Source organism: Sceloporus occidentalis, unplaced genomic scaffold (genome assembly GCF_023333645.1).
Source record: "Sceloporus occidentalis isolate IW3139 unplaced genomic scaffold, rSceOcc1.0.p SCAF_30, whole genome shotgun sequence".
Taxonomy (NCBI): Eukaryota; Metazoa; Chordata; class Lepidosauria; order Squamata; family Phrynosomatidae; genus Sceloporus; species Sceloporus occidentalis.
In genome coordinates this window covers 997,135-1,069,223 of record NW_028317010.1, presented here as the reverse complement: position 1 = coordinate 1,069,223, position 72,089 = coordinate 997,135, and the positions used below count along the sequence as shown (strand labels likewise).

Here is a 72,089-nt window from a genome sequence, read left to right as displayed (position 1 = left end):
GTGTGGAGGGTATGAAGAAACGAGAGAATGGCATTTGAGCTGAAGTAGGGTGATGGCAGAATGGAAGAAGAGAGGTGGACTGTTTAGGGATTGTCAAGGGGAAAGGGGAAAATAAATAGTAAAACCATGTAAGGATTGAGTGATTGGGACAGGAGATTATTATTATTATTACAGGACTTGACAAATTTGTTGTGAATCTAGGCGCCAGCTAAAAAAGTTAGGAGCCAGGATTTTTTTTAAACCAACAGTTGGTCAGGAGTGATCTGATCATCATCAGCCCACTTACCAAACTCACAGCATTTGACCTGGAAGCACCCTGGACTTTCAGGTCAGTGCTGTTTTTTTTTTATTATTATTATTTTTAACTCTTTCAATGCTGATGTTCCATTGGAGCACAGCATTGGCTGATATTTAGTCCCCACAAGCTTAACCCCTGCAATGCCACGATTGTTTCATACATAATTGTGGCATTGAAGGGGTTAACGCTGCACTGTCGCTCTCATGGAGCGATCGGGCAGCAGGGGAGGGTTGGGGCTGGTCTCCACACTCATGTGGAGACCGAAGAACCCTCTCCCCTGTCCCTGAAGCTGCCTCTGGCAGCTGGGACGCAATTGCTGGTCTATAGACCAGCCATTGCAGGGGGGGAGTCTCTTTGATAACTGCTGTAGGCTTCCATGCCTACAGAAGTCATCAAAGGGCTTGTGGGGGCTCGTTTTTGCTGTTGCTGGTCTGCCTGGGCTTCCAGGCAGACCACCAGCAGCAGAGCCCCGTACAAAGAGGGAATTAACCCCTAAAATGCCGCAATTGCGGCATTGAAGGGGTTAGTGCTGCACTATCGCTGTCATGGAGCGATCAGGCAGCTGGGGGGTGTTGGGTCAACACACAACCCCCTTCCCTGAAGCTGCCCGTGGCAGCTGAAAACACAATTGCTGGTTTTCCTGCAACCGCGTTTTCAGCCTACAGGATCACTCCGTGGGAGTGATCACAGGCTTGGGGGCAGGCTCGGAGTGGCTGTGCTGGTCTGCCCAGACTCCTGGACAGACAGCAGCAGCAGCGCCCCCGTGTGGTGACACGGGGGCAATTTTTTGTGGATGTAAGGCTGACAAACACCTAGGTGCCAGGACAAAATTCTCTGGTGTCTGGGATTTGTCGAGCCCTGTATTATTATTACCTTTTCTATAGCGCCAACAATTTAAGCAGCACTTAATACAATACATATATTTAAGGGTTATGACAAGATGAGAATTGACAGAATAAGACAAACTGATACATTAGGTGGAGAGAGCCCTACTCGCAAGCTTACAATCTTGAGGGAATGGGGTGACAAACATAAGGCACAGAGAGTGAGAGGTAGTGTGGTGGTTACCTGCTGCCTGCAAGAGTAAATGGTATGCGGTTCCTGCTGTTTCCACCAGTTTAACTCCAGTATCTCCTAACTGCCCACTTGTGATGAGGCCACAATATCTACATTTCCAAGCAAGTTTGTTTTCAAGTAAGTGAATGCATAGGGCTACCTCACAAGTGGTCAGACAAGGTGGTTGCTTACAGGATGCGGATGTTTCATATCTTGTCTTTAACAACTGCAATTAAGCTAGACAAGAGGGCACCAAAGTTAACCCTTTGAAATCAGCGGGGTTTGGAGACAGGCAGGATAGAGACATATCAGGAAAAAAACAAGGGGTTATAGCAGGAGATGAAGGGTTCGGGGGTGGATCAGATATAATATATGATCATACCTGTAAGAAGGAAACCTGGTGTATGTTAATGATTGCCAGGTGAATAGTTGGATGAAAACATGAAGACCAGGGATGGATATCTGGATAGTCTAGTGTAACTCTTAAGTGCCCACTTGGGATGACATAACTGGAAGCCATGAGATGAAGCTTGTCAGTATTAATACATGTGAATCTGTTACGGACTCATTTTTCTTAGAGAAACTTTACCTTTATCTTTATGCCAAGCATTTAAACAACATTTCTACATTTACAAAGTCCATCTTTTTAGCCCTCACTTTTAACACTGTCTTTTTTTAACTATATTATCCATTTGTTTCAGTTTCGATCCCTGTTCTTTGGGTCTGTTCTTGCAAGATCCGATCAGACAAATCAAGTTGTTCTAGCTGAGGACAGTGACGGGGAGTCCTAATAGAGAAGTGGGTCCAAGTTTGAATGCACTGCCCATAAATTGAGTTTCCTGAATTGTTCCACTTGTTGCTCTGGCCTTGATATCATACATAACTGCTCCTTTTTGCTTTGGTGCTGCACATGAAGAGATGTTATGTTTTAAAGAGTGTATATATGTGAACGTGTATATATTATTTTTTGACTTTTTTTTTTCTTATGTAAAAATGTAAATCTCACATGTATTATCATTATGTATATGTCACAGCTGTACTGTGGTGGTGTTGTTAAATACTAGGCCCAGTTCTATGGAATGGAATTTCAAACTCTCTACTTATGTAAACTTAGAAATGTAAATTGTTCGACACTGCACAAAAAACGACCGCAGTATGGCATTGTGCAACAGTAGGGAGTACCCTCATCTACATAAGAGACATGGAGGAAACATTCATTTCACAAGCAATTATTTGTCCCTTACTGTGAAATAAAATGGGATTGTTTAACTCCTTAATGACCAGGCTGATTTATTATTTTTATACCCTTCATGGCTGTTTTGATCTTTTTGCACTGATTATGTTTAACTGTAATTTTCTTCTCTCTCGTTTAGTGTACTCACACAAGTTATATATTGTTTTTTTTTTAGGACAAGTAGCATTTTGCTATTTCAAATATTTTTCAAATCTCATAATCCTATCTCCATGTGCTATCTGGGAGAACTTTGAAGCTGACCAGTTCAATTTACCTCCCATGAAACCATATATTTCTGAAAACTAGACACTCCAGGGTATTTCAAATGGTGGTACTTTAACCCTCTTCACGCTCTAATTTTACCACCAGCTTTTGACGTTTGTGGTAGACTTTTTTTAACACACGTTAGGTATGAATTTTTCGCTCCTGGTATGTGGCAGACTAAAAGACCAAATGGTGGTGGATTTTTTAATTTAGAATTTACCATCTGGTCAACCTGCCTCCCATGTCCTATTTGAAACATTTTTCAACCTGGCCAATTTAATTTACCCCATCAACCCATATATTTTGAAAACTAGACACTCCAGGGTATTTAAATTAGTGGTATTTTTTCCACACAGTAATTCTACTACAATCCTTTGTCAAAGATTGTAGTCATTTGTTTTGTGTTTTTTTCCCCCACACACATTGTACTAATGGGTCCAACTACATATTGATGTCTATGCATTTAGAATACAATGTCATAAATGCAAATTTGTTATTGTCGTTCATTTAGAATGCATTAATAGTTTTTATTGTTTTGTTCAGATTCATATTACTGTCGTGCTGCTCGTCTGTGTTTATGCTTTCTTTTTTCAATAAAAGTTGCTTTCTTTATCTAGAGATGAATTGTTACTATTGTTTGCATTATACTGATATACCGTATTGGCCCGATTATAGGCTGCACCCTTAAAGTTTGGTGCTATATTAAAGAAAAATGTATTTTTAAAGAAAAGTGGAATGGTAAAACTGTATTTTATCTAATGAACAGGAATACATGTATTTTAACATTTTTTGGTAACTATTATGCAGTCAGCATAGGTTATATACAAACAGAAATTTGGAAAACCAATAGCCATTTTAAGGTCCCCCCTCAGTTCATAAAGCACCTTACTTATAGATGTGCCACTCTGCCCCCCAGATATGCCTTATGCCTCCCTAGATATGCCACTCTGCTCCCCTGATATGACAGTATGCCTCCTGATATGCTTTATGCCCCCCAGATCTGACTCCCCTGACATACCAATGCATCCCCAGACTCCCTGGTGTCTAACGGGGGCAGCCGGTGGACGTCTGCCCGATGCGCGTAGGGGATCTGGGTCCTAACCCTGCTGCCGGCTAAATGAAAGAAGAAAAGAAAAAAAAAAAAACACCTTCCCAGCGTCCGGAACTGCATGTCTTGGGCGATACAAATTGTGCATCCCTGCGCTGAACCCAGATTATAGGCCTCACCCCCACTTTAAAGACTTGAAGTGCCAATTAGGCCAATACTGTATAAAGGCTATACCTTTAAAACAATACATGTAATAGAACTAGGTTTGTAATTTAGAGTTTGACACATCACCTAACCCTTGACACAGAGACAAAGCACGCTATAGGAAGTAGACCTGGACTCCAGCGGAAAGTTCGTGTTCTTTTCCGGGTTGCCGTTGACACAAGAAATAAACGCGTAGAAGAAGTTTATTAAAGGAGAACTGTAGCGGAGGGGGGGGTTCTTTTAATCCTTTGAACTAATAACATCAGAGCTGCTGTAAAACTCATCTGCTCAATTATTCACATGTATCAAAGTAGCTTTGAACGTAATTACCATTATGCAGCAGCCAGGGAATATTTGTTTGTATAAGGTGTTTAACAGAAAAATATTCCTGCACATATTTATAATATTAAACTTCCACCCATATTGACAATTACTGCCCTCTGCACCAACTTTGCACCCAATACATTTACACTGCACTTATAATGAAATAAATGGCTTGCCATTCCACCCACATGAATGTCCACTGCACTTATAATGAAAAAAATACTTACCTTTGCTCCCACATACATTTTCACTGCACCCACAATGGGAAAAAAATATTTGCCATTGGACCCATATAAATTTCCACTGCACCCATAATGAGAAAAAAAACTTGCCTTTGCACTAGGGATGCACCGATATATCGGTGGCGAAGTATATTGGCTGAAAAGGACATTATCGGCAAAATGCTGAAAGAAAAAAAAATGGCAGAAAATAATCGTCCGCAGGGGCCAGGCTGCTTACCTGCGCGTTGCTCACACAGTGTGCTAGCAGCGTCTCTTGTACCTGCCAGGAAAAGCAGGAACTCAGCAGAGTAATGTGAATGGACGTCACATGACTCTGCTCCCTTCCTTATTCCCCTGGGGGCAGGACAAGAGAAGTTGCTCGTGAGTGAGAGATCTGCAGTTCAGGTTAGGAGGTGGGGGAGGGTGTATGAGCAAGTATGCATGATCAAGGGAATGAATGAGTGAATTCATGTGAGTGAGTGTGTGTGTGATAGCATGGATGTGTAAGTGTGGGGGGATAGCATGGCATAGGGAGCCTGTAATCACACTCCTATCATGCCCAGGTTCTAGCATGTACTGGCTGCCTGGGCATGATAGGAGTGTGATTGCTGTTAGCAATTATATGTATGATTTTTTGGTTGACTTTTGGTGTGTTAACCACACTTTTATTAAAAGTAAGTAACACCAAAATTGGACAGAAAAATTCAATAACAATATTAATATATATATGATTAACAGCAATCACACTTTCATGCCCAGGCAACCAGTACATGCTAGAACCTGGGCATGATAGGAGTGTGATTGCTGTTAACAATCATATATATATTAATATTAATTTTATTGACATTTTTTGGTGTGTTACTTACTTTTAATAAAAGTGTGGCTATTTTTTTCTTAAGGTGGGGGGGTCATTTTCGGTTTCAGCCAAGTGAATCCTGAATTTTCGGTTTCGGTCCATCCCTACTTTGCACCCACAGGATTTTCTATTGTACCCATATTGCAAAACGATGGACTTGTCATTGCACCCAGTTTGCACCTCCGTAAATTGCAACTGCAACCATGTTGCACCTAAATGACTTGTTATTATGAATTTAATGTTATAAATATGTGTAGGAATATTTTCTCTGTGAAACACGTTATACAAACAGAAATATTACCTGGCTGTTGCTGCTTTATGGTAATTTGTTCAAAGTTTATAGGATTTAAAGAAACTTTTTTTTCTCCACACTACAGTTGTCCTTTAAAATGGCAAGATTCCTCTGTTAGTGTAGTTAAAATCGCGGCTGATTTTTGTATTGCACATACCGTATTTACTCGATTATAAGACGACCCTGATTATAAGACGACCCCCCAAATCTGAATATTAATTTAGGAAAAAAAAGAAAAAGCCTGAATATAAGACGACCCTATAGGAAAAAAGTTTTACCAGTAAATGTTAATTCATCTAAACTATTTTTTTTTTAATAAAAGCTATGATTGAGAAAAATATTTTGGTTTTATTTCCTTCTATTTTCCAACCTGCCCCCCAGTTATGCACATCTTCCCCAGAAATGCCTTATACCCCCTATATGCCTTTTAACCCTCTAAATGCCACTGTGCCCCATGATATGCCTTTTAACCCTATATGCCACTGTGCCCCATGATATGCCTTTTGACCACCTATGTGCCACTCTGCCTCCAGAAATGCCTTATGCCCCTATATGCCACTGGCATTTAGAGGGTTAAAAGGCATATTATGGGGAAGAGTGGCATATAGGGAGGTTTAAGGCATTCAGGAGGCAGAGTGGCGTATAGAGGGTTAAAAAGGCATTTCTGGAGGCAGAGTGGCATTAAGGGGGTTAAAAGGCATTTCACAGAGCACTCTGCCTCCAGAAATGCCTTATGCCCCCCATTTAGCAATCCCCCAAACTTACTGGTGCTTCTGACTTCCCTGTCATGTAGCCGGGGCAGCGTGTAGATCCCACGCACTTACGCTGCAGCCGGAAGGAGGCGTGGCTAGCAGCGGGGCTTGTCTGCGTCCATCGCGCAGACCTTTCCCGACTGTCAGAGATCAGAGTTCCCTGCACCGGTGCCGGTGCTGCACTGGTGCAGGGAACTCTGATCTCTGACAGCCGGGGAGGGTCTGCGCGATGGACGCAGACAACCCCCACTGCTAGCCACACCTCCTTCCTGCTGCAGCAGAAGTTGTCTACGCGAATCGCGTAGACATCTACACGCTGCCCCAGCTACACACCGGGGACTCAGAAGTACTGGTAAGTGGGGTGGGGGGGGGACAGGAGGATCCAGGTCCCCTGCAGCTGCGGAGGATCTGGATTTTAGTCATCTCATAGTCAGACCTATTTGAGGTCTGATTATAAGACGACCCCGATTATAAGACGAGGGGTATTTTTCAAAGCATTTGCTCTGAAAAAAACCTTGTCTTATAATCGAGCAAATAAGGTATTAGTTTTTCATTTCTTTGGTCCAACATTCATTTGGACATATGGCCGAAGTGGTAAAATTCGGCATGAAAATGCATTTGTACAAAAACAAATGTGCAAGCAGTAGCATACCTAAAGGGGGTGTGGGGGGGTGGGCTCTTTTCCTGCCTAGGTTCCTGCTCCCCTTTCCTCTAACAGTGTACGGGGTCGCCGCAGCATTTAGCTGGGGGCCCATGTTAGGCACATAGACGTCTGTGTGGCCCCAGTGATACTCGGGCCAGCCCCCGGACCAATTAAATCTGCAAGAGAGGTAAGTGGGTGCAGGAGAGTGAATGGGTGAATGAATGAGTGAATGTTTAGAGGCAGAAATGGGACAGACAGGCTGTTTAGGGGGGCAGAGGTGGCACAGGTAGGTTGTTTAGTTTTTTTTCCAGTTGACAAACAGTTTACTAATTTGTGAAATAAATATTCTTGCCAACATTATTTTTTTTGTGTGGGGGGTGCCACATATAGGATCTGCCCGGGTGACAAATACTCTAGGTATGCCTAATTGGAAGTAAACATTGAAGTTGCATTTCTGAGACATTTTTTTTATTAACGTAACACAGATTTTTAAAGAAAATAAGTCTTGTAAGCAGAGAATTGGCTGTTCTCCATAACTAGACTAAAGTCCGTTCCCCAACCTTTCCACAACATTTACTGCTACCCTCTTGTTTCTACAAACAGTGTTTAAAAGTTAATGATTGCTTCTCTTCATATCAAACAGCAAACACACGGACCTTGTGGTACCACTTACAGAAATGTAACACCTAGCTTAACTGCATGTCTCATTATTACGCCATGCATTGTATTTTACCTTGTGCCCACAAAGCAATCACAGTATCTGACTACACCCTTCTCATGGATTTTTCTTGCTGTATCTTTTTGAGTGTTAGGATTCACTCTTTTCTGCATGGTGGAATCTCTTGAGAGTCTCCCTCATTTATTTAGCTTATAGTATAAAGGTCTGTCTCATGTTGATTGATCCCACTGACAAACATTTGTTGGATGCTTGAAGGAGAATTGAGTACCTGAGACAAAATGTCAGTAGTTCTAGTGTATTTTATATTATGAACTATACGTTACTTATCAACTTGTCACCAACTTAAAGACTATATCTCTATATACCAAAAGAATCTACCCTCATGGTTTTTTGCAAATATTCTAGTTACGTTTTGCATTATTGGAAACAATTCTGTAAAGGCTCTTTGTACGGTGTATAGCTCTGCTGAATGTTCACCAAACAAAACAATACAGTGTTGGGTATTTTATCATTTGGTGCTGAAACCTAGGAATAACACGTTGTGACGTGAGGCCCTGTACCCTGACTGGGTACCTCCGAGTGGGTACCTCCGTCAATAGCTGCTTCCTAGCTCTTACAGGGACTGTCCGGAGCTTGGAAGAAACTGACCCGGCTTAAAACAGCCTCCTGGAGGGCCCCCCTGTCATAGTGACCCTCGAATCTGTTGCCGCAGTTCCTGGTATTGTTCTGTAGGCAGAGCAGTGGTGTAGTAGGAGAGGATGCCCCTGGAATTCTCTATGTCACATTCATGTCCCCGTGTAGGCGACCGAAGTCTGCCGTCCTGTCAGTCAATCCCGGTAGAAAGGAAACATCCCACCGCTTGCCACCAAGGTGACTGGACGCCCTGTACCCTAACTGGGTACCTCCGTCAATAGCTGATTCCTAGCTTTTACAGGGACTGTATACGGGCCCACTCCAAAGTGCTGACTCTCCAGTCACCCAAATCACTAGCCAAAGCTTAATGCAGGGTGAAGTACGAGAACTGTTTATTCAGAGTCACACACAGGGTTTTTATTACAGATATAAATGAGATAAATGAATGGGATGGGGAAAGACTGATTTAAACAACATCAGTGCGCCATGGGGGGGGTAGACATTAAACAGATTAACTGAAACAATAACTTGTCTGCCAGACATATTCCCCTCAGCAAGTGATAAGACAATATACTTCTGGGGGTAGCTGAAAACATGGGGAGACACAGGGAAAAGTTATGACATACAATAAATAATTGCAAAACATCATCAGTGTTGGCAAAGTACAGGACCAATCCCAAATCAATATCAGTGCTCCACAGTCTTCAGAGTCTCTAATATTTAGGAAATGTGGTTAAACCTGTACTGGGGAAAAATCAGTAGAAACTGACCCCCCCTGTACCTACACACAGAATGATGCCCACGGGGGGGGCAGCATGGGCTATAGTGGGCTGTTGTGCGGAGGAGGGCTAGGCTTTTTGGCGGGAAATTCGGGGGTGGAGTTGGGGGAAGATTATATAAGTGGCTGCTTTCCCGGGCTTAGGAACCATTCTTGTGGTTAGCTTACCTGGTTGCTTGTCCCACCCTCCCTCCCTTTTTCTTTTGTTTGTTGGTTTGTGCCGTTTGTCACAGTCTGTGGGCGGCAGCTTGCCAGGTATCCAGGGGGTCAATGTGGTGGTAAGTGAATGGTTGGTAACATCTGGTGGGAGGTTCTTGGCTGTCAGTGCTGGGAACCTCAGGTCAGGGTGGGGGCATCTCGGTATGTCCCTTCCTTAAGTGGTATTTGGTTATGGTACCTGGATTACTTGGCAAGCTTGAGTGTTTATTGTATATATTTCCATGTTGGTGTTTGAGTCATTGTCCTTGTTAACGCACCTATGTTTATTGTTTCAGGTTTTGGCGTGACAATGACTCTCATAAATAAAATTGGCTGTGGCCTTTTCTTATCCATATTCTATGGTGTGGTGTCATTAGTGGGGTTTTTAATGGGGAGTTAAGCCTAGCCCGGAAGATCGAAGCTACAACAGTCAGTCTTTACAAGGCCAGGGCCCATAGTCAATAGGGAGGAGGCTGGCTCTCAGGCCTCTCCAGGGCCCCCGGTGATGGAGGGTTCCGTCACACACGTCATTGCATTGCCAATTGTTGTGAGAGGATCTGGAAACTGACCATAGATGGCCACGTAAGATAACAGTTTACCTTCCTACATTTCTGCTTGGGATGCATTACTCTCTGATCAGACCATGTGGTCTCTCCCTTTCAGATGACACTTTTGTGTCTTTGTTACAAGGTTTGCTCTCCTAAATGTGACATTTCTTTTCATATGGTGTTCTAAATGAGCATCCTGTCTGATGAGGCATAATTGAGTGGCAACGTACTGTTTGTCATTCCTATTGTAGTGTCGAGTGGACTGGACATTAATTGTGTGTTAGACTCATATAGTACTAATTCATATTGATAACTATCGATAATATATTGTATTTGAATTGATTCAATTTTGACATGTTTTAAGAACTTTGTGTTTTATATTATGCACTGTGTGACCCATATATAGATTTTATAAATTGTATTCACAATAAATAAATATTTTTGATTGACTATCGTGGCGATATCTATCTAATTTGAATTATAATTTTCGGCGATCTGAAAGAATTTAGGATCGGAGATAAAATATAGGGTATCTCCTTAAATTCATATTGTGGATGTGGTACTACAATATTTGATAGCGTCGTTATTTTGCGTATGTGATAAAATATTGGTTTTGCCTATTTTGTCTCATTAATATCCCTAACAGTAGCTTAGTGCATTATGGGGAATACAGGCTTAATCACCTGGACAAGTGCTATGCATCATGATCATGGACAAAGTGTTTTTTTTATGGTAAAAAAAGGGAATGATTAAACCAGTGAGGTATCCTGGCCACGGCAGGTTCAGGGGTGGCAGTCCCCTGCTATCGAAATTTGGGGCAGATTTCCCTAACCAGCCTTTTTACGCTATGGATGCTGTCCCAGCCTTTAAGACACAGCACATGTAAGGATCGTCTTACCAGAAGGAATCCGGGATGCAGGAAAGGAACACGCTTGCTCAGTACAGGACACGCACAAGGGGCCTGAGGTGGATAACAGGTCACTTGGCGGTGTTGCTGTAAGCACGGGTGATCAGGACAGCGCCGTTAAGCAGACCAGGGTCAGGATACCGGAGGTTCTCAGAGTCGTTAGGAAAGCCAGGGTCAGGATACCGGAAATACACAGGAGCCAAAATGGAAAGCCGAGGTCAGGATGCCAGAGATACACAATAACCGTTTAGCGGACCGGGGTCAGGATGCCAGAGATACCCAAAGTCGTAAGAATAGCCAGGGTCAGGATTCCAGAAGTTCACGATAGCCGTTGAGCAGACCAGGGTCAGGATACCAGCAATAGAACAAGATACAGGAAAAAATACGAGGGGCTCAATAGGTACGGAAGCACCAGTACAACTGAGCACCGGTGGATAGGTTTGGGAAGTTTAAATAGCCCGGGGAGGCGTTCCCCGGCGTCCCTGACGTAACCGCGTCCACCGTCGCCATAGCGACGCAGCGGAATCCAGGCGGCGGTCAGCCGCATAAATATTCATGAAGTGGCCGCGCGTGCGAGCGGCTGCTTCATGTAGCAGGGAATGATGCCGGCATTTCTGCCGGGAGGACGGAGAGGAACTTCCCCGCGTCTGCCAGGTAAGTGCCTTACAGGATCCCCCCGCAAGACGCGACCTCTGGGGGCGTGGAAAACCCGGCTTGAGAGGATGCAGCTTGTGGAATCTGCGAACACAGACGGGGGCACGCACCTGATCTGCCGGTTCCCAGGTTCTTTCTTCTGGGCTATACCCCTTCCAGTGTATCAGGTATTCCAAGTGTCCACGATGGATCCTGGAGTCAACAATTTTTTGTACCACATACTCCTCCACCCCATCGATAACAACAGGAGCAGGCGGAGGAGGTACACGACCAGGAAAAGGGTTAGCTACCCATGGCTTGACTAGAGATACGTGGAACACGGGATGGATCCGACATGTAGCGGGCAGTTTCAGCTGCACTGTTACTGGATTGATGATCCTGGTGATGACATAAGGACCGATAAACTTGGGTCCTAATTTTTTCGATGGCACCTGCAGGCGCAGGTTACTTGTGGACAACCAGACTTTGTCACCGCAACGGTAGGTTGGTGGGCTGGATCTATGACGATCTGCATATAATTTGTATGTTTTACGAGCCTTGATCAGGTTCTCTTTCAGGGTTCGAAATTGTCTGGCGAGAGCGGTGACTCGGTCCGTAATTCCAGGAACCGTAGGTCCGGTGGGTAGGCCCGGAATCATGGTAGGATGGTAGCCGTAGTTTGCGAAAAATGGTGACATTTGTATGGAACTTTGTTTTTGGTTGTTGTGGGTAAATTCCGCCGGGGGGAGGAACTGGAGCCAATCATTCTGGAGGTGAGTGGTGTAACATCTCAAATATTGTTCCAATATTTGGTTTAAACGTTCTGTTTGACCGTTGGTTTGAGGATGAAAGGCCGTGGACAGCGTGGGACGAATGTGCAGATTTCGACAGAAGATCTTCCAGAAGCGTGATGTGAATTGTACCCCCCGGTCAGAAGTGATGGTCTGTGGTAGTCCATGGAGCCGAAAAACTGTATTCAGGAACAAGGTGGCCGTGGTCGCTGCTGAGGGAATACCAATGGTGGGAATAAAATGTGCCATCTTAGTAAATCTGTCTACCACCAGCATTATTGTGTCGTGTTTCTTTGAGGGTGGTAGATCCACAATAAAGTCCATAGAAATTTTCGACCAGGGGACCGATGGGATAGGTAATGGGCAGAGGAGGCCTACCGGTTTCTTGCGTGTGGTCTTGGTTCGGGCACAGGTGGTACATGAGCGGACAAACGAGGTAACGTCTCGATCCAGTGAAGGCCACCAAAAATGACGTCGGACGAGATCTAGGGTCTTCTTAATGCCCCCATGTCCAGAAAGGAGGGAGTCATGACAGGTTTGTAATACCCTTAGACGGGCCGGTCGTGGTACAAATATCATGTTACGGTAATAGAGAAGGTTCCTGGTACGACGGATAGGAGGATGTGTTCTTGGTATTGGCACGCCACGGGATGAAGTACGGATGTAGTCTATAAGGGGTGGTTGGTGAGTGAGAAACAAATTGGATGGGAGAATGGTATCGGACTGACTCTTAGGGTGATGTGAAGTAACTGGTATTCGGGACAAGGCATCTGCTTTAATATTTCGGGATCCAGGGCGGTAGGTGATATGTAAATTAAATCTTGTAAAGAAGAGAGCCCACCTTGCCTGTCTCGGGCACAACCTACGTGCAGAACGAAGATACTCGAGGTTCCGATGGTCGGTATAAACCGTCACGGGGTGTATGGTACCTTCAAGAAGATGACGCCAAGCTTCTAGTGCCTGCTTGATGGCCAACAATTCTCTATCCCCCACACTGTAGTTCATTTCTGAAGGGGTGAGTTTGCGAGAGTAATAGGCTACTGGGTGTAGACTCTGTTTTTCTCCATGTCTCTGAGATAAGATTCCCCCTACGGCTACATCCGAAGCGTCTACCTCCACATAAAAGGGTTCAGCAACGTTGGGTTGGATGAGAATAGGAGCCGTGGTAAAATACCGTTTCAAGATGTCAAACGCCTTCTGAGCGTCAGGTGACCATGCGAAATGAGAGGACTGGCGAGTAAGTCTCGTGATGGGTGCGATGACATGAGAGAAATTTCGAATGAATTTGCGATAGTAATTCGCGAAGCCGATGAAGCGTTGGATCGCTTTTTTATCAGAGGGTATCGGCCATTCCAGTATTGCTGACACTTTCTTAGGATCCATTTGTAGACTCCCTGGCGTGATAATGAACCCCAGGAATTCCACTCGGGAGGATTCGAATTGGCATTTCTCTAGTTTAGCATAGAGATGATGTGAGCGTAGGCGTTTGAGGACCAGTTTAACCTGGTCCCGATGTTCAGACAAAGTTGATGAGAAAATGAGGATGTCATCCAAATAGACTACCAGGAAGATGTCAAGGTAGTCCCGGAACACGTCATTTAGGAAATGTTGAAACGTCGCGGGGGCGTTACATAAACCGAAAGGCATTACGAGGTACTCAAAGTGTCCATAGCGACTTCGAAAGGCGGTCTTCCACTCGTCTCCCTCCCGTATGCGAACTAGATTGTAAGCCCCCCGGAGATCAATTTTAGTGAAGATGTGTGCATCTTTCAGTCGGTCCAGAAGTTCAGGAATAAGTGGCAACGGATATCTGTTCTTTATAGTGATTTTGTTTAATTCACGATAGTCGATGCAAGGGCGTAAACTGCCATCTTTTTTTTTTCTACAAAGAAGATTCCTGCACCGGCGGGGGAGGTAGACGGACGAATAAAACCCTTGGCTAAATTTTCTTGGATATAGTCTTTGAGGTAACGTAGTTCAGGTTCCGACAACGGAAATATTCTGCCAAAGGGAATGGGAGCTCCTGGGAGAAGATCGATAGGACAATCATAAGTCCTTTGGGGAGGAAGAGAGTCGGCTCCCTTCTTATCGAACACATCACTGAATTCTGCATATTGCTTGGGGAGACGTAGGACCGGAGAAGAGGATGAATCGTCAGGGAGTAGCAGGAGTGATTGGCGATTGGAGAGACAACGAGTGCGACAAAAAAAAGATTGGAAGGAGAGGGTGCCTGTGGCCCAGTTTATCGTAGGATTATGAAGCCTCAGCCAGGATAGTCCGAGAATAATTGGGAACATAGGTGATGGGATCAAGTCAAAGTTCAGATGTTCCATATGATTATTTCCCAGTAGTACCTGGAGTCGTGGTGTTTCTTGGGTGATGGGTCCAGAAGATAGCGGAGTGCCATCTACTACTTGGATATGTATTGGAGCTGCTTTGGTCAATGTTGGTATGTGCAATTGCTTGGCAAAATCTTGATCCATAAAGCAGCTACTGGCACCGGAGTCAATGATGGCAGACACTGTAGTAGAATTACTGGTCCACTGCAAAAACAAAGGAATGGATAGGTGAGGAGACCCGTCTCTAGGAAAGGAACTCAAGCAAACTGTAGTATGTGTGGGCTTACCCTTAGGAGGGCGTCGAGGACAGGAGTGGATCAGATGCCCGGGTTCGCCACAGTATAGGCACAGATTGTTCCTCCGACGACGGGTTTTCTCAGCTTCGGATAGTGGGCCGCGTGCCAATCCGATCTGCATCGGTTCCTCCGGAGGGGGCATGATCGCTGGTAACTGGAGAGGAGGAAGGGTAGGAGCCGTAAGAGCAGTATGAGCCACAGGAGGGAAGTGGCGTCTCGGGGCAGGAACGGCTGAAGCTGCGCGTTCCAGGCGTCTTTCCCGAAATCTGCGGTCAAGCTGAATAGTCAGATATATTAAATCCTCTAATGAATTGGGGATACCCACACGGGCCAGTTCATCCTTTAAGCTCTCGGATAAACCCAGACGGAATTGGTCCAGAAGTGCTGGTTCGTTCCATGTACTTTCAAAAGCCAGGCTCCGGAATTCTGTGACGTATTCCTCCACAGGTCTTTTGCCTTGGTGTAACGCACGTATGGCTGCTTGTGCAGAGGTGGAACGAAACGGGTCATCAAACAAGGTATCCATAGCATGACTGAAATCAGCCCAGGAATTCAGGACAGAGTTATTAGTGTGAAGCAGATGATGGGCCCACAGTTGGGGTTCACCAGAGAGCAAGGAGATCACAGTTCGTACTTTAACATGGTCAGAGGCGTACGTTCTAGGTTGTAGTGAGAACAGGATCTGGCAGGATGTCATGAATGTGCGATAACGAGTTCTGTCCCCAGAGAAACGTTCAGGTAAAGGCACCTTAGGTTCAGGAGCAGTAGCACCGATTTCCTCCATCACCGGGGGCGGAGCTGTTCCAGAAGGGGATTCCCCGGAGGCAGGTAGACTTGTCTGGAGTTCATGAAGTTGACGCTGCATGTGTGCGTGGCTAGTTTGGAGGTCTTGAAGAGAACGAGTGAGGGAGGCAATTTGTCCCGTGAGAGCCGAGAGGGCGTCAGCAATTCCTGCGGATTCCATGTCTTGGCTCAGTTGTTCTGTAAGGATCGTCTTACCAGAAGGAATCCGGGATGCAGGAAAGGAACACGCTTGCTCAGTACAGGACACGCACAAGGGGCCTGAGGTGGATAACAGGTCACTTGGCGGTGTTGCTGTAAGCACGGGTGATCAGGACAGCGCCGTTAAGCAGACCAGGGTCAGGATACCGGAGGTTCTCAGAGTCGTTAGGAAAGCCAGGGTCAGGATACCGGAAATACACAGGAGCCGAAATGGAAAGCCGAGGTCAGGATGCCAGAGATACACAATAACCGTTTAGCGGACCGGGGTCAGGATGCCAGAGATACCCAAAGTCGTAAGAATAGCCAGGGTCAGGATTCCAGAAGTTCACGATAGCCGTTGAGCAGACCAGGGTCAGGATACCAGCAATAGAACAAGATACAGGAAAAAATACGAGGGGCTCAATAGGTACGGAAGCACCAGTACAACTGAGCACCGGTGGATAGGTTTGGGAAATTTAAATAGCCCGGGGAGGCGTTCCCCGGCGTCCCTGACGTAACCGCGTCCACCGTCGTCATAGCGACGCAGCGGAATCCAGGCGGCAGTCAGCCGCATAAATATTCATGAAGTGGCCGCGCGTGCGAGCGGCTGCTTCATGTAGCGGGGAATGATGCCGGCGTTTCTGCCGGGAGGACGGAGAGGAACTTCCCCGCGTCTGCCAGGTAAGTGCCTTACAGCACACCTTGATATGTCGTATCTTGCTGCCTAAAGGAGCTGTGCATCTTTTAATGCACTGATGCCTATGGATTTTTTTACTGTAATGTGAATGGAGAAAATATAACATGCCGTGGGAAATAAAAAGTACATATATGGATAATAGTAGCTGTTTTCATGATTCAATTACACATAGCAGGAAGATCTATTGCAGCAAGAGTAGCTTTTTGGATTTCCATAGTAACCAGTAACCAGAGTTTCCTCTCTTTCCATTGATATACTCTATGGTAAGTTGGTAAGAGTTAACGTTATTGGTGTTTTATTGTAGTAGGTGAATGTTTCATTGCTCATCTCTTTATGTGTGTATTTAAGCAGCTTGTCGAGCTTTTTTTAATATATTAGACCAATATCAGGACTGAAAAGTCAATGATGGTCGGTTGCCCTCAAGAACCTTCTCCTGGCCTTGGCTCATGTGGCCTACAGTTCCATGCATCAGTCGCAAGTACCCATGAATCAACTGATCCAGAACTGATCCTGGAAAGGCAGTGTATACGGTTTCCGCAAAAATGCCACCCACCAATGCCCCCTTTCAGGTACTCCAAATAGAATGCATACAATGCAAGGAATCTACAGTATGTTCTAGTATGTGCACATTGTTTTAAGGGTGGGTTGGAGCATTTCCAGTTGCTGCCGCCACAGTACAAGCAACTGTAAAAATGTTTATAATAGAAATAATATGTACTTTAAATATGGGCTACCGCAAGTATTGAGTAGTGACTTAGGGACCCATCTTAAAGCCAATGTGATGAAGGGAATATGTTTACTAACGGAGATAAAACAACAGTTCCATACCCTATACCAATCATGATCCAGTGGGAAAGTCAAATGCACATTTTACAATAACTGAAATAACAAAAGACTAACAACCCTACAGGACCAATGAAACTGTCTCCCTATGAAAAACACTTTGGAAAGCTCCACATCTCTCAAAAGCACTTATGTCATATGAGACAAGTATGCGACTGGCTCAGGATATAAATGTCGCTTGGATCCAGAAGATGACTCAGCATATCACTGATACGCATTGCAACCTTAAAGAACTATACAAGCTGGCACCTAGCTGCCATTTGCCACACAATATAGCCAGGTGCCATGGGGATGGTAAAGATATTTGTTTGTTTTACCCCTCTTGCAGATCGATGGTTCCGACCTTTGCAGGTATTGTTAAACACAGCTGCAGCCATTAGGGTGGAAGGAAAATCTACCTGGATATATGCTGAAGTTTCTTTTCAGCAGAAGGTGAACAGGACAAAACTGCTGGGGCAGTGGAAATAAACGGCCAAAACCTACATGATCGAATAGTAGAAAGACCAGATGCTTTATTTCCAAATCAACAAGTAGGTTTTTTTGGCTGGCACCCAATTGGGAATACCTCAAATACTTAGGAAGGTGTTTGTGAAGATGATACTTTCCATACTTGGTATTTAAAAAATTCGGAATACCCCTTCAAGATGTGACAAATTGGATGCTTCAAAGCATTGTTTGTTGTCGTCAATCAGTGCATGCATTAAGTCCTTATGTAGATCTGGTTATTTTGCTATTAAAATAGGTGCCATCAAAAAGAGGAAGGAAAATGGTGTACGACCGATTCTTTACTTACTAACTTGTTTTGATATGTTAACGAATGTTTGATAGTTATTCTATATCTCTATTCACCAGAAGACTCCACCCTTCTGGTTTTTCGCAAATATTTTAGTTAGTCCTCTGAATTATTAACCTCAGGCGTTGCTGGTTTAACATATGTAATGTGATGATAATGGACTATTTAGAAATTGTGTAACAATATAGCCTATATACGATGTACCATGTATTGCAAAATTTGGAACACTTCTGTAACAACTTTTTAATTGTTGGTGCATGTATTTCAGCTGAATAGTCAGTAAACAAAACTATAAATGAAACTACGTGTTGCATTTTTTTTTTCATGCTTTAAATCCAGAAAAGTACCAATTAAGCCCAGTAAATCTTTTATAAAATGTCCTTTGTTTGTTCTAGGTAGTAATGAAACTACTTTCTTGCTCCACTGATCCTTGGTTAGTGACACCTCCTTTCAATACAAACCTTTATATTGAATTGCCATATCAACAGAGCAATGGACAAACTGAACAATCAAGCCACCCCTTGATTACTTAACAATGTCTAATGCCGTGGTACTTAGTCAAGGGACAGTCCTAACCATTTTTTAATCAGGGATTGGTCAGAGACGTTCCTTTCTGAGCATGTACACAGGCATTAGTAGCATGTTTGCATGCTGCAAGGTAGACACACATAAGAAGCGGTTGATGAGAATTGTCTAAATGCCAGCAGCCCGTTTTTATTTATATGTTTGCGCATATTGTGAGTTTTGATTTTTTTTTTATTGTGGCTTTTGTGGGGGATAGCTGTGTTGTCCCAGTTACTGATCCCTGTTTGTTAGGTAGGGATCACAAGAGAGAATTCTGCACTATAACCATGATCAGATTAAGAGAGAATTCTGCACCATAACAATGCCCACGTTATTTGTAATTAATCAGAACATTCCATGTATGTTAAATCGATTGACACCTAATCAATACTCGCTTATCATAACTTGACCTTTTAATACAACAGTGATTTTTACGGTCCACTCCCTCTTCTTACACTTTTAACCACGGATTGGAGTCACCCTTCCTGAGGTAGCAGTGGTTGGGAAGGGGAGTTGGGTAGTTACCTAGCTTTGGGCATAGATAGCTAGTATAGTATAGAATAAACATAGTATAGAATAAATTCAATTCAGGAAATACAAGTCAGTGCTCTGGATTGAATTAAAAAGGAGCTTTAAGTAAGTGTAACGTTAGTGTTGCCAGTTGATGTGTAAAGTCAGTGTTGCCAGTTGATGTGCGGTGGTGCTGGATATTTGGTGTTGCTATTGATGGCACTGATAAGGTGATTTGTGATGTAATTGATTGTGTTACTTGTGCTGTCACCAGAGATGGTAAGGTAAATGATGAAGGCACTGATGATGTAATTTTTATGCCATTAATGATGTAATTTGTGGTAGAACACTAGAAGAATCACTAGCAGCACCATACTACAATACTTAACAATCGAATATAATGTCAAAGCAGTTTTGAGCAAATGGTGTGTGAAGAGGATATTCACATAAACGGCAATTTCACAAAAATATTTAACAAACAGATAAAACATTAATTTGTCTAAGTGCTAAATAATGTACACCTGGATAATAAGTATCAAGTGATTACAGTTGATTTTTAATAAATTATCAAATAAAACCAGTTTGTGATGATGGATTCACACTTTTGGACCCTATTCCATAGCAGAACCACAGTGCTTCTTGTGCTGGGTGTTGTGTTGGGTCTTTAGGTGCATTTGGTCCCTCTCTTGCTGTAGGGGTATTTCAGAGACGTACACATGCTCCATTTCTGGATTACGCTTAGTTCCTGCCATTTCACAGAATTAGCCAATCCAAAACTCCTTTGGCAGCCATAGTGGAAGCTACATAGCTTTCTTGTAAGGAAAAAACAAGGCTCTGAGTTACTGTGTCAGGGATCCCACAGCATGCAGTCTTAGAGGCAACTAGCCTGTGCGGGTTGGATCCATATGTATGCATATGTGTATATATTTATATAGGGCCAGCTCAGGCCTTCTTTCAGGAGACACTCACTGGGTTTTCCCCTTTCTACTGGAACCCTTCCTGCTTTTAGTGAATGAACCCTTCAATATGTACCGCATACCATTGTAGCAGCACAAGAAATGTAACAATAGCTCTTTTTTTCCATGACCACCGCAAACTTTAAAAAGTCCATTTATACCGTCTTGACTGCGAATGCCTGGTTGTTTTAGGCCATTCAGTTGTCACATTTCACACAGCTTTGTGGGAACAAAACTCGCTTTGCATAATGGTCACCCTAGTATTGTCTGTGGTCCCCTTCCTGTCCCCTTATATATCATTTATCTGGGTCGCAACTGACTGGGCATTTCCGGGCTGAATAGTGATGTGACTTGTTTGAATGGAAATCAGTTCCAGGGTTGCAGAAAGGAAAAGTAGTTAACCTACTGCCAAGAGATTGCTAAAACAACGGCACTGTGGTGTATATATTTCCATATTTTGGAAGGGGCCTCTTGCAACACTGTTAACCGAGGGCCCCCATCTGATTTCCCCCTTAGCAGGATATAGCATCATAGTATACCTTTACAATATGTAATTGTAGGAAGGGGTTTATTTCTAGTATCTGGCTAGCTGGCTGGCCACATTGCAGGATTGCAGGTTATATTTTTACTCCAAGATTTGCACATGCAAGGTCAATAAATTAGAATTCACACATGGTGTCGAGTGTCAAACTGCAGGAAGAGTGGCATATCTTAGTTGGTCTCTTGGAATAAGACTTTTTCCAGTATCACACCCGGAGTGACACGGCCCTGGCTGAGTGACAGCTGGGAGCAGCTCAGCTAAAGCCTACAAGGGAGGGTGGAGGTGGGGGGGCAGGATTTAAAGAGACGCTCTAATCCAGGCAAAGCTCCCTCTCTCTCTCTCTCTCTCTCTCTCTCTGCCGTCTGGCTCTGCGATACCTCCTTTTTACCTGTCGCCTTTCTGGGGAGCATCTTTGAGGTAAGATTTTTTTTTAATACAATATAAATGTTTGCTCGTGTTATGCTTACTAGGCATTTGAAATGAATTCCAGGAATAAATTAAAATAATAATAATTTAAAAACACATATCTTCTCAAATTTAGTTATCATTTAATAAAAAGTAGATTTCAATAAAATAAATTGGTTGCTGGGCAATTTTATGATGATATTAAAAGTAAAATACAAGGTTACTTTTGAAAAATATTTTTACTTTCGGTCCTAAAGGTTTCAAGACATGCTTTCAAGGACATATTATAAAAGAGATAAGTCATAGTGAGGGGATCGTCCATTTAAAAGTGGGTTTCTAAGGTCACCCAACTTTACAATGCTTATTTTTCTCAAATGTTTTATATGTTTCTTTGTTTGTATCGTATGTTTGTTTATAATCTATACAGTCTCAATTCTTGTGATTTTGGCATCCTGTACATCTCAGTTACATATTATTTTCTTTTTAGTTGCCTTTTAGTTCTGGCAGCAAACATGAGAAATTTGACTTTGAGAACCCCATTCCTTTTAGAACAGCTGGGTGTCACACAGTGTGTTTTTGGAGATCAGTCACGAGAGAGTGCATTAATAGAGTTTGTGTGTCTCCGTTATTTAAGGATTGGTTGGCATTTTTGGTGTTGTCAGAGTCTCTATACCCTGTAACCACTACCTTCACACATGAGAGTGTGCATTAATAGTTATAGCTTCTAGACACTCTTGTGGAAAAATGTTTTGCTTATAAATTGTATAATTGGATGTATAATAACATATAATATATTAATATATTATGCCTAAGAACAGTCCTCCGGTGACTTTTTTTGTGGGTAGTAATATTTCTACATGGTATTCCTGCAGTTGGACAGGGAGATAACAAAAAATGCCAGGCTCCCCCCTGCAAGACCTACGGTGGGGGTCCCTAAGCTCCTCTTACTTATACAGACACAGTAACAAGCTTATACACAAATACACTAACATACATGTATATACCTGCATACACTAATGCAAACACATACAAACATACTTACACACACAATGACATAGTTACACACAGTAACACATTCACACTAACACACACATACATACACAACCATGCACACACCTCTAACTTTTTTTGGCTCACGAAGAGGAGTCCAGTAGCATACTTCCACACACATGTTCACACACTGTAACATACACACACTGTAACATACTTACAAACATATACTCACACACACAGTAAGATACATACAGTAACATACACACATTGAGTTATATATATAGATATAGATAGATAGATATGTGTGTATGTATGATAATTGCCAATTTTTGCTCTAGGTGTCCCGGGACATAGAGGGAGTGGGGCCTAAAGTAGGTGGAGTTATGTGGCACTGTATAACCCCGCCCACTTTAGACTCCTGTTTTGGGGTGCCTGGAGCTCGTTTACTAGCATTTAGGCTGTGTGTCTCTCAGACATGCAAAGCTGCCTGTGTACAGTACAATGCATTGCGCATAGGCAGTATTTTTATGCCTGGACCCAAATTTGACACGACAGTACCCCCCTGAAAATGGGACTGTCCTGGCATATTCAGGACTGTGGACTGGTATGCACTGTGTCTTAAATGATGTCATATAGCTCAGAACCAGTCAGTGTGTGGGGATTGAGGGAGCGCAGCCCGGAGAGCGAGCTGGGGGCCTCCATTACATCAATACAGTTGGAGATATGAATTGATTAAATAAACAGTGCACAAGCAAATCCAGGTTTTCTCGTTTTTATGTTGCAAGTAAGTAAAATATGCTACAATAAAATAATTAAGAGGCTAGAATTGCATATATATTTTTCTATGGTCAATATGTTACCACACAGTAATCACTAATATTTGTCGCATTATTTTGCTTTGCAGGAAGAGAACAATTATGGTGAGTATAAAAGCTGTTTGCTATCATCACTATTTTTCACAGGGTGTCTCAGTGTACCTATTTGTTGTGTGTCTCTCTCTCTCTCTCTCCCTCTCGTTCTTTCTTAAGCTGATTAGCTTGTAGTGTTTCTCTGTCAGCGTCCTCTTCATAAGTGCCTCTCAGAAAAAGATATCAGGGGATAAGTGTTATAGACCACAAATCCCTTAAGCCTTCAGTTTATCTTCATAATTTTGTGTAATTTTTACTTTTGCTGCTTTTCATTTTAGCTATCTTTTGATCAGCTGATCATGGATCAGTCCATGTACTCCAAAGATGCAGACATCAATGAATTATGGGTTCCTGGTGTTGCACCTGATGGACCTCCATGGGGGAGAGGCCCATGTAGAGTAACTACACGAGTCAATCTTGAGGAAGGTGAAATGGAGCACCAAGTACACCAAGTTATAACTGAAAGTTATAAAGATTTGCAGGAAATTTTGATCAGTGCTGGACTTCCAAAGACAGAGGACAGAACCAAGCAACCTCGTACAGGTAATATAAGGAATAACAAAACCGCCATTAAAAAAGTAAGGCAAAACAATATCAAATCAATCACTCAAGCTATCCTCAGCTTAATATAAATTATTGGTAATATATTATTTGTATAATGGTTCACACTAGACTTGGGAGCCTGCCAACTCTTCGTGTTCGTCTTCGTGTTATTCTATTGGTTGATGCCAGAGGAGGCCCCTGCAGGCGACCAATAGAGTTGCTCGCATGGCCCTTTAACTACTGACGGCAAATCTACGTATTTCCGCTCCCGTTAACCCCTCCGATGCTGCGTAGATAAGGTTGGCTAGAAGGAGAAGGGACCAGGCAGATTAGTAAACGAAGATTCTTCATGTTGTGTGTCTTCGTATACATTTTGCCGCCGCCATGTTCGTATGTTCAGTATTTGTTCTGAACAACGAACACACACTCTCCGTGTTCCTTTTCATGTTCGCCCGAATATGAATGCACAAGTCTAGTTAACACTATGATACATAGAAATTCCAGTAGTCCATCCGGGGCCCTTTTAGTTTTCCAAAAGTTACTCATGTTCCTCTTAAAACTATCATTCTTATGATCATCAGTGAGAGAGTGCCCTGAAACAGTGGAAATGCTTAGCCATTTAAAGTACAAGGTAGTACCGAGAGGAAAATGACACACTGCCACAAGCTAAATGTTTGAAAGCCTATAACAAAAATCATGTAGGTTTTATTCATATATATATATATATAATCATTTTTTTAAAAAACAACATTAAGTAGTTACACATTCTGCCAAAGCAAGTTTAAAACTGACAAACCTTTGCAAAGATAATATTTCACTTTGGATAACAGCAGGGATGGATAACTTCTGTTTTCGGACAACTGTGTGTAGGTAACGCGTAAGCTATATTTTTTTATTGGTTGGCTTGCCTTTATGCCGCCACTAAATGCTGCTCCCCCAGCCCAATTCTACCTGCCACCAGCAACCCACAGGTTTCCCTTTGTGAGGCCTTGACAATTTTTGATTTTAGTTTTTGCAGTACTTCTGTTTAGGTGAAAACCTTATCAACAGCTTGCACCTTACCTAGGAAAATCCAAGGTATATTTAATTATTTTTTCAAGTTGAATTTGTGATGGAAGCTGGCGTGTTCCTGGGGGTTAGGACAAGGTGGACTAAAACAGCAAGATTAGGTGCTTCGACGACTGGTCACTCTTTCCCATAACAGCGGGTAGCTGCTGAAAGTAGGCACCTTCCCCATTAGCTGCTGCTTTCCTGTGCTCATGGTTCCCCCCACCACTTTGTTTGTTTTGAGTGAATACCTGTTTTGGTAATCGTTTTTTTTTTCTTAATCTTTATCTGTTTCTAATAATTCTCATTTGATATGTGCCAGATAAAATGTCTGTGTTTTGTCCTAAACAAGATAAAGAGTTTATCTTGTTATCCCCTTTAACTATGCTTTGGCTGTTACTTTAATGTAGCAGCAGAGCTACATCTGCACCCTCTAAGAGGCAAAGCTGACAACAAAAGCTAGGGTTAAATTCTTACAAACCAGGTTCCTTTCACAAAGCTCTTCATAGATGCACAGATACGGAGCATGCCGTGCTATGGTGGTCAACTGATCTCACAATAGGTTCACTTTTTTTGGTAGTATGGTACCTGCTACATATATCTACTAGGAATCCGGGTTTTTTTTCTTTTAATGGTGCGATTTATATTTCTAGTGGAAAGAGAACACGGTGTAAGGGAACCTAGTATTAGCATTACAATTGCTTGGCCCTATCTAACCATATTCAGTCATCTGCAACAAGATGAAATAAAGGATCTTGCATATTTTGAGATGGGCTCTCAATGCTCTCCACGTGTCCTTTAAAGGCACAGATATGTTTTTGTGGTGTTACTCTACTAGAATTAGTACTGCATATAGGATACTTTTGAAACTGTCAAAAAATACTTTAATTCACAAATGTTTTTTTTTCTTTTCACTTGGTTTAGGTCACAATACAGATACTACCACAATCTGTGTGGTTGGACCTCCCAGCTTTTCTATGTCTGTTTTACTGGAGGGGGCAAGACAATGTCCTGGTACGATTTAGAACCCTTTTTTTCCATTATTGCTCTGAAATGTTCTATAGGTAAGGTTGATATAGTACTAGAGAAACATAATAAATAACAAAAAACATAATTAAATATAGTGGAATTGAACAAAAATGACTACTGACCTTGGTTAAAGAAAAGTATGTATTTGAAATCTGTGCCCTTTGAATATGATGTCTTTATTGTAGTACTTTCTATGGTTACAGGTAACATCTTACTATGCCTTTCTTCATCTTGGTTCTGCCCCCGGCCTCCTGCTTGTACACTCCCACCCCCACTTTTCGTTAGACAGGCCGTGACCTTTGATCTTGGTGGGCGCACTTTCTTGGATATCTTTTCTCCCCCTCGGCGTGTCACATACCTCTGTTGGTTGGGAGGGGATACGGTCTTTCTGGAGCAAGAGTGGGATTGCCCGATGGGGGGTTCACCTCAACTATCCAGCTTTCTTGCTAGTACTCTAGATATGCGACTCCTTTTGGATTCCAAGGAACTTCCACTCCCCCCTGCTCTTGTTCTTACCCCCCAATGTCACTTAGGCCCATGGGGCTCGAGAAATGGAGATGGAAAGAATACAAAGGTAGTGGAATTAGATGGAAAGGAGGGGTGGGAGGAACGAGTAAGAGAGGATATCTCCAATTTTCTGGCAACATTGCGAATGAAGAAACATCAGCAGGTATGTAGGACCTTAAATGTACAATGATATGCGATTGAACCATACTGTGGTTATACTAGATGGTCAACAGTGGTCTTGCAGAACTTTTAATCCTAATTATATAAAACAAATAGCAGAAGCATGCACATCATTCTAAATGATCTTCATAAAATTAGGGTTGATTATCTAATGTGCAGAGGAGATCTTTCAATTTAGTTTAAAATTGGATAAATGCAGTTGTACTCTACAGAATAAGTGATAAAACAGAGATACCCATTAAATTAAGTCAATTATTGGGGGGCGTCAAGCTGGATATAGTACAAAAACAAATAGGTTTGAAGTACTTACATAATGGTATATCACTTACCAATACTTGAATGCTAAAAATTACTCATCTGACAAAATAGAGCAAGCTAGGTAGGCTGCCAGGTCATGTACAGCACATAGATCAATCAGTGAAGTGGCTTTCAGGGAATCAAATTTTCTTTGTGACATGTTGTCATTTTTATTCTGCTCCCTTGCATCTATTTTGCATATTCCACTATTTTCTTCTCTTGTCTATTCACATGTGTTTTTCCCTCCATTAAGCGTCTTTTTAACCCTCAGGTTGTGGTTAAAGTCTATGGTCCACATAGAAGAAAGTCCCTTGGCACGGTCTTCTATCCCACATGTGACACGGCTTGTGTTACTCAAGCAGTGCTTGGGCTCATTGGGGACCTCCATGACGAACAAGGAATCCTCTTAGAGGGTTTTTTGAACACAGTACCTCCTCGCAGGCTCCAAACACCACGACCACCCTCTGTCATAGCATGTAAGTTAAGGGGTGTTGGAGGAACTACTTTGTTCTTGATGATAGAAGGGAAAGGGGTCAGAAGAATGGGATGTTCCGCAGGTTTCCTCTTCTTAAATACATCTTGGACCTACGTCTTTCCTTTATCCATTAGATCTGTCTCTCTTTTTTCATTTCCATATATCTATCCTCCTACATCTATTTTTAATATAATCATAATGCCCTAAATAGCCTATTATTCAAATTGCATATTCTGTCTGTTTTAATCCCTGAATCTTGCCTCATTTCCTCTCCTCTATCTCAGAGACTCTTATTCAGAATACATAGGGTACACCCTCTTCTCAAAACAAGAGTCATGATGATTCTGTTTTCAAACACTGGGGATCTACTTTGTAGTGTTTTGTAGAGACCTTTGTCTTGGTTTCCAGTACTATGAGATACACATTTTCATAGTGAAAGAGCAGGGGGTTGTGGATTATTATATTTTTTCCCCCTTATCTTTTTCTTGCACTCTCCACATTCGACTTCTACCTCCGTCTTTTTTTTTTTTTTCCTTCCTCTCTTCCTATATTACTGTCTCTGCCCCACCCCCCAGGCTGCTCCGTGCGCCCCCCAGAGCTGACGATCCGTCTTTGTGCCGTTGTCTGCCGATCTCGCGGAGACCAACCAATCCTAAGCAAGGTAACAGGGCTGACACATAATCTTGAGGGCCTTAACCCCAATCTTCAAATCCCTCCTCCTGAAGAGATGAGCCCTTTAGTCTGTCTCTCATAAGGGGTCCTTGCTCTCTCAGATGTATTTCATGGACAAAGGGTCCTCACTTCCAAATGCATTTTATTGTTCACTCTGTATTATCGGACAATGCTTTATAATGTTGTGTAGATGTGTGCGTTATGTGACTTGTAAATTCTGCATTGTTCACAGGTGGTATGTTCAGTGGGACGGGCAGAGAAGCCTCTCCATCATCGTTTTGCATTACCCCAGTCTCTGGACACCACATTAGAGCTGTGGGGAATAAGAGATAAGATTCAAAAAGAGAACATATTTACTCAAGTTAAAGACACTGCAGAAAGTGTCATGCGAGTGGTAATAGAGGAGGAGAAAAAGCAGAGCCCCAAGGAAAGAGGAGGATACAAAGCCCAAACTGACATGTTGGGTAAGAATTGTAGGATGTTAGAGGGGAAGTCATGGATCAGGCAGTACTGTTGATAGTGCTACAAAGAAAATGTCTAAAACTACATTATCTCAGTTATACATTATCTTAAGTTAGGAGCCCCCACAATATTTTTATAAGGCCACAAATGTACTGTGGTAGCATGTCCTGCAGCAGAGACATTTTTATAGTAAAACTAGACAAACCTGTTACAAAACATTTTCTCTTGGTTGATCCAGAGGTGTTATAAAAACATATTCCACAAGTAAACTAACAATATTCAAAATCCAAAAGTCCTTAGTAGGGTACAAAACTCTTCAGGATGGCAAATGTAATGATCAGAGCACTTACCCGCCAGCAGAAAAGCAGTTTTCTGTTCTCATCTCCTGCAGGCATGCCATCCCCTTCCAAAATAAATACATTAAAAAAACACTATAGCAAGTTGACCTCAAATATGTAAGGTCACTGCAATGAGTTTTGCTGAAACATCTATGAGACCTCATGGATACTACAATTTCTGCAGATTAGACAAGATGTTTCAGAAAGGCCTGCTTTCTTGCTTTTGAACAATACTTTGTAATTTAGCATGGAACGTTAGTTTATACACATAAAAAGCATATGAGGATTTTAGAATGGATTTTTAGGAGCTAATTTGTAGCATTCTGAAGTTTAGTTCAACTTGATGATGGAGGTCTTAGAACAGATCTAGCTATTATCTCTAGCTATTCTACTATCAAGTTAAATGATTTCCTGCTCATTTTTTAGGTGTTGATTTCCTACTAACCATTGTGGACTATGTGGTGACCCCAGTGATTCTCGGTGTGACATCAACCCATTGCTTGGAGGGTTGTGGGATCCATGAATGCTTGATGAGCAGTGTAGTTGCTGGGGGGTCCATTGCTATGAATTCTGCATCCAGACCTCTGTTGGAAACCATGGTTAGGCGGTCCCTGAGTTATGTGATGGAAGGGAAGGAGGTACTAGTTATAGGAGCTGGTGGGATCAGCAAGAAATTCATCTGGGAGGCAGCCAGTGATTATGGTATTAAGGTAAGTTACTACAAAATGCCTTACAATATATATATATTTTTCCATACACAATCCCACATGTGCTACAAGATATGTTACCTATTTTATAACATGATTCATAATTTCATTCCAGCACTTAAAAAAAATAATAATAATTCACACTTTTCCTTGGTTCACATGAGCATAGATCTGAGTATAAACACAGATTCTTAACTTCAAACGCTCCAAAATCTAATAATCTGAAATCTAAACATCTGTGTCAGCTTTTCCCCAGACAAGCTAAAACTGTTTCATCCAATGAGCAGTGGGCAGCTAGGATAGCAGTTAACTTTTATGCAGACATACGATTTGTGCAATAAATATAAGTGAATTTATAGGTGTATCTATGAAACTGCCCTGCCAGGTATGTAATCTCTATCAATTATAGGTAACAATGTCACATTAAACTATTTTTGTCCTTACTTCAAACTAGACATAGGATATTTTTGTCAGACATATAGCAGCCAAAAACATAAAGGTCCCTAGGATAATTATGCATTGCCAAATTTATGATTTGTACGAAACTTGTTGCCGTTCCCATTGAAAATTCTGTGCAGGAATCTGGAATCTTTTTTGAATTATTTGACTTCATTATGTAATTCGTATATTTCCCCCATAGGTTCACCTGGTTGAATCAGACCCCAACCATTTTGCTTCATCTCTTGTGACCTCATTTATGCATTATGACTATGAAGATCAGTCCTTTGATGAAGAGAAACATGCACAAAATATTTTGAGTTTAATCAAAGAAAGAGGCCTTACTCCATCAGGCTGCATGACCTTCTGGGATGAGTGTACCATCCTTGCGGCTTGCTTGTCTCACCTCCTAGGGCTGCCAGGTCCACCCCCTAGTGCAGTGAGGCTTGCCAAGCACAAGACCCAAACACAACTATGTCTGCTCACAACACCATCATCATTCCCACCCTTCCCTTATGCCGGAGCCTTTGCAGTCCCCTCCTGCCCTCTGAGTATGGGTACAGGAGGCCTAGAGAAAGCAGAATCTATTATCTCCTATCCACTTGTGGTAAAGCCAGAATCGGGAGCAGGGGCGGTGGGAGTAAGACTTGTTCAAGATGCTGAAGAGTGCAGAAGGATGCTTAGAAAACTTGGAATAGAACCTGAAAAGTGCAAGCAGACACACAAGGAAGGCGAATCATGTAAGATGGCAATGGAAGAGACGTATAAACCTGCAAATGGCAGCTCCAGTGAATTAGACATTGCTGAAATTCTTAAGGAAGAAATTAATAGTTTGGACATGTCACTAGAAGATAGATGCACTGCTTCTGTATCTAAACATGTGTTTGGAATACCTACTCGGGTCCCCCCTCCACTTCTTTTGGCAGAATATGTGACTGGATCTGAACATGACGTGGATGTTGTCCTATGTTCTAATGGTCAGGTCCTTGCTGCCTATGTGTCTGATAATGGTCCTACAATGCTGCCACGTTTCACTGAAACAGCAGCTGCTCTCCCCTCTCGTTTGAGTTTTGAATGGCGCTCTCAGCTGATTGAAGCAGCTGCCCGCAGTTGTCGAGCTCTAGGACTGTACCCTGGAGTATTCAATGTTGAGTTAAAGCTGACGGAATGTGGTCCAAGGCTTCTGGAGATAAACCCTCGAATGGGAGGATTCTACCTACGCGACTGGATCCTTCATATCTATGGCACTGACCTTGTGCTGGTGGCTCTGGCTCTTTCTTGTGGGGTGAAGCCTGTTTTGCCTGAAACAGATACCCGGCAGGGTGCTGTACTGGTTGGGGTGATGTGCACAGGGGAAAATCACGAAGAAGCGTTGCACAGTACAGCAAAGCCCCAGAGACTGGCAGAACTACACCAAACTGGACACATCCGATATAATCGCCTGGAGGGTAGCAGAGACAGAGGACCAGATCAAGATCCATTTGGCAATGTTGCATGTGAAGGAAGAGGGCTTCGAGAAGCCAGGGAAAGGCTGATAGGAGTGTGCTCAGTGCTGGGGCTAGACTCAAATGAGTATCCAGTGCAGTATCTGACTAGAGAGTTCCAGTGAGAGTGTCTTGGGGAGAAATAATCAGTACAGGCAAGTGGAGATAGCTGTATAATCCAATGAATGTTAGAGGGTGGTGGGAAATACAAATTAAAAACTAGAAGCAGGACACTCATTAGTTTGCTTAGAACATTGAAGAATAGTTGGTGTTGTGCTAGAAATACCTTCGATACTTGGTCAAGTGTGGCCCAGTAAAGCCTTCCTCCTAACTTCAGTTATACCAATATCTAGCATTGCTATTTTTGATTTTTTTTCTAGACAGGAACTACTTTGTCACATATGTAATAATAATTACTCCTTACAAACAAACCCCTTATTTAGTAACATTGAGTGCATTATTGATGGCACAAGGCACGCTTGCTATGGAATTACAATTATCCTAACAACCTGAAATAACTGTGCGCAGATGTATTCTCTAAAATAAAAAAGGTTTGCTATAACAAACACGACATGTTAAAGGGGTCAGTGAACCGGGCAATTATGTGGTCTCCCAGAAGGTGCATGACTATCCTCACAAGGGGCGAGACTAGGTTTATAAGGGAGGAGAGAGTGGGCGCTGGCAGAGCTGAACACCACTATAACCCACTAGACGTGCAAGAGGAACTTCAGTACTTAACAGACTGAAAGACCCTGTATAACAAAACAATGCACATGTGATATATTATCATGGTAACTTCCTCAGCAACACACATGGTACGAGTGATGTTCATTATACCAGTTGGCATATGGAGACCAGCTAAGGCACGTTTACAGGTTCCGAGACAGGAGATAATGAGGCTCGGCTGCATCTTGCATGAAAAAGGGGCAAATGCAGGCAATTGTTTTAAAGGTGAATGTGACAGCGACCCGTACTCAAGATGAGTAGCTCTGCTGTGTAGGTCTTTCTTGTCAAGAACTCTCTAGGCAGCCCAATAATTAAAGCTCTTGTTTAACCAATCACTTGCCGAGTTCCGGTGTGGGGTGAGAAACAGTCTAGTGTTTATATATACAGAAATAGGTGAAATACAATATCCTCCATTCCAACTGTTCTGCCCAGGGCAGCCATCTGCTTGGCGCCCTTCCCCCTGCTGCCAAATGTCTGTATAAACAAACAATAGGATGCCCCAGGTCCCCCTATATAGGGTAATATCAAACCCTGTATTTCCCAGGAAGCCTAGCACAATTGTCTCCCTCATCCTGAAACGGCATACCAATCAGAGGCTTTATGGGAGAGCGGCAACCACTCAAAGTTTTAGAGGACCGCAGCAGATTCCGGTTTGAATGTCCGCAGGGCAGGGGAGCACATCCCACCTCTGCCACATACTCAAGAAGAGTAGCACTGGTGTCAAGGTCTTTCTTGCTGAGAATTCACTAGACAGGCAAGTAATTATAGCTCTCATTCACTTGCAGAGACACAGTGTAGGGTGAGAAACAAACTCAGATTTATTGAACAGGTCGCTGGTATTTATACACACCCGACCAGGTGAAATACAATATCCTTCACTCTCCCTGTCCCTCCCAGGGCAACATTCCCGGCCGTCAGCTTGTCGCCCTTCATTCCTGCCAACTTGCTGCAAAATGTCCAGATATACAGAAAACAGGATGCCCCCAGTCCCCACAACGGAGTGACCTATCACAATTGCCTCCCTCATTCCGAAACAGCATACCAATCGAAGACTTTATGGGGGGTCGACAACTGCTCAAGGTTTTAGCAGACCGCAATGGGTTTGAGGTCCACCTGAGAGTTCCAGGAGGATCCTGCTCTGTCCTTTGGTCAGGTGTAAGTTGCGGTGTCCTACAATTCCCATTGCCACCCGCAGGTGGAGTATGATTTGCAGAAAGTGGGAAAAAGTATAAGGACAGGGCGGTGGAAATAAACCCATGGGGAGAATTAACAAACATAAAGGGCAAATATATGTATTTAATGTTCACGCTCAGTAGCTCAGTCTGGTGGACAGTTTATCATGCAGGTTGATGAGGGGTGTTGAGGGTATCGTCACAGTGAAGGCAGCAGTTTTTGTTTTTTTAAACATCCTGTGTGTGGGATGAATGAGAAGTTGGAGTGAAGGGTGACACCAAGACAGCTAACTTGAGGGGACAGAGTGATGATTGCAACTGTTAAAGGAATGTTAGCTTTGGATGGAAGGGAGATATGAAATTCCATTTTGATGAATCTGCGTTTTAAGTAACATGCAGAAATTGTCAATTTGTCACACTACTAGTTTCACTCAGGACAAAAATAGAGCAAGAGTCAGTGGAAGTCTGGTAGGCGGAAGAACAGTTGAGACAAATTCAGGAGCTAGAGGCAGACAGGATAATCCAAGTCACAGGCAAGAGAGGTATAGGCATGTGGCAATAAAGAATGATCCAATAATGAAAGCACATCAAAACACAGCAGATCAAGAGAAGTAATGCTAGACTATCACCAAGGTCTAGATCCCTTCCACACACAAGAGCTAAGCCCAGCAAGCAACTTTAAATGAGAAAATCCCCACCTGCTTGGGTTCCATGATGAAGGTAAAAAAAAGTATCAGCTTCAGCAGCCATCTTGCAAAAACACCAGTGAGGGTGCACAAAAACAAAATCACTTATCTGTAAGAACAAATCATATATACATCGCCAGGATTGATCAATCTCCAAAGATACATATGGAACAAAAACTAAAAAGCAACATAGTATAGACATGTTGGTAAAATTCAGTATCCCTCTTGGAGTAACACTCACATTTTAACGAGCCCTATGATCCAGGCTCAAAAGATATCATCACTCGGTATATTTGTTTCCGGAAAAACCTTAAGGTCTGGTGGATGTCAGACAGATTCTCAGATGTAGGCAGGAGAGATTTGCAGAGAACAGGGGGGGGCTTTAATATAAAAAATAAATTTAAAAACAGCAAACATCACCTTACATTCTGGAGTTCTGGAGTCAGCAGCCATCTTGGACAGATTAAGAATAGGGTGACACTTGCTGGTGGAGGTACAAACAGCATGGGTCCTTACAGATGTTCAGTTAGAAACAGAAGCAAGGGATTTAGTGACATGATCTAAAAGGGAGGGAGAGAGGTCAGGGAAGGATACTGGTACTGAATGCCTATTATTAGCTTGTCTAGAGAGGTAGTGTAAAGTGATGCCTCAAGAGCTCCTACAACTGGGCCATGGGGTACACCAACTGAGAGGGTGAGGGGAAAAGAATGGTTAAGGGAGATGCTAACAATGCAATCAAATAAAGTAGGATGTAAACCATGAAAGAGGAGTATCACATAGAGCAAGATTGTGAGAGGTTTAAAGGAGAAAAGGTGGTCCACTATATCAAAAGCTGCAGAAGGGTTAAGAATAAAAATTCACAATACGAAAATCTTTGTTAATTCGTTCATCGCGGCCAACATTTTAACTACACTAAGAGGAGGAGAATCTCACTATTTTAATTCAACTTCTTCTATGGGTTTATTTCTTGTTTCCATGGCATGAATGAATTGGATTTCTAAAAACAAAAATTCTGTCCCAACAGAAGATGGAGACAGACAAATTTTGTTCATATATGAATAATTTTTTCCCCCAGAAAATGAACACAAATACAAGCACAAGCTTTCCTCCGGTGCCCAAGTCTAGTTCAGAAGATTAGCAACTAGTACTGGACCTTGAAAATGAGTACATTATTTTAGAGAATAATATGCATTCTTACATAGTTACATAAAACATAAGGTTGAAAAAAGATCGAAGTCCATCAAGTTCAACCCTTCTACCTAACCTTCCTACTCTTGATCCAAAAGAAAGCAAAAAAACCCCTAATTAAGCTACTTCGAATTCTACCATCAGGGGAAAAAATCCTTCTTGACTCTAAAAGGCATTTTCTCCTTGGATCAAGAGGCTCTAAAATATTAATTCCATTTATAGCCCTGTATGTCATGCCTTTCTAGAAATATATCCAGACCTCTTTTGAAGGCATTTAATGTATTTGATAACATCATCTCCATTGGCAGTAAATTCCATACCTTTATTGTCCTTACTGTAAAGAATCCCTTGGTTTGTCGTCTATGAAATCTCCGCTCTTCCAGTCTCAGAGTCTCTTGTTCTTTGTACATTTCTGTTAATGAACAGGTCACCGAAGAGCTCTTTATATTGGCCCTGCATATTTTTATCATATTGTCATATCCCCACGCCATTTTTCCATTGTATATAATTTTAACTTTTTTAGTCTCTCTTCATAACTAGTATCTCCAAATCCCCTTATTCATTTTGTAGCCCTCCTTTGTGCTTTTTCTAGTTCCATAATGGACTGGTGCCCAGAACATTGACCTGTAAAGAGGCAAGATGATATCCTCCTCCTATGAATCAATACCTATTTTTATGCATGCCTTATTGGCCCTTGCAGCTGCTTGCTGGCATTGCACACTGTTGTCAAGTCTATTGTCTACCAGTATTCCTAAATCCTTCATTGGTGGTTTTCCCAAGGATATTCCATTTATAGTGTAGGTTGCATGTGACAGAATGACCTGTCATAGAAGGCCCAAGGTACTCAGAGATGGCTCCAGCCTGGCTGTCAAACAAAGATAGCACAGGCAGGAACTCCATTGTTTAATTAATCCCATCAATAGGATTGCTGTCAGGGGATTAAAGGTTGGGTTGAGTTGAATACATGTATCTGTTAATTTATGTTAATGCAGTTCTGTGGATATATGAGGCTATGTTTTACAACAATAAACTGTTCATTCCTGCTGTACTCAATTCAAGGTAGTTGTGTGTCTACTTATTGGGTACACATAGCAGGGTTCCAAGCACAAGTCATCAGCAAAAACTGTTACATGGCTCTCAATGCAGTTTGGGAGATCATTTATAAATAAATTAAAAAGAGGACCCAGGACAGACCCCTGAGACAGGGCCGGCCTTAGGGGTGTGCGACCTGTGTGACCGCACAGGGCGCCATGGCAACAGGGGCGCCTGCCCAGGACTTAAATTAAAGCATCATTTTTTTTTTTATTTTTTTTTTTTACTTTATTTAACATCCTCCATATTAAATAAAGTTTTTTTTAACTTTATTTAACATGGAGGATGTTAAATAAAGTTAAAAAAAACCAAAAAAACCCCCGATGTTTGAATTTAAGTCCCGGGTAGGGGCGCCGAGTGGTCGCTCGTGAAGTTTTGCAGCAACCGCTCGGCGCCCCTCACTCTCTGTGACTCCGTCGCGGTGCCGGCGTTTCATGCTGAGCACCGTGGCAGATCGGGAAGACGGATGCCTCCCGCTCCCACCGCAGGACTCCGGCAACGGGGTAAGTAAGGATAGGGGGAGGGGCAGTGAGAAGGGGCAGAGTGGGGGAGGCAGTGAGAAGGGGCAGGGGGGAGGCAGTGAGAAGGGGCAGAGTGGGGGGGCAGTGAGAAGGGGCATAGTGTGGGGGGGCGCCAGAGGAGTAGTCCGCACAGGGCACCAGAACACGTAAGGCCGGCTCTGCCCTGAGACTCTTTGCATTCTATCGTTTAGCCAATTTCCAATCCAAATACAGATATTTGCCCCTAAGCCTATTTCTGTTTATTTGTAGAGTAGCCTTTTAGTTGGAACCGTATCAAATGCCATCCCAAATCATTGTCTAACAACACCTCCGTGGGTAAATCTCATAAGACCCACTTCTAGATAGCAGGCACCGGCTCCCTAATCCTGGGCCATCGGAATTTTAAATACGTGCCCGCCTGCCACTTTCACGGCCACCGATCGTCCAGTGTGTTTAGAGGACGAAATAATGTGAGGATAGACCAACATAACAATTTTTAGAACAATTTTTTAATACATAATTTCTGGCATGAATTAAACTGTACTTTGCTAGGCTACATGTTCTACATGTCAGTTCATAATGTCTATACACTTACACTTAAGTTTTAGCTAATAAGCTTATCCCAGAGAAGTCAAAAGTGTGCGTTTGGCATTATAATGTGTACTTATCTGTACAAACCACACTGCCATATTAATCTCTATTACTAAACAATATTCCTAATATCAGGAGAGAGATGTTACCAACAAATGTATATTTATAAGGCAGCCCTACTATCCAAATGGTATTCTAGGCACATCTGACAGATTACTTTTCAGAAAATTCCAGCATGTGGTGCGTGCACAAAGGGATCACTGGGGCTGTTTTATTCAGCTTTCTTCTACATAAAAAAGGAACAAAATTTACCTCCCAGTCCCTTCTTGAACCATAACACAAAATTCTTCCTTAAAACACACTAAGAACAATACAGATAATTTAAGACTTACATAAAGATAAAATGGAACTAGTCTTGTGGAGCTCAAAATAAAGTTTTTTTTTTTAAAAGGTAATAAGGCTGACCCCATATTGGCTAGCAAACTTAGACAGCAGGCATCCAGTACTAAAGTACCTGTTAGTGTTAGACTTACCGTTAGTTGGAGGAACCCAAATTTGCCGGGAATAGACACCCTTGCAGTAACAACACACACTGGAGAGGGTTAGAGGTGATTAGACGGAGCCCTTTGTGTATAACTGTGTGCATGGGTGGCTAAGTGATGGAGGTAGCCAAATTCAAAGTCAGTGTGCATCAAGTTCGGATTGGCATTAAAACAAGCCAGTGGTCAGGTAACCACAAAACAGGGTCAAAGTAGCCAAAGCTCTGGGAGCTGGAAAGCAGGGTCAACAGTATATTAGAAAGCCAAGGTCCAGAAAGCACCTGTATCAGATGCTTAAAACATCTATGTTATCATTATTTCCATCTACCAACTTACCAATTTCAAACTTAAATGGGTTCCCTTGTTTAGTTTTTTGTCATCAACGTATTTTGAAAATAAAAGTTGCTGTAATTGGCTATCGATTTCTCCTTATCTATTTTAGCCATTCTAATTTCCTTTTTGTAATTTTTGTTAGCTTTGTTCATAAAAGATGCTTCTGACCCCTTAAATTTATATGCCTTAAATGCCATTCTCTCTTTCTTATTTCCTGACGGACTGTTCTGTTTAGCCACATTGCTTCTTTTGTATTTGTTACCCAATGCTTCAAATCATTACCTCATTAAATCATTAACCAATCTGTATGCATATATTGTATGATTTTGTTATAATGCCTGCCTGCTTTTAGCAGATTTCCCTGCAGCTGCTTGCATTAGGATTAATACTTAATACATTCAAAGAACTTTGGTGGTCATCGCATTTCTTGATTTGCACAGCACCAGAATTTACACGGGATGCTTTATCACACACTTTTTATGGATTCATTATGTATTCCCTGTCTGTATAAATGTTTTGAACAGAATGGGATAGCACACGTTGAGTGTATTGCCTACCATAATCCTCTTTCAGGCTTTGCACTACTGGGTCACTTGGCTGCACTTGCCCCTTTGCTCAATGTTGCCAACTCTCCCTTGGCTGTAGACAAGGTCTATTACCAACTTTGTTAATTGTGGCTTCTCTGTTCCTGAATTCCCATTGTGTATGCTGAGTTACTCCTTCCGATAAACATTCTGGCATCTCTATAATAACGTATGACTCCTTTGTTTTCTTGTATTAGTATTCCAATGTGGTTTTGGGTGTGATACAAACTCTTGCTAGATCACAGTCTATTTTCTCATTTTAACAGTCTTCCTAAATGACTGTGTTCATTTAGAAACAAATGTGGGTCAGTTTTCTGCAACATGATATAACAAAATGCATTCTTTTAGAAACATTGTATTCTGTGTTCTTAAAGAAAATTAATGTAATAAACTTGTATTACAATACATTACACGTTAATGATCAACACATGAAGTTAATGCATATAGAATATAAGTATAGTATATTTTAATAGAGATGGTGAGGTGGCATAGCACAAACAAGAACATAACCTTAGATTAGGCTCATTAAAAGGACAGTCTAATGTCCCATGAAGCCTCGCCAATGAATAATGCATTATGACCAAGCCTGATTCATGGCACCTGTCTCTATTTACCGACTTTGAACCCCAGTTTGCATTAGTGCTTGGAGGGTGTCAATTTACAAATTACAAGCACTTTATACACGCACTGACAGCCTGTTCCACTTCTGGCTTGCTTTTGAGTTCCAGAGGGGCTAATAAAACCCCCACATGCATGTGCAGAAAGTGCTCTGATCTATTTAATTGGGAGTGCTTTCCTGATATTTATTGGCTGCTTCAAGACTATTGACAATTAGTGTCACTAATTATTAATTAGATAGTACTCAGGTAACAGTTATGTTATGAAAAAAATTACCTCTCTCCTGGATGACCTCACTAAAAGGGGCGGTAATAAAAGGGCTGCAATAATGATCGGATCACTAATGTTTGTCAAGAGTCAAATTGTGCAACTTGCTAGATCAAATGAGCTGCCCTTCATTAGCATTGCCATAAAGCATCAGCTCACTGTGGTGTCACCCAAAAAATCTAATGGCTGCCTCCAGTAATTGCCTCCAGGTCTTCAGCTAAAGTAAAATGTATATAATAAATATAATAATATAATAATAAGATTCTGTCATGCTAAACTACATTACTGTTAAGCGTCATTTGAAGTTAATAAGACTTGATATAAAGGTTACAGGAAAACAGGAGTACATTTATCAACTTTAAAAGCCATTTACTAAAATAATGATAACAAAGGACAATGTTTTTCAAAGTAAGCTAGATTAAGAACCTTTTGTGCACATACACTATATGACCAAAAGTATGTGGACACCCAACCTAATTATTGAGTTACATCCACACCCATGGAGAACAGCTATGTATAAAATAAAACACATATTCTTACCTTTTCCATAGACAAACATTGGCAGTAGAATGGGTCATACTGAAGAGCTCATTAACTTTAAATATGGTATTTTTATAGGATGTCACTTTTGCATCAAGTCAGTTCATGAAGTTTCACTGTCAAGTGGAAACACCATGAATCAGTAGACTACCCCAACTCATATTGCACATGTAGATGGCTCAAAATGGGTTACGATCTGGGCTCTGACTGGGCCACGCCAAAGGCAGATTTTTTTAAAAACCATTCTATAGTAGATTTACTTCAATGTTTAGGGTAATTTTCCTGTAGCGTCACCCAACTTCTATTGAGCTTCAGCTGGTGAAAAACCATTCTGACATCTATACTGTGTGATTGATATACTTGGGATTGATAAACTTATTGCCCCCTCAATGATGGCAAGCTGTCTAAGCAAAGCAGTCCCAAATCATGATGCTCCCTCCACCGTACTTCACCATTGGGATGATGTTTTCATGTTGGTATGCAGTGTTCTTTTTCGACCATAAGTAGTGCTGTATGTTCTTCTTGAACAACTGAACCTTAGTTTAATCTGTCCACAAAACATTTTACCGTTAACATTTAACGTTGTGGCATATTAATGTGCTCTTTGGCCAACATCAGGCGCACAGTAATGTTGTTTTGGAGAGCAGCGGCTTCCTCCCTGTTGGCCAGGCATGGACTCCATGCCTTTTAATGTTTTGCATATTGTGGACTCATCATTAGAGATGTTAACCAGTTCCAATGATTCCTTCAAGCTGTTACTGTATGGTCCTTTTTATCTCATTGAGCATTCTGTGAGTCATCTTGCCTGGGCACCCACTTCTAGGGAGAGGAGCCACAGTACTAAATCATCTCCATTTATAAACTATTTGTCTAACTATGGACTGATGAAAATGTAAACTCTGGGATTACTTTGCAACCCTTCCAGCTTAATGAAAATGCTTCTATGAGTTATTTTTTGTGAAGCATGGTTCACATCAGCAGATGCTTCTTGAGAATAGAAAACTTAAAATGCTTGATGTTTTATGTCATAGTAGTTCTAAAACACACATCCAAACCCAGTTCATTGACTGGACTCTAGGTTTGCAAACTCCTGACTCCAATTAACTTTTGTTGCAGTCATTACCCTAGAGGTTCAGATACCCATACTGTGAATCTTTGAATGATGTATTTAATATGGACTGAAACTATTCAATATATAAGTTAACAATTTGTGTTTGTTCATTATTATGACTTAGATAAAGATCATACTCTCCTGTTCTCCTGGAACCACTAGTTGCCACCCTTCCCTCTCTGGAGCACACAGAACTAATTCAGATCAGCTGAGCCTTGTTACCTGGTGGAGCCCTGCCTTTATATACCTGCTCTGCCTTTCAGTCAGGGCCTTTGCATTACAGTGTTAGCAACCTATTGCTGTGGCTCTGTACCTGGTCCTGAGTTGTTCCTGGGATCCTGCTTTTGATCTTCAGCTCCTGACCCAGCTTGATATTAACCACTCTCCTGGCGTGTGCCCTGCCAGTGGGCTTCCTGCCGTCTGCCCTGCCAGTGAGCTTCCAAGCCACGTGTCCTGTCTGAGGGGCTTCCAAGCCGTGTACTCTGCTTGAGGGCTTCCAAGCTGCTTGCCAGTCACTCTGGTTTCCCCTGCCCACGCTAGAGTTCCCCTGCCCACGCTAGAGTTCCCCTGTCTTCGCTACAGTTCCCCTGTCTTCGCTACAGTTCCCCTATCCTCGCTACAGTTCCCCTGTTCTTGCTACAGTTCCCCTGTCCTTGCTACCATCCAGTCCTGCTATTTGATCTGTCGTGTGCCTGTCTGTACCTATCTACCAAGATGCATCAAGGGGTACAGACAGACTCCCTAGTTTCCCCTGCAACAGGGCTCCTACCTGACCTGCTTGCCCGGATCCTGACAGAATGCAAAGGCCATTACAAGGAGTCCGTGGGGATATCTACTGTCCTAGAAATCCTGGCTGAGTTTGTTTTAGAGATGTGTAAAGCAGTAAGGAGTGTGCTAGAGACCAAAGCCCAGGATAAGCCTAAGACAGGGACACAACAGTAAGCAAACACCAAAGAAAACATCCAGGTCTAGCTTCAGACGTGAACTCTAAGGATGAGAAGCAGAAGAGGGATGAGGCTAATCTGTGCTTCTATTGTGGAGCAGGACACAGGATATCCTTCTGTCTGTTTAGACCCGCTAAAGTCACTTTACCTGACAGCCAACCCCAGGCACATGTCACCTGCACTGTCTTGGAACAGGAGCAAACCCTGCCTCTTCTTCCACCTAGTGATCTTGGCTCTACCCAATCCACAGCACCTGGGAATCCTGCAACATCTGTAGGATGACCTCCGGACCCTATCCGAGTTGAAAGAATTGTCTGATATAGACAGTGTGCTTTCAGATGCCTCTGACTCAGATATTACTGACACACCAGTGATTGATAACCCCACGGCTGTTTGTGCGGTTGGGACCACTGCTCCCATCACTCCAAGGATGCATAGGAGTAAAAACGGAAGACCCCAAACTGCAAAGCACTCTTTAGGGGCCGCAGGTCGTGTACTAGCATCCGATGGGACAGTCACCGACAGAAAATATCTCAAACAATATGAGAAATGTCTCCGTGACCACAGGTCTGTTAAAACTTCCTCCACTCCAGCCTCAGTCCAGTCCTGGCAACACCCAACCCCACTCAGTTAAACCCCATGTACTTGGCATCTTCGTAACCCCTGGTGCAGGTACTGTCAGGACAGAGAGAACGCTAACCGACACTACCTCATTTGTTCCTCTGATATCTGGCCCAGGCCAGCATAACGGATGCTCTGTCACCAGAATGTGTGTGGCTTTGAGCGGAACTGTTGTACGGAAAGGTGACCTGCACGTATTTGGAAAAGCTCTATGTGCTAGGGCTAGGAGTACTTAGCGTGGTGTGGGATACTGAGTATCCACCATCTCCCTAGTTTTTCGGTAAGGACTTGAGATTTGTGAGGTAGGTGACAGCCCCTCTGTTTTTCCTACATTATGCCTGGAACCTGCCTGGTTTACTGGTTTCTCCCTCCTCTAAATTGCCCTGGATGATATGAGAGTGTGTTCTGGCCCTGTTCCGGTTTGTGTGTATTGTACCCCATCCCTGTGTCTTACCCCCTCAGTCAAAGGAGTATATTCACTCACTTTCTCAAGGACTATGGGCTCATAGATCCTGTGTTCCCCTTATGCTTGTCGGACTCCCTTTCCTCCCTGCCTGGCGCCAGACTGTGGGGACGCCCCATCGACATTTGGACGTCCATTGTCCTACCACACCACTCTTTTGAGGTTATACTGTGCTTGTGGTGGGTCACAACTGGAGGTAGTTACTGAGAGGGAACTCATTTGGTTACCCATCCATAGAACTGGGTTTTATCAAGCCGCGGCTCTAGAACTCTGGCTCGGCTACTTTACAGACTATTCGTGGGGACGTTCCAAGCGCTGTCACTCAGCATGTTGATGACGGATCAAGTCCCTCTTTGGAACATAATATCATTGGACCCTGTGCTCTCCATCAGTACCCTGGTATTGCCGCTGCTCCCTCAGGATCGCCCTTAAATAGTGACTCATTACCGGGTGGGCATTGCTGGTTGTAGAACTGTATGGAGGCTCCGGGCTGTCTGGTAGTTGATGAGATTAGACTCCTTATCTGTTTATGTTTGTGTATAAATAACTGTGTTGTGTTCAATAAACCGAGTTATGTTTTATCCCTACACTAAGTCTCGACTAGTGCTTGGGTGATTACAAAGGGTTAATCCCTTGAGCAATTGAGCTTTCAGTTGCAAGGAAGATTTCTATGGCGGAGAAACTCAGTCAGAGTACGAGTCTCCATAACATTCTCTGCTAAAGAATTATATTAATGAGTTGCATATGCGGACAATAATTATAAAAAGAAGAATAACAACCCTTAGATTTGACAATGCATTTGGAAAGGCAGTGAAGGACACACTGTGGAAAACGCTTTTTGTTTTTTGTGAAGAAGAAATTAGTCAGTTTCATCATATTTTTCATAGAATTTACATTTATCCAGTAGAGCATTTGTGAGGTCAGACTGATGTTGGATGAGAAGGTCTGGTTTGGAATCTCCGTTCCAGTTCATCCTCGGCATACCAAGACATTTTGGACAATGCTATGCTTTCAACTTTGTGGGAATAGTTTAGGACAGGCCTTTTTCTATTCCTGCATGACTGTGCCCCAGTGCCCAAAACAAGGACCATAACATAAAGACATGGTCGGATGAGTTGAGATGATGTGAAAGAACTTCACCGGCCTGCACAGAGCCCTGACCTCAACCCCTTTGAACACCTTTGGCATAAACTTGAGATTGCGAGCCAGGCCTTCTCATCGAACATCATTGCCTGACCTCACAAATGCGGATAAATGGACAAAATGCCCACAGAAACATTCCAAAACCTTGTGGAAAGCCTTCCTAGAAGAGTGGGAGCTGTTATAGCTGCAAAGGGTAGATCAACTTCATATTAGTGTCTATGTATTTAGAATGCAAAGTCCCTGTTGGTCTAATATTTGCCTATATAGTGTATGTATACATGTGTGTAATGCTAATCTTCATGCAGGTAACAAGAGTTAATTGTTGAAACATCCAAAACAAATCATATTGTTATATCTTGAAGAATACATTTTGTTTTTGTTTGATAGCTATGTTTAGATATGTTAATTAAAAGTTGATATAAGCATATGAGTAATTTACTGTAGTGGAACAGAAGTTAGTCTCGTCATGGAAGCCTCCATGCCCTGGGCTCCTGGATGGGCCTGAGGACCAGCCTCCTCTGTACAGACTATGTGCCCTGGACTTGGAAGAGGTTCTGTGGACTGTGGAGCTTGGACACAGAGTTGGGGTACCTCCATTTTGGGAGGTGGTTTTATGTTGGGTGTGTTACTCTCTATCACCTCAGGACTTACTGGACAGAGACCTCTATGGCCAGTATTTGCACCAAGATCTGATATCCAACCAGTTTCAGCCAGAAGTCAGGAAACCGCCCGTGTTTACCATCTTCCCCACAGACTACAATACCTCTACTGAGCTGAGGTGGTCTGAGTGCAAATACTGGGCTATGTGCAAAGGCCTCTGTCTCCCAAGGCCTCTGTCTCGCTGCTCTGCGGCAGCGCACGCGGCTTCACTGCCTCAGGCCAGGATATGACATCATATTCCAGCGCTCAGTATTAAGCGCCAGCACCGAGACAGAGGCCTCCCCCTCGCCCAACCGCAGTCAGGGCAACCGTTCCTACACCCATGGATCTCCCAAACTGACCTATTTACACTTTGGAGGTTGTTCGTCATATCTCGGCACTGCACCTTCTAATAGATATTTGATGCTGGCCACAAACGGCGACTGCTAGGTAAAAACACTGAATAGGAGAATTAAGTTGACCATATAGTCACAGTCTCCTGCTGCCTGACAGCTCCTATATCACAGACTCCTGCATCATAGTCCCTAACAGTCTGACAGTTCCACCATTACTCTCCTAAGTCTCTTCCTGTAAACGACGCCCAAAAAAAGGGCTAAGGCTGCAACAATCAGGTGGCTGACTAGACTAGCGTATAAGGCAAGGCTGGCATCTTAGCAACAGGGCCCAAAAGCCAAGATTGGGCAAGCAAGATGGAAGAAAACTTGCATGGGCTGGTCCAAATAAACACAAAATTAAAAACATGGTCAGAAGACAAGATCCAAAATCAGGATCAGGTGTAGAATAAAGACAATACTAATAAAGACAGGCTACAAGGTACAAGACAAGGTATGGATAGAGAAGTCAGTGACGAGGACCAGATGAAAAGGAGGATGAGGACTTGCAACAGGATTGGTATCAGTAATTGGCACTCCTCCTAAGGCACAACATCTGAACGCGATCTGTATCTGGGAAAGAGGGATGCTATCTCAGACAAGTTTGGGCGCATGGATATTAACAGCAGGTTTCCAAGATTTCCCCCCAATTCTCCAGGTACTCGAGTTTATGAATTGGGAAGACCAAATGGTGTCAACCTCAGATTCTTCAGTGCTACACTTGTATGCATCCATGTAATGCTGCTTTTACTAACATTTAATTCCAACCCATGCCAAATAATTCTATAGAACTTACTGAAGAAGGACTTATGCAATCTTAACATTTGATAATATGTATACCGATGTAATTCCTGTTTATACCAATATGATCTAATAAAGAGCTATTTTAAGTGGTAATCAAAAAGAAGGTTTTCCACAGTATTCTGGACTTTTTGATTTTGGTACGTGAAGCAGACAAAATGTGTTAAATAGAATCTTACACTGAACTCCCTGTTTTGAAAACATTGATGGTGGATGATATGACTATCCAAATTTTGTAAAAGAAATATTGCATACTCAGAAACTGTATGGGGAACTGACGATAAATTTTACAATATTACAACCTTAGGGTTGAGCAGCCCCTTGTGCCACACACATGCTTCATTAACAGTGTCCAGATAAGGCCTTAAGTTGCATTTTGGTTTAAATGCAGTGCAGTTCCACTGATTCAGCTTTTCGATAAGCAATATAGCCATTAAAAATGAGTTAGTACTTGCCAAACTTGGGGTACTTTGACGAAGTGGCAGGCGAAGACGTATAGTGTGATGGAATCCACAATATTTATGCCTTAGATATGTGTTTTTTGAATGCTATTTGCTGCAGACTCACTGAATTCTTCCTTTATTTTGTGTACTTTTATTTATTTTGTTCATTAATATTGTAGCAACCCAGGAATCTGAATGTATATGCCTTTTTATGTTTTTTAGGTTGCGAGCACCCCTAGTTTGGATTTTTTTTTTATGAGCAATAATACTGCAGCAATCTTGACTGGTTGTAAATTGGTAAGGAATGCAAATTAGGGTGGCCACATGTCCCGGACAGTCCCGCAATGGGACTTTAAGTCCCGGGCAGCCTCAATCCGGAATGCATTGTCTCGGAATTGAAACACCGTCCTTTTTTTTGACGCAGAGGAGAGAGAGAGGCGCCAAGTGGTAGCTCAAGAATACGTTTTCAGCAACCACTCAGCGCCCCTCACTGTACTCCACGAGGCTTCTAGCTCGGTTGCGGTGCCGGCATTTCATGCTGAGCGCCGGAATATGACATCCTATACCGGCGCTCTGCAAGGTAAGTGAACTTCAAAGGGGGGAGAGGGTAGATAATGAGAAGGGAGGTGAGAGAGGTGAGAGTAGGTTCTCACCCTATTGAAAGTGTGCCTTGATGTGGCGGGTTTAATTATGCTTTGGCCAATTCATGTGACCCAAACCTCTTATTAATATTATGTTTATATATTTGTTGCCAACTTTATTAGGGTAAGAAGCGCAGACAGTTTTTGCTTTTTCCTATCATTATATATTAAGCCAGACATAGACTGTGGTATAGCATGACTCCTGTCCTTATACAGTGATCCAGACACAGACGATGGTACAGCATAACTCCTATTGTTATATGAGCCAGGCACAAACGGTGGTACATTGTTACACCTACCGCGCAATACTGTACGAGTCATGCCCGCAGCGCTTGCAAGTGAATGACGTCATTCTCGGAGTTAATTGATATGTGTGTGTGAAAAATACACACAAAAAATACTACTGCAAACTTGGAAAACATGCTGGTGGTAAAACATGCTGGTGGTACCAGCATTTGAAATACCCTGGGGTGTCTGGTTTTCAGAAATATATGGTTTTATAGGGCACACGGAAATGGCCAAGCTCAAAGATGTACCAAATAGGGCATGGGCAGTGGATCACCAAATGTCAAAGTTCAACATAGAAAAATGTGCATGCCCCAAATGTGGACCTTTTGCCCCCAAACAGCCAGGCAAACCCATTCACGTGGGGTATCACTGTACTCAGGAGAGTGCTGAACACATATTGAGGGTTTTGTGACATATTCCAGGACCTGTTAATTCATACCTGAAGTAAAATGTGTGTGAAAAAGAAATGCAAAAAATGACTACCACAAAGTTTGACAAAGACTGATGGTAGAATTAATGCACGGAAAGAGTTAAAATACTAGCATCTGAAATACGCTGGGGTTTCTAGTTTTCAAAAATATATGGTTTGATGGGGTAAATTGCATTGGCCGGGTTCAAAGATACCCGAAATGGCACATGGGGGGAAGAATTACCAGATTTGGAAAAAATGGTTTTGAAATAGCACAATGCTACTTGTACTTATTGTATGTCCCCCAACTGTCCCGATTTGGGGTTTCTGTTCTGCCTATCCCTTCCTCTGTCCCGCTTTGCAGGGGCAGAGGAAGGGTGAGGCCAGTGCCGGACTGGCCCACCAGGATACCGGGAATTTTCCCGGTTGGCCGGCAGGTCAGCGGGCCCGGCAGACCAACATTCAAAACAGCCGCTACGCCACTGCAAACTGGATTGAAAGCCTCTTCCGCCACCTGATTAAATTAAAGGGACTGGCGTGCATGTACCGCCCCGCCCAATGGCCGTGCCTCAGCTCTTCGACCCATGCCCCCACCAGACACCAGGGAGCCAGAAGCAGTGGTAAGTCCGCGGGGGGGGGGGGGGGGTTATATGGGGGGCATAAGGCTTTTCTGGAGGCAGAGTGCCCCATGATATTCCTTTAAACCCCCTTAATGCCACTCTGCCTCCAGAAATGGCCTTTTAACCCCTTTTTGCCACTCTGCCTCCAGAAATGCCTTTTGACCCCCTATATGCCACTCTGCCTCTAGAAATGCCTTTTAACCCCCTATATGTCACTCTGCCTCCAGAAATGCCTTAAACCCCCCTATAGGGTTATAAGGCATTTCTGGATGCAGAGTGGCATACAGGGGGTATAATTAATGCATATCCGTTAGACTAGAGGATTTGGACCCCAAACACCGACTGCGCCCCTAAATAGGGACAGTTTTGAGGTATAAAGTAGATACTGTCCTTCCTAAAGAGGGATGCTTGTGAGGTATTGCATATTCATGATTTTGGAAGTTTCCAAATAAACAACCATTACATACATTATGTGGCATATATTACACTGTAGTGGTCGCATGGTCCATATCATATGTAACAGTTGATAAGACAGGTTCTTAAATATAAATAAATTGCAACGTGCGAATATATTGAACCTGTTGTTCAATTATGCTCTAGTTTTGCTTTAACTTTCGTTAGCCATTTTGGTGGAGCCAGTTGCAGCCCAGGAATCGATTAATCTTGACACGTAAGCAAGCGATTAACTGCCCCAACTTAATCTCTAGACAAACCGTCGGTAACTTCCCTAGATTATAAAATGAGTAACAGGCGAGACGGCAAAACAGGCGTTACGGCTGTCGGAACCTTGAGTTCAACCGCATTTACAGCGTTTCATACAGCCGGAAATACCGAACTGCTTTCTTTCCGGAACTGAGGCTGCAATGGCTGCGGTCTTCGATCTAGACTTGGATGGGGCAGAGGAAAGTGAATCGGTGAGAAACCATGGGGTTCCTGGGACTAAGTGGGGTATTATTTTGCCAGGAAAGACTACACGGTAAAGATTGGCAAAGTAGCTCTCAGAGTTCGGTGACAGCTGGAGTTGTCTACTCTTCTTCGGGACTCAAACCGTCTAAGTAAAAGTTGTTCTTTGAAATGTAAGTCACGTGTTTAGCTAGATCACGGCGTAACCGGTGGGCAAGAGACGGAAGTCTCAGTTGTTGAAGTTGATTGGGTACCAACCAGTCCGGAGGATGCCTTGTGTGTTTGTATGAATAGTTTATGTATAGGTTGGAGGATATTCAAGGGGATTTAGGTTTGCAAGAAAAAAATAGTCTTGCTATGATAAGGAGTCGGGCGTTGATAAGTAGGTGACATACATTGTGTCTAGAGTAGTATAGTTTTTGTAAAAGGGGGGCCTCCTGACATCCTGTCATAATTGTTACTGTTCTAGACGTATTTGTCTCACCAAAGCAACATGTGTGGCCATATTCATGTAGTCTCGTATTGTTATCCCACGCTGTTTGACAGGTGTGTTTTACCTGCGTCTATCTAGCTAGCACCATGGAATGACAGAACCTTTAATACTACGGTCTTGTGTTACTGTCAGCGTTGACATTTCTTTTCTGTCCATGTCATCGGATTACAACAAGCTTTTTTTGTGATTTTTAGGATGACGAGCAAGACATCCTACAATCCACCCAGCAGTAAGTGGAATAAAGGGGTAAGCTGGTCTATGGAAATATGTTTTTGTAGCTTCATAGTTGCCCTGCGTTATTCCTAGATCTCATTCTCCCTGTACGGAATATGACATCTCTGACAGCAGCATCTGTCTTGGGCAGGAGACCTTGTCTCCCGAGTGCTTCCAGATACTGCGTGTGCTTGGGAAAGGCAGCTACGGAAAGGTCAGTATCACACTATATGTAGTACTATTACCACTTCACAAATGTTGTCACTTTTTCAATTGGTATTTTCTCATGTCTACCTTGGTACAGCTTGTGATAAGTGGTGGGGTGTGAAGTGGAGCTTAGATGCCTCAAAGCTTTTTCCTTGCTCAGTATTAGTCCTTGGGAGTGTCTCTGGCGTAACTTGAAGATCCAAGCCCAGGGTCCTAATTGACCAGTTGTCTCACCGTACTTTACATAAACCCATGTGGGTATCTTTATATGTAGCATATAACTTGCTTGTGCTTTTTAAACGTGTGTGTATATATATTTAAGAAGATAAATATCAATATTTTTGCTAAATTACTGTGTTCTGCTCACAACGTATTTGTGATATAAATTTGGCTTGGAATGTTAATTGTAAATGAATCATCGCATGGGTGTTTACTTATGATTCCTCCATACGCCCATACTGAGGGCACAAAATTGCTGTTTGGGAACAATTATCATGTCCCATTACGTTGCTGTGTGGATTGATTCGGGCAGATAAACGCTGCCAGTGTGGTAGTACATGGTGAATGACGTTTTCTACACTGTATGTTGAAGATTGTAAAAATGTAAATTAAGAGATAGTCAACAACCAAAATCTGAATCAACCTAAAAGAATAATTGAAATACGTTACAGTTTAAGTAAGTAAAATATTTAAATTGTGTTGCTCAACAAATACAAAGATGAATTTGGGATTTTGGAAACAATATGTTTATATGGATCTGTGTGTTTGTTTTTTTGTGGGGTTTTTTTGTGGTTTTTTTATTCTGAGTACATCAAATCTCATCTTTAGTTACAGTGGATCTGATGTGATATTGTGGTCTGGCTTAAATTAACAGAGACATTGACCAAATCAATAGTGCTGTAAAGTATCCACCTTAGTTTTCCCAAAAAAAACTTCATCCATAAACTTTTTTTGTAGCAGTATTCAGCTATGCAAACAATATTAATAAGACCTGGACAACTAATCGCAACATTAAAGTGGAACTGTTGGCAGCAACAACAATCTGCATCTTTTTAGCTGATGTAGAATGACATTCTGAAGAAAATAGAGAGGTTCACACTGGCCCTTTGACAAGTTTAATATATTTGGGTAAATAAGTAATGTTTAACTTACTGAATGGTCCAGACAATGAAATATGTGTGGTTAACTTGTTGGAAACATTTGCTGGAGAAACTTGGCTAGTGTTTGCTTTTCATTATGATTAGTAAAGTGGGAGAGTTAAAAACTCAACTCTCCCCTGAGCCTAATGCAGATAGAACTGAGGTCATTCAGGTAAGTGTAATGATATATTGTCCGGGCATTTGAGCAAGTTAATTGGTGCAGTAATAATATATATATTTCAGACATTTTGGAGCAAAGGTCTAATCAAACTGTTGATTAGATGTTGACCCAAACATTTTAATGTTAGCTAAGGATGTTGCTTTTGAACTAAGAGAACCCATTATCTACCAAATTAGTGATTCAAATAATTTAAAATATACATATTGATGAATGGTCAAAATACATCAGTTATAATGTTTACCGACTACAGTAAAGGAATGTGGCTAAAACACGGTAGACTATAGCTTCCTCTACTCCTATAAGCATGTCTTACAGCAACCAATTAAGAAGAGGCAGGATGTCCATAAGTATACTTTAATACGCTTTGAGTCATGTTGATATTCGGCTCATCTTGTCTGGCCATTTTTCTTGATCATTTTTCTAACCTTAATCAGTCCTTGCTCTCGTGTTAAATTCAGGATAACCATATTCCTATCTGATTGTTTGATTACCCTGGATTAGCCTCTACTACCTCCGCAAGAAGGCTGTCCCACTTATCTACCATCAAGTAAAATAAAATGTCCTTACGTTACATTTAAGCCTTTACCTCTCTAGTTTTAGATTATGACCCCTAACATTTTCCTCCTTTCAAATAAAGCACATCTCTTCTCTATTATTTCTTCCAAGCTTCACATGTCGCAGTCTTTGCTGATAGTACCTTAGCTTACAAACAATTCACCATTTTAGAAGCCCTCCTGAACCTAAAGGTCAATATTATTCTGGACATGGGGTCTCCCGTGTCTGTAACACAATATTATAGGTGAGGTCTGATCAGAGTGGACAGAACCACCTCCCTCTTCCTGCTACTAATGACTCTCACTATATATTCCAGCACCTTGCTTGATTTTTCCCATGGTTTATTTCTTTAAAAATAAGTACTCCCAATTATATATTTTTGGATTTTATGTCCTAATTGCATAATTTTACATTTATCAACATTAAGCTACAGCTCCCATTTTCTTTACCATTCCTCTAGTTTACTTAGATCATTAGCGATTTGTATAATCTGGAAGAAGATATACATTGCAATTAAATTGTTGTGTAATATTGATATTAAAAGCTTAATTTAATAAAGACAAATATAAAAAAATGCTAATTAAAAGTCCGGGTCCCAGTGCCGATCCTGAGGTGCCCCACTAGTGGCAACACCTTCCTTAGAATATACACCATTAAGGACAAACCTCTGTCTCCTGTCACTCAACCACTGCCTTATCCATTAAGCTATTTTGACATTCAAACTCAAGCACTCCATTAATGTCCTTACCAAATTGATACTACAATTGCCAATCTTTTGGAACTACTCCTGTGAATATTGACAGGTTAAATAATTCTGCTGTTTTGTTTTTGTAAGTCAAATTGTAATGTTATGTCCTGTTTACCCATAGGAATATAATGGCACTATATAAAATAAAAGCTAGTATATAATTAATTTGTGAATAAGTGTTATTTGTATTCTATAGTAATTTTATATCTCGATTCATAAAAGCTTATTGGTTGTTACAGTTTTGATGTGTGTTCTATTCAATTACATAGTTGTTTGAAATATTCACTATCTTTTAGATAGTATAGTTCATGCCAAACTGAATGTGTCAATGTATACAAATGTATAGTAACTGTTGAAGTGGAATATTGATGTCACACTATATTATTCATTTTTTACTATTATAAAAATATTTATAAAACAAAACATCTGGTTACAGAGTAGTAGTTGTCACAAATACAAAGAATTCTGCAGGCACCAGTGTGTTTATCGGACTTATGATCTAATTTAAATAATTGTCTGTTCCGGTATAAATCGTACATCACAATTTTATAGCTTGCCTGACAATATGTATTCTCAAATTACTGGGCGTCCTTAAATCAATCTGTACGAAAGATGCTCCTTCCACTACAAATAACATAACACATCCATGTGTGCAAAATGAAGTGTGCCAGCTTCTTGTCATAGTCTTACAAGCCATCTGTTCTGCTTAATTTATTTCATAACCTGCATACCGGTGCACCGCTGGCTGTTGTTTAAAGGTACATTTGATGTTACTTTATCTATATTTTATGCCTTGAGATTATTATTGAATCACTGTTTTGGACATTCACTAACAAATGAAGACCTTCGAACGCGTTGCATGTAAGGGCAATCAATGTTATACATCAGGTCTGTCAATGGAAGAAACCCTGGCTGTTGATAATGTATGGTTTTATGCTGCATTGTTCCTGATTTAATTTAAATATATATGCTTTCTGTAGGTTTTCCAGGTTAGGAAGGTCATTGGTTCTAATTCTGGCAGAATCTTTGCAATGAAAGTGTTACAGAAGGTGAGTTTGGATTTTGAAGTTGGGACCTTGTTGCTTTTTTTTTTTTTTTTTTTTCTCTTCACTGCAATTTTGAGCATTATTTTAAGGGATCAAACGCTAAACACATTATTATTACAATACAATCTTTTAAAATATGATGTGTGTCACAGAAATTGTAGCAGATGCATAGCCTTCTGTTGATCCAGAATGGTTTCCCCCCCCCCCCCCCCAACATTAAATTGATTTCCCATTGTGTCTCAAAAAGGGGAATCATCTCCTTGTCTCTTATAGTACTGTATGGTTTCGGGGTTTTTTTATTTAAAATTTTTTTAGCAAAAAAGTTTTGCGTTGTCCAAGTTGGTACTTGTGTACCATCATCCCCCTTTTTTCATAACTAAGGTGTTTGTTCCCCTTATTCATTTTGTAGCCTACCTCTGCAGTTTTGCAAGTTCTATAATGCCCTTTTAAGAACAGTTGACTAGACTTAACACAAAATTACATTTTTCTACTGATTTATTTACTTACATACTGGTTTGTTCCTAATGTATTTGATTTTTCCACAGGCCAGACTAATTTGTCAAGTTAAGGATACAGAGCATGCAATAGCAGAACGTGACATCTTAAAGTCTGTTAGACACCCCTTCATTGTAGATCTCATGTATGCCTTCCAAACTCAGGGTAAACTTTACCTTATCCTGGAATGTCTGGCTGGTGAGTTCCACTTTCCTTTTTGTCTCCCCCAACTTAATCAAATGCTGCTTTGGTGTGTAACGATAAAACTGCCTTCTCAACCATGGTGTATACTGACGTGTGTTGATTACTTGGTTCCTTCAACACAATGTACATTTTGCTGCAGGTGGAGAATTGTTTTCACAGTTGGAACGAGAAAGTATCTTCATGGAGGACACGGCTTGGTGTGTATTGCTCATGGTTTCTGCTGCGTATCCAGTTACACACAAGTTTCTTGTTTGTAGCTGTATTATAAATATATAACAAGGATCTATTTATCTCTCATAATTGATCTGTCCATACCTGACAATTAGCTTTTCGTAACCCATATGGTGTAAAGTGTTATGATTTCTATGGTGCATTCGTTTGTTGTTGTAGCACAAATTAAGACGCTTCACACAGAAAAATATGTTGCCTTACCAAATGTACAAACATGGAGTGTCAGAATATCAAAGTTAAAATAGCTCTTAAAAATAAGTAACACAAGTCTTTATTCTGTCTTTCATGGTTTGAGATTGATAATGTGTTGCACAGTTTCTACCTGGCAGAGATTACACTTGCCCTTGGGCACCTGCATTCCCTGGGAATCATATATAGAGATCTGAAGCCAGAGAATATCATGCTACATGCACACGGTAAACTATTATCTGTTTTTACATAAAAAAAAAAATACTGTATGGTTTTTAGATAATACAATATTTTCAGACAGCTGCTCGTTTGTCATATGTATGTCTTAGCTCTGCTATTTTAGCCCAATCTCATTATCATGCTGCCATATGGCTCAATCTTAATTACCCTGCCAAATAAAAGCCCAACCATCTTTTTATTACTAGTATCAGATTAAAATATTAATATTTTTTTAAGCCATTCTAGTTTTTACAAAATTTTCATCCAGCTGGCTATTCAGGTGTGTTTTAGGCCTGAAATCTAGTGCTTCAGAATGGTTCAGTCTCAATCACCCAGGTTTGATTAGCATTATCATAAAGAATCAGCACAGCAGGGTTTGAATGGGGAACATAGCCCGGAATATCACATGACTGACAGCAATGGCAACCTCTCTGACTGCAGATAAAGAGAGTATTAGAATAAAATGACATGGTTTTGTCCGTGCTAAACTAATTCAAAATACATAAGGCTCAAATAAAATATTTTTCCAGAGAATTTACATGTATGCAACCTCCTACTAATCTGTACTGACATAGCTGCTAATACAGATGTTTTAAAACTGCCATTTTAACCTTCCAAAATCTGTGATGTAAGTGTGTGACATTATCTTCATTCTTCTGTGTGACACATCTAAACACTGGCTTATCATTTTTAGGTCACATTAAACTAACAGATTTTGGATTGTGCAAGGAATCCATTCATGGGGACAGCGTCACTCACACATTCTGTGGGACTGTGGAATATATGTACGTATGGACTGTGCCAGAGATGAAGTATTCCCAGTTTGCCTATGTAAATAGTATTTTCACATACTTGATCAACACAGTATATATAAACAGTTACTACTTTGTGGTAAGAAAAAGGGGTCTTTAATCACTTTTTTATATTTAAAATTATTAAAATGCCGTGTGGGCTTATACATAAACCTGTATTTCAAAGACTAAGCAATACTGGGGCAAAGTATTAAATTGCATAACCAGCAGGAACATTCTTGTGATTTGTACTGTTTGAACACTGTTTCTGTAATGAACATGTATATATTGATTTAATTTTTATTTTTAGGGCACCTGAGATTCTTGCACACAAAGGGCACAACCGTGCTGTGGACTGGTGGAGTTTAGGGATTCTCCTTTTTGACATGCTTACTGGTTCTGTGAGTTTCAAGCGCCAATGCCATTTGTCTTTATAGAAAAGACTCCTCGGTCAGGTTCCTACCTCCTAGATGTTTTAAGTACTAGGTATTACAGAATACTAGAGGCACTAGGGATAAAGGAAGATGTCAGATTCTGCTAACAATCCACGTTTATAATAAAATCATGAAGAATACTGCAATTCTCTACTCCATTTCAGAAATAACTTGCACCTTGGCTATATTCTAGTGTTTCAGACAGTTTAGCATGTTAAACATCATCCCATTGGAAGAACAAGGACCTGTATTTTTTGTTTGGTCTTTAAAATTTGCACTAAGTAACTAAGCCTTCCCCTTTTTTGTTAGCCCCCTTTTACTGCCAACAATAGGAAGAAAATAATTGATAAGATACTGAAGGCAAAGCTGTCTTTCCCACCGTATCTCACACCAGATGCCCGCGATCTCCTCAAAAAGGTAACTACTGTTCCAAGAAAAAAAGTCGATGTAGTTGCAATTAAAACAAAACAAAATCTAAATGTACCCCCCCCCCCAGTTATTTTCCGGTGCTAGGAATTAGTTTAACTATCAGACATACCCCATTTCTTTATTGCTGCATATACAATTTGTATTTGCTCTTCCAGCTGCTGAAGAAAAACCCATCTCATAGACTGGGATCAGGACCAGCCGACGTGGCTGATATAAAGGTAGCTTGAATGCACCCTCCTATTTATTATTGTTTTTTTGGTTTTGTTTGTTTGTTTTTGTTTTATTACCAAATATGGCCTCAGAAAATGGAGGGCACATTTCCAAAGATGCTAACATTTTCCTCCTTTTACTTCAGACCAGTGGGTTCTTACAGCCACTGAATATGTATTTATTTTGCTCTCACAGAAGCATCCTTTCTTCAGACAAACCCACTGGGATGATCTCCTGGAATGTAAAATTGAGCCTCCATACCGACCCAACCTGGTATGTCCCCTTGTGCACAAAGCACATTCATTTTAATGATTATGTTTTCACAAGCTTTTATCAATTCACTGCTTCTGTCTTTCCCAGGTCTCAGAAGATGACACTAGTCACTTTGGAACTCACTTTACACAACAGGCTCCTATAGACAGTCCTGATGCTTTCATCAGTGAAAGTGCCAACCAGGCATTTCTTGTAAGTGATGGAGACCACAGATTGCTGTACTCCAGTGGTACATTTGCATCGCTACCTGCATTAATTAACTGACATAAATGCGAGAATGGAGAGATAAGTACAAAACACAATGAACCTAGTTTATTTGAGAAATTATAGATAATTTTCAAACGAAACAGATTACACAGCTTGGTTGACTCTTTACTATTCGCCTTGTGAATGTCTCCTGGTTTTCTTTCTGCTGCTTATGCATAAGAGTAAACCTATTTGCTAGTCTTGGCTAGTGTTTGTTTCGAGATGTTATCTTAAAGGGTAACACACACTAGTTGCTGGCATAGTTATTTAGTCAATAATGTGCTTTTGTGGATAGGTATTCGGTGTAGCAGTGAGGTGAAAAACTTACTAAAATGTTTGCCTGAGTTGACTTCAGTTGCAGAGTATCGCATACAATAAAGGCATTTTGCGGCATCCATATTTATGCGATTATGTCACATGCTTCATTGCGTTTGACAGTCGCTGCAGTATCCTGATCTCTAGGAGGCTTCCAGGTCTTGAGGACAAGCTTGAAGAGTGCCAGTGGATAATAAGTACTCATGTGAAACACTTTACTTAATGCTTTATTTAAAACAATATTGGACAGGATGATGAGAGTTCTTAATGCCATGCTGCTCTTTAGCTGTGTTTCATTTTTCAGGGTTTCACATATGTTGCTCCTTCAGCGCTGGAGAACCTTCAAGAAGTATTTAGTTTCCAGTCATGGTTACAAATTTCCGACAGCCAACAGAGGTGAGCTCAGCTGGCTGTAGACATGTCAAAATGTATTGAAAAAAACTTTTTCTAACCATTTTAATGTTGTGCATAATGTTTAATTAGAAAATGTACATCTAGACTTCTGCCATCTTTGAAGGGCAGGGCCTTACAGAGGACATAGAGCTCATGTAAACAACTGTGCAGTGGAGTGAATTGATTGTGAATCACAAAGACCACTAAGTTTAGTTGAGAAACAATGTTTTGAAGGAGTTAAAACCACAACTTTCCCAATAATCCTTATTTTAGTGAATAAGCCCCTATGACCCTTTTAAACCAAGATTACTACTTTTATGTTTAAAGCTACTGTATAGCCATATATTTATTTAAAAATGTAGCGGACGTTGTGAGTAGCAGAAAATGTCTCCGGGCTTCCTCAACATCCGTGCCCAATCAGGATTCCTCCCACTTCCTGCAATTGGAGATTTTCCTAACATGCAGTGCAAGAAAATATAGATTTTATTAATGACAGTAGGCGAATATTATGCATTAAATTCCTTCTTTACTACTTCAGCAGTAAAATGGTTAAATACAAAGTTTGGTGGAACAAACAAAAAACAAACAAACAAACTTGAAAGACACAATAGAACACTGAGTAGCCAATCTGCATGCAGTAGAGGATATGTAAGTGTAGATCCCCAACCAATCTCCCTCTTTCGTGCTGCCCACTTGACAATAATCATAAACTTCCAAAACAAAGAACTAATCTGAAATGAGAGAATGACATAAAGGGAGGGTTAATGAGGTGGTCGCCTACTGTCATTAATAAAATCTATATTTTCTTGCACTGCAATTTAGCAAAATAAAAGACAAGAGGCTTCATATTATGCATGTTTAAAGCTAGATATAAAAATTACAACACCACAGATGATATGTGAGTATCAGTTTTAAAATAAAAGGTCTTGAAGGTGGAGTCAGTGGACCAGTCTGTGGCTTTGAGTATGTCAGCCAAAGAACCACCAGCCAGGAAGGCTTTAGTTGACATAGCACTTCTGTAGGAATGAGCTCCAAACACAGAGATATCGATGCCTGCCAGAGACATGGTGGCTCTGAGCCATCTAGCGAAAGTAGCAGAGGAGACAGGAAGAAAAGGTTTATGAAAGGAAATTAGAAGCTGATGAAGAGAGATGTTACGAAGAGATGTAGTCTTATAGGCTTTGAGGCAACAATACAGAGAGAAGGATGATGTGGAAATGAAGGGTAGAAAACACTGTAAACCAGTTTTAGTACGTCTATGTATTTTAAAACTAACACCATTAGGTACATATTGTCTAAGAGACATATCTAAAGCCCTGACATCTGAAACCCTTTTGAAAGAAATGAGACATAATAGAGTGGTCAGTTTAAACGACAATAATTTCAAAGGGAGAGAGTCCCAGCAATTCAATAAGGTCAATACAATAGACACATCCCATGTATGATGGTATTTAGGAAGAGGGGGGCGTTTGAAACGGATACCCCTTATGAGCTTGCAGACTAAAGGATGCTTACCTGAAGGAAATCCATCGAGGAGAGCGTGATTGGAGGAAATAGCCAATCTGTACACATTGATGGTACGATAAGCTTTACCAGACAAACTGGGATGAAAGGAAATTTAGAATGTTGGCTACATTGGTGCATGGAATGGGAGGTGGATCCCGTACATTCCAAAGTAACCAAAGCTTCCAGGCAGATCCGTAATTAGTTCTGGTACCCGGAGCCCAGGCTTCGGAAAGGATACATCTAGCAGAGAAATTTCCAGATCAAGTTGTGCTACCCTGATACTAGGCAGGCCACAACTGGTAACTGGTGGGAGAGGACCAGAGAGTAGAAGTTCCCTGCTTGGTCGAGGAGGATGTCCTGATGGAAAGGAAGGGTCCTCGGGAAATCTATTAGGATACGCAATAGGAGAGGAAACCATGGTTGTGTTTACCACCATGGAACAACTAGGGCCAGGACTGCTGTCTTGGAGCATGTAAGGAGGAGAACCCTGGAGATCATGGCGAAGTGGGGAAAGGCATAATTGATCCCTTCTGACCAGTCCTGAAGGAAAGCATCTTGGCCTTCGGCTTCCGGGTCTGGTCGCCAACTGATGAATCGGGAAAGTTGAGTGTTGAGTCTAGATGCAAACAGATGGCAAATGGGCCCCAAAGGGTTCAAAGGATCGGAAAAACTGAGGGATTCAGTTTCCAATCGCTGGAATCTGTGAGAAAATGTGAGTTCCAATCTGCTATGGTGTTGAATGGCCCTGGCAGATATTCTGCTCTGAGAAAGATGTCTCGTTCTAGACGCCAAAAGGTCTTGGTAATATCTGCTAGGAGTTTGGACTTGGTCCCCCCCCCAGACGGTTCACATACTGAACCACGGATATATTGTCCATCTTAAAGAGAACGCAACAATTAGTTTTGTCCTTCGCAAAACTCCTTATTGCGGAAAACCCTGCCAGTAATTCCAAACAGTTGATTGAAGATTGAGTTCTGTTATGGACCACTTACCTCCGGTGGAGATTGAGCTGCAACAAGCGCGTAAATTGATAACCGGTCTCTGGCCGGAATCCCTTTTCTTTACCAAGAACAAGTTGTCCAGGAAAAGGAGAGGGTTGGCGTTTCCTTGATAACCTTTATAAGACGAGGTGTGGCGTGGGTTATATGAAGAGGTCTGGTATGGAGGGTTTGGATGGCTGGGGAAACAACCTCTGCTTTTCCCAGCCCTGCCAAAAATTGTTGGGTGGAAAACAACCTTGAGATGTGCCTTGCCCAAATTGGAGAAAACTTTTACATATTTGTTAATGTCCTTGAGAAAGGCTTCTCCAAATAAACAACCTTCCGCAGCTGAGCCTGGTTCTTTAGTGGATACATGGGCTAGCTGCGGGTCAAGTTTAATAATGGCGCTTCGTCTGCGCTCTGCGGACATATCGCAATCGGTGTTGCCCAGGAAGCAAGTTGCCCTTTGCGTCCAGCCAATTAGTACGTCAATATCGACAGGAATGTCTGTGTGCTTGGCATCCTCTATGAGCTCCAGGACTTTAGCTAGAGGACCAGACACATCCAGGAGCTTGTCTTGACAGGCCTTCAAGGACCTGTCAATGCCCTTTCGGGGGGTTCTTCCAGTTTTTGCGAGGTAGTGGATTACTGTCTCGTCTAATTCTGGGGTCTCAATTACCTTATGAGGTAAGGCTGGTCTTGGACATGGTCTGCCCGCATCTTGTTGCAAGCTCCCTGTTCGAGAGCTTGTCGCATCCAGAGCTCCATATATTTAGAGACTTGTTCGGCTGGTACCCACACAGCCGAGCAGGATGTTTTATTTGGTCTGGATTGGAAAAGGGGAACCCCTTAGCATCCAGAATAGAGTCTTCAATTTTTCCAGGTTGATCATTATGATCTTGGGAGTCTGAATACGAATTGGATGAGGAGTCAGTTATTAGTGAAACGAATTCGGAGTTAGAGGAGGTATGGAAGGAATCAGGCTTCTTCCTATAATGGGCCTTCTGAGCTCGTTTACCTTCCTTACGATCAGAGGGTTTAGATTTGGTCTTTCACATGTGCAGAGCCCAAAGATAAGTCTCTTTCTTTCCCATGTAAATGGCTTTTAGCGTGTTTGGGGGAGTCTGAAGATAGGGGAAAGCAGTGTTTCCTCTTCCTCGGAGCCTCCCCAGACCTCCTCATGCCTATGGCTAAAGTAGATTCCGACTCCTCAGCTGACCAAAATTGGGTGACTATCCCTAGAGTGTTTTTTAGGTTTGGAATGGGATACTGCAGAGGCTATGGATTTCACCAATGACTCCTGCATTGAAGTCATAAACCACTGGGGTGGAGACAGACTTTGAGACTGTGTTGTCCCAAATGTCCTTAGAATGGGCCTTAGAAATAGAACCAGATGTAGGAATAGAGGCAGGAGTGGGCATATCACCTGCCTTTTTCAGTTCCTTTGAAGACTTAGTACAACAGTTATGAATCTGAGGAAAGAGCAACAAGAGGAGACACTCCGGAGCTGTTGAAACAATGTTCAGCTTTCCTGAGGTAAGCTGAGGTGAAAAAGGGCGGGAATCTAGCTGAGAACCAGCTAGAGCCGAAATCCCGCGAGTATGTCACGTGTGATTTCAGCAGAGAAAGTGAAATAGAAATTTAACTGACAAAGAAACAGAAATGGTCGCCGGACACGAAAACACCGCGAATCGGTGCAAACGGGGTATGATAGAGGTAAAGGTGAGGGGAATAGTACAAACACCCGAAATAAGCAATTTGGTAAAAAACGGCAAAACTGTATAATTTAGTCCTGCCAGCAGGTGCACGCGCACGCATTCAATTAAACAGCCAGAGGGTAGAAAATAAATGAAAGCAATTTAAACCAAATAACTGAGGTAAAAAATACAATTCAGAGAGCAGAAAACAGTTGGTACTTATCTGTAAAGCTGAGCAGCAAGAAAGAGGGAGATTGGTTGGGGGATCTACACCTACGTATCCTCTACTGCATGCTGATTGGCTACTTAGTGTTCTATTGTGTCTTTCAAGTTTGGTTGTTTTTGTTTGTTCCACCAAACTTTCTATTTAACAATTTTGCTGCTTAAGTAGTAAAGAAGGAATGTAATGCATAATATAAAGCCTCCTGTGTGTAATAAAATCCAAAATGGCTGCAGAGTCTGGACCAAATGAGGTGGCAGTAACCCTAGTAAAATGCACAGGATGCACAGGTAGTTTGTTTTCTGAGGTTACGGTTCAAGCATCCCAAATTTAAAAACAATGAAAACAGTGTCAGGTTTATACTAGTTCCTTAATTGCATGATCTTGTCTCTTTCCCTGTAGTCGTGGGTGTGCTTCATCTCTTCCTCCGTGTGAATTGACTACGAACGAGTGCTCTGAACCTCTTCCCATCTTGTCTCAGGATCAAACAAAAAAACAGAGGCAGGGAGTAGGTGTGAGCAGCTGCAAAGGGTTCCACCTGAATTGAAAAACTGCAAAGGCTCCCACCTAATTTGAAAGACTGCAGGAGATAGCCGCATGATTCCTTTTAACATTCACGATAACTTGTGTGTTACTGGAGGAAGCCTGGAGCTCTCTTGAGACCACTCTGGGACTCAAACTGCCAAAGTTCTAGTATACTAATAAAGCCATTTCACAGAAAGCATTTCATACTTATAGTTCTTTAATGCTCACATACATTTTGACGTCAATCAAGGTAAGGTAATCGGAAAATTACATTTAATCTGTTGTATGTGAACAAATTGTATATGGCTGGATTGCAGGGCTGGAAAATTCAAGATATTCTAGTAGGTGTGGATCAGTATCTGGCAAGGTGTAGAACTTTTTTTTTTTGTAGGTTGATTGGGCTGACTGTAGCTTAATGCAATCCACTGGATTTCCCCACAGCACACAAAAAATAAACTTCTTTTAATCTGATAAAAGATTAGAGTGCGTTGCACCTCTCCAATATTTTCACCCATGAGCTTGAAGTCTACATTCTATAACAAATTATGTCATTTAATGCTCCACCATGGCTATGGTCACCACTACTATGATGTCAGGGTGGTGAGTCAAATGGGACAATGATTTATGAAATCCTGGGAAAATACAAATGGTAAAATTATAGTGCACAGGATTGCATCCTATGTATTGTCATTTCCAGTTAAGCAATCTACTTAGATTTTCGTACCAGTCAGATTGATTTCCATACCAACCTTGGTGGCACATACGTGATGTGAGGCTCCTCCTTCATAGGTAGACAGGACTCTTTACAGACCCTAGGTTGGGTCTAGTTATTTGGCTAAGCCTTCTAGGTTGAGGGTAATCTGGACCTGAAAGCCCATGGTAGGACTGGTCCCGTCTTCCAGACAGGAGAGAAGGCACTGGGGTAAGCCCATATACTCGCTCCTTTTGTTTGTTTATAAATATATATAATTTATAAACAAACAAAAGGAGCGAGTATATGGGCTTACCCCAGTGCCTTCTCTCCGTTGTGGGGACTTTCCTGGGAAATGTTTTTTGGAGTTCTAAACACTGTATCCCCAAGGAGTCTTACTAGTTTCAATTGCTAGCGGGAAATCCAGCCGGTATGGTATGTTTTATTACACTTTTCACCTGTGTTCTGCTGGTTAACAATGTACAGTCTGCTGCAGTTGCTTTTCCTAAGGTATTTAAGCCTCTTTATTTCCTCATTGTTGTGTTTATGTGCACTGTGCAGGTTTGCTAAGATGCCTACTCCTGATGAGCCTGAGGAGGAGAGGCCTAAGAAGGCTTCAGCCAAAACGAAACCTCTATTGTGTACAGGTTGCAGCAAACCCCTCCATAATGCTACTAAGAAGTTATGTTCTGGCTCTCTCAAGGCTATTGCAAAGGTTGAGTCTCCTAGAGAGAAGAAGGACTTCATGGTATGGCTAAGATCTGAGTTGCAGGCTACCTTCCTACAGCTGTGTGCCCAACAGCCTTCTAGATCTGAACTCCTGGATGTTTCTCGCAGAGCGTCGTCCTTCCCTTCAGAACCAAGGGTTTTGGAATGTTCCCATCTACTATCTTGGTACTCAGATTCAGCGCCAGAATTACCTGTGTCGGGAAAAGTATCTTCAGAGAAAGGGGAGGTTTTGGACTGTGAGAATAACTTTTTAATTGCAGCAGTCAGATCTACCATGGACAGTCCCCAGGAACAGAAACTTTTTCAGGGCCTCTCTAAGCAGGCCTCCTCTTTTCCTGTTCACAAAGCTAACATCATTAAAGAAGAGTGGGGACATTTGGATCATAAGTTCTGCCTGAAAGATCTTGCCTTTCTCTGTTGAGCATCTGCAGTTATGGGAAGTTCCGAAGGTGGAGAGTGATATGTCTTTGTAGTTGAAGGGCAGACACGACATCAAAATCATGTCTGCTTAACCTACCCTTTCCTGGAAAAAATGCTCTTTGGCGCAGAGCTTGAGGCCCTACTTGAAAAGATCCCAGGGGACAAGCATTAAACGCCCCAAAAGAGACCAGTGACAAAGGGGTGTTTTATCCCTTTCGTCGGACCACAGAGTTCCAGCAGAGACAGGGGAACAGAGAAGATTCGACAGGGCAAATGGCTGGCACCCTAGGAGAGCCACCAGAGACCAAGTTGCTTGGGACAGCGCTGTCAGAAGCAGAGGGAGAGGAGACAAGTTTCTCTTCCCCAAACCCTCTCCATGATGCCAGGCGATGGGAGACTGACTACGGGCGTTCAGGGAATGGTGGGTGGCCATTACGCAAGACGTATAGGCAAACAATGTTGCAGCCGAAGGATTTTCCCCCAAATTCAGAGAACGGCCTACAGACAGATTTGTGGTCTCCCAGATCTCCCACTTGCCTGAAGATCCAGAACAGAGGAAGATCTTGTTGTAAATGACTGTTTCTTTCCAGCGATGGTGTGTTAGTTCCAGGAGGGGGTATGACCCTATTCACCAATATTTGCTATCCTCAAAGCCTCGGGGAGAGGATATTCCGACTCATTGTGGATTTAAGGTTTCTGAATTTCCACCTGCAGAGGCAGCATTTTCGTGGATTCTTCTGGCCAGATCTTTTACTGGGCAGGCAGTTTAGAGTTAGCCGGACAACAGGGCTGTAGTGGCCTACATGAATCATCATGGAGGAACCAGGAGTCAAGCCCTTCTACAAGTGTTTTTTATTGGACAGAGAGACAGCAGGTCTCCCTTTCAGCCGTTTTAAATCAGAGAAGCTGTGAACTACTTAATGAGTCATCAGCAGTTAATGCCGGGGAAATGGCAATGGCAGCTTCCTGGACGGAGAGATGCCTATCGAATCCAGAAGAGCAGCGACCTGCGAGACACTATTGTCACAGAGTTGAATAGTACGACTGACTACCTCCGCTGAATTGTGCGCCCTTCGTCTGGGACAATGCACTCTTTCCTCGGTTTCCCTGTCACTAGCTGAGACTCGGTGTAGGGTATAAACAAAATGAAGACTACTTTATTTATTTATTTTTCACACACATTAACATAAATAAAGATATTGGGATACAATGGGTACACAACCGCCCTCTTTATCTGCCTCCCAGAGACAATAAGGTCAGTAAAGGGATTAACAGTACAATGGGGTCCCTACCTCCCCTATCTATTACTTGCCAAAATCAGTTCCAGGGATGGCTTGACCAGGATAAATGTCTGTAGTGGTGGAACTGGGTGGGGGGGAGACTGATTTATACAACATATTAGTGCACCGTGGACTGGGGGAGAAGAGTCTAACAATAAACGGGAAACAATGGCTGCTATTCCCTGGTTGCATATCCTGGCTATCTGCTGGAGATAATGCCCTCAGCAAATGATGAGATGATATACTTCTGGGGGTAGACACAGAAGTCTTTACAAAGCCAGGGCCCATAGTCGGTAGGGAGGAGGCTGGCTCTTAGGCTTCTCCAGTGGCCCCATTGATGGAGGGTTCCGTCCCAACTATTGATTGGACAAGCTAGCCGTTAAGGACTTATCATTTCGTCGAGAGGTGTTGTTATCAGCCACTACTGCCTTCTCGTGAGGATTGCCCACCCGTTTATTCTTCACGACATTTCACGTATGTGCCACCAAGGTTGGCAGAGAAACATTTCCCTGGTATTACATTTCCCTGGTATTGTCTTGGTGGCACAGTTCTCCCCTTGTGTATATATTAATAAATTGATTTGGTTTATTTAGTGTACCTGTGGTGGTCTGATGGGAGGGGCTATTTATACCTTTCTTGCCTACCTAGGAAAGAGGAGTCTCTCATGTAGCTGCCACTACGGTAATAGCAGGATTCTCAGTAAGTTCTCCGTAGAGTTCTCAGTAAGTACAATATATGTTTGAAGGTATTGTGTTTGTGCGCAACAGAGAGCACAGATGTCCTTGGAATTTTTGTTCTCTGTAAGAGTTTCCATTATGGTGACTTTGGAACATCAAATACTTCATAGTTACAGTTTGATACACCTTGTGGTATTGGTACATATATATATATATATACATAATACAATTATTTTTTTTATGAATCATTTTTTACTGTATCATGAAGATTCAGAAAACACTGTTCTTTTTTAGTACTGCTTGTGCTCTTGGATTGCGTTCAGTTTTTAGACTGTTTTGCATTTGATGTCACAGTTATATGAGTGGTGTTTCACTTAGAAATTCCCCTTGTTTAGTTTAAAAGCCTAAATGATAGGGCAGCACTACATGATGTAATGTGTGTGTGCACTCCTAATACTTACAAAATGGAACCCTGTCTGAGTTTGAGGGAGAGGTGGGAAAGACTGTATGCAGGGGTGTACCTAGAGTATTTGGCACCTGGGGCGGATCCTGTATTTGACACCCCCCCACACACACCAAAAAATTTATGTTGGCAAGAATATTTATTTCACAAAATGTAAACTGTATGTCAACTGTAAAAAAAAAACAAAAAAAAACCTAGAATCTGAAAAAATTAATTAACTTATAAATAAATAACATTTACTGAACAGATATGGTACAGCATAACTCCCATTACTATATACGGTAAGCCAGACTTTGACGTGGTAGGCCTCTGCCACCGCTGCTCTTGAAGCAGCCTGCCTGGGCCACCTCTGCCCCTGAAACCGCCTGCCCGTGCCAACTCTTCCCCTGAAGAAGCCTGCTAGTGCCACCTCTGCCCCTGATGCAACCTGCCTGTGCCACCTCTACCCCTCTAAACACTCCATTCATTCACTCTCCCGCACCCCCTTACCTCTCTTGCATATATCACTGGTCCAGCGGATCATCACTGGTGCTGCTCGGACGTCTGTGCGCGCTAATGGCGGCCTAACACGGGCCTGCAGCTCACGGCTCTGGTCTGCGTTGGGCGACCGTCGCGGCACACCCCTGATGAGTGGCACCCGGGGCGGACCGCCCCACCTCGCCCCTCTTTACGTACGCTACTGACTGTATGACAAACGATAAGAAAACTTCTTAATACCACAATATGCAGGCAACATCCATAGTAGCCAATAGTATTTTGGTGTTTTTGTTCATTTAACATTCTGATAAAGGCTAATACTAAAAATCTCCTAAAACAAAAATGCTGGTGTGTATTCGCTAATGGAAACGTTAACAGTAGAGTTTGCTGGAGTGTTGTGGTTCTAACTACTTGGCTTCATTATACGTTACGAAGAACAACTCTGTGAACACTTACTGTAGGAAGAGCTTGACTGGCCCTGTATAATGAGTAGTTAAATTAGGTGCTATTTCGTAGGTCTCCTGACATAATTAAATTATGTTATGCAGGGTCAGCTTTTTTTCTTGCTGTAGAAACTTACCAGTGTTGGCCTACAAAGGGGTTGAAACTCAAACTCCCATGCAAACGATCCTGCCAAGTCTCACTTAAGCACATTTGTACGCATTTACAAAATGACAAGTCATATAAGCGTTTATCTATAAAGTATGTGTCTATACAAATACATCTATATAAAAAATAAAGAAAATCTCCATCTCCATTTTTTAAACGAATTAAAAAAAAAAAAAAAGTGGTTTGTCCCCCTCCACAGACCCACTTACACAGACACTCCTAGACACACAGCCAGACACACTTACACACAGACACACACTTACATGCAGACAACCTTACAAAAAGAGAGAGAACCTCACATACAGATTTATTTTTATTTAAAGAATAAAAAAAACTTTATGCTGTTTGTCCCCCTCCACAGACACACTTACACAGATATATATTTTTTTACCAATAATTATACAGTTTAAACAAAAATACATTTGTTTACTGACCTTCTACTTCTTCCACTTTGGGGCTTTTTCATCTTGAACTCCTTCCTTTGGTAGCTGCAGACTGCAGTTTTCTATGCAAACGGGATGTCAGTGACACGACACCTGGCGCTCCAGCAGTCTGAGTGCAAGGGGGCGGAGCTTTCACGCTGCTCTCATCACAAGGCACCCGTCGCCAGCCCTGGGGCCCGGCTTGCCATAATAAATTAAAACAAAAAATCTTATAGTAGCTCCATCAGCATGCGGCAGCTGTTTAGTTTAGATTTAGGGCAGCCTGGGGGGCAAAAGGTGTGTATTTTTGGTTCACCTCTGCAATTTTGACAGCTTAAAAGGTTTGCGCTTTCATGGCATGGGGGTCTCTAATGGTTGTGTACATACAGGGGAGGACTGGTATCTTCTGGCCTGGGGGAGGGGTGCAGGTAAAGCCAAGTGGCCCAATCTGTCCCATAACTCACAAATGTGCACGAATGTCACACATCTACACACGCTATCATTCTGATACAAATGTACACACACACATGCTTACGCACACACTTACTCTTGTTAACATACACTCCCCCTCACACACTGCTCACTCACACCTACAAATGCATGCTCACACATACCTTCACGTACACATTCACGCTAAAATACACATAAATGCTCACACACTTCCAGTTACACTTGGTGAAGGTAGGGAGATATTGACAAAGAGCGTGAGAATCGGTGATAGTACGTGAAAATTAATTTTGAAAAGTACTCATTTAATCCGAAAGGAAAGTGCAGGAAAATAAATTTACTGTCTGAAAATGAATGGCCCAATAAGAAAAATTCAAAATTTGTTTTTAGTTTATGATTATAAAACATGGAAGGTAGAGAGTGATTAATATAAGTACATTTGCGTCTTACATGCTGACTTTTCAGTTGTTTAACATTTACACATTTATATTAGCTTTTGGAGGTACATTTATGTTGCTATGCTATTGAGTAGTTCCTGCAAAATGATGCTGCCTGGCAGGTGTAGCTGAAGAAAAATGTGTCCATCTTTAAAAAATAAGCTGCTATAACATATTCAATCCTAAAACATGCAGACTTGTTAATATATCACTTTTATTACAATGAGAATATAAAATGTAATATTGCCCTGCAGTGATGCACTCATAGTGCAGTAATATCAGACCCTTCATCTCGCAGCTGACATTCTTCTTTATTTTCCACCTCTTGACCTTTCCCTTCAGAAAGGCTCTTTTCATCTCCTTCGCCATTACAGTGTCTCCTCACATCTTGAATCACAACTTGGATCATCATCCATGCCCTGCTCTGCAACTTCTGTGGGTGGTAGCCTTCTCCACCTTCCATGTTGATCAGTCTCTTCCATGCCAGGGTAAGGGTGAGACTGAGAAAAATGAGTAGGAGAATAAGGAACACCACAGTCAAAGTGCTGCCATGCTCGTTTTTTGCAGGAGCTTGTGCTTGGACGATCGTCACCAGCAGCAGGAGATGGAGCAGCAGGTTTCCAAAGGACAACATCTGGGGAAGATAGAGATCATGTATAATATCACAGCAGTGTCACTGCGGTGACAAAAAATGCAATATTCACAGAGCATGATTATTGTTCTGTGCTAACTGTAGAGCAATCACCAGGAACACTGGATAGGTTTCCATAGTTATTACTCATATTTAGAATATTACCACAGAACTATTCTTTATAAATACCACTACCTAGTATTTTATAAGTATATAATCATATTTTTTATAATGGTGCAAGCAACCATTTTTCTGGGGACTACAATATTCCTTTGCCTTGTTTTGGTTATTATCTTTTTGTTTTCACGTGTTTTTATATGCATCGTACTGCTGTGGGGTAATCCGAGAATTGTTCTTACTCATTCTCATTGGTTCAATATAATTGCCATAATTCCTGTGCTTATAGGGAATGCCAGGTTTTGTTGACACTGTCAATAACATGCATAAGCTGGTGACATTTGAATAAAAACTGCAGATGAACTGTGGTTTTCAGTTATGTATTTCTTATTATGGTTACCGATGGAAGCTCGTGTTTAATGTTTTTTGCCACCTCCACTTTTTCTTATTATTAGCTATACTCTAATATATATATGTAATAATATCAATTGCCTGTATTATGTGAATGTAAAGCTTGAAGGAAATGTTTGTGGTTAAATGGGCACTTTTATGTACAAATTGACTGTGTGAAACAAGTCCCAACCATATAAGACATATCAGTATAGACCTTTACCTCTAAAAAAAAAAAAAAAAAAAAAAAAAAAAAAAAAATAATAATAATTGCATATTGCATTTATTGCCTCACTTGTACTAAACCTACCTACTTTTTCTTATTCCTCCATCTGAATGTGCCAGTAGTATCGGCTTCCATCTTCAGTTAAGGTTTCCTAACTGCCATTCAGGTACACTTACTTTTATGGGTTCTTTTATTTCTATATTGCAATGCATTGACGGAGGTACAGCATGACTCCTATCATTATATAGTGACCCAGACACTAAATACTGAGCCAACATAACTCCCATTATCATACTCTTGTAAGAAATATGGACAGAATGAGAAATAAATATATTAAAATGGTAAGGGGTTTCACTCTAGTTAATCTAGATTCAATTCCTTTTGATATGCAAAACCATTTTTCCCAGATAATGGATGGCCACATTCACGTCTAACTGGTGAGAAGGAAGGACCAGAACTAAGGACCAGGTATGGGTGGATTGCTTTCTGACATACTTGAGTATGTGGGAAACTACG

At 41.9% G+C, this 72,089-nt stretch overlaps 2 protein-coding genes and 1 pseudogene across 2 annotated transcripts; all 3 read left to right on the top strand.

Moving 5' to 3' along the window:
- Positions 1-2,145, top strand: part of LOC149298869 (cell cycle checkpoint control protein RAD9A-like) — a 15,622-nt pseudogene extending 13,477 nt beyond the window's left edge.
- A 24,311-nt stretch (positions 2,146-26,456) lies between these two features.
- On the top strand, positions 26,457-31,489 carry LOC149298868 (carnosine synthase 1-like). The gene is made up of 7 exons (XM_089486744.1): positions 26,457-26,474; positions 27,060-27,264; positions 27,839-27,924; positions 28,168-28,399; positions 29,162-29,445; positions 30,083-30,584; positions 30,759-31,489. Exons 1-7 carry the CDS (start codon positions 26,457-26,459, stop codon positions 31,487-31,489), a joined length of 2,058 nt encoding a protein of 685 aa, XP_089342870.1.
- Positions 31,490-42,025: 10,536 nt separating this feature from the next.
- On the top strand, positions 42,026-70,894 carry LOC149298867 (ribosomal protein S6 kinase beta-2-like). Its single transcript, XM_089486743.1, has 17 exons — positions 42,026-42,193; positions 45,338-45,500; positions 47,182-47,337; positions 48,533-48,638; positions 50,418-50,538; positions 54,135-54,203; positions 54,746-54,893; positions 55,039-55,096; positions 55,446-55,546; positions 56,233-56,323; positions 56,640-56,730; positions 57,073-57,180; positions 57,348-57,410; positions 57,598-57,675; positions 57,763-57,867; positions 58,541-58,632; positions 70,777-70,894. Exons 1-17 carry the CDS (start codon positions 42,026-42,028, stop codon positions 70,892-70,894), a joined length of 1,836 nt encoding a protein of 611 aa, XP_089342869.1.
- Positions 70,895-72,089: the final 1,195 nt, after the last annotated feature.

Bases quoted from the DNA above. Each gene is read 5' to 3' on its own strand.
- LOC149298868 (XM_089486744.1), top strand. The intron at 27,925-28,167 runs GTAACAGGGCTG...CATTGTTCACAG, and splicing joins ACCAACCAATCCTAAGCAAG to GTGGTATGTTCAGTGGGACG. The intron at 30,585-30,758 runs AAAAGTGCAAGC...CTGTATCTAAAC, and splicing joins AAAACTTGGAATAGAACCTG to ATGTGTTTGGAATACCTACT.
- LOC149298867 (XM_089486743.1), top strand. From the start codon at position 42,026: ATGCATCAAGGGGTACAGACAGACTCCCTAGTTTCCCCTGCAACAGGG. The intron at 42,194-45,337 runs GTAAGGAGTGTG...GCTCTGCGGCAG, and splicing joins TTTTAGAGATGTGTAAAGCA to CGCACGCGGCTTCACTGCCT. The intron at 55,097-55,445 runs GTGTGTATTGCT...TGTGTTGCACAG, and splicing joins TTCATGGAGGACACGGCTTG to TTTCTACCTGGCAGAGATTA.